We start from the raw sequence: 70,332 nt of genomic DNA, 5'->3' as shown, positions 1-70,332 counted from the left end.
CAATTGTATGAGCCCAGAACCTTCATGTCCGTGACGACGACTGGTTTGGCTTGGCCGACAAGCGCCGGGCGGGGAACCGTCCGCAGCGGTGTCGGTGTCAGCCCGTCCAGGAGGTCCTTATCGGGCGGTGCCCTCGGGGGTGCATCGCGCGGCGCGCTCGGGTCGGCACGGAAGCCACGTGCCGCAGTGCCACGTCCTCGAAGGCCGCGAAACGGGCGCTGACCACGGCTGCCCCTCCATGTCGCCCTTCCCCTTCCCCGATATTCTGCCTGAGCCTCTGCTGGATGCATTGTGGACGTGTGGGAGTGGAAGCAAAGTCTGATTGTATCCGATATAGCACAATTGACGCCCGGGGGCTTGAGCGGCCATGACGGTGAAGAGAGAAGAAGATCGGGCCGAGGAAATTTTTGTCACGCGGCTCGCTTGTGAAAATCATCGCCAATCAACTAATGACTGAGAGGCTGTACCCTATATTTGACAGCTGTCTTGGCGTTTTTCGACCTGCCTCCTGCCTCCTTATGCCTGCCCTTTGGAGCGCGCTGCTCTGGTCGCGGTACGCGTAGTTTCTCCTTTCACTTCGGTGCACTGAATGGAATGTTCAGCCGGGACTCTCGCAGAGTCTCCAAGTTGACCTTCACTGCCAGTGCTCCGGCTGTTCCCACCGTGCCACAGCTCCCCCTCGAGCTGCACTTTTTCATCATCGACCACTTTCGACCCGATAGCGCGGAGCTCCAAAGCTGCTCCCTGGTCTCACTAGCCTGGGCCGCACACATCCAATCCCTCCGCTTCCGCCGCATTTGCGTCCGCCCTCGCACCGTCCTTCGCTTCCTTGACGTCCTGCTCGACAACCCGCGGCTCGGCGAATTCGTCACGGTGCTGGATGTCCGGGAGGGGGCTACACGCCACGTGACGCCGCCCTCCGCGCTGGCGGCGTTGTTTCCTGTCCTACATTGCCTGCCACAGCTGCATACCCTCGGCATCAGTCACAAGAACGTCGAAATCGGGCTGGAGATGCTGCTTCAGCAGACTGGCGTGTGCACTCGCGTGACAACTCTCAGATTGCGTTTCTGCAGGTTCGAGACACCGGACGCGCTCTACCGCTTCATCGGAGCGTTCCGCCTGCTCCGTTCACTCGAGGTCTTCCAATGTGATACAGGCCAGACCACGCCGCATCCACTGGCACCAACCATGCGCCAGGCGGCTTCCTATTGCTTTGATCTGGCCAGTTTGGCGCTGGGAACGTATCCTCAAACGCCTCTCATCCAATGGCTCACCACAGATGACATTTCTCTGTCTGTTGACCGTCTCCGCATCCTATCTTTCGGCAACGACGCTTCATCGTTCAACGCGCTACTCGCAAAGATCGGAAGTGGGCTTAAGTCCCTCGAGGTGCCTGGCCCACACACCAGGCGTCGGGGGAGCACAGCAGGTTAGTTTTGATCCTCACATCTTATTGTCACCTAAGTGGTTGTGCAGAGGACACACCACTTGATCTGCGTCCCTGCTGCGCGCTCTCCACTCTAACCTTCAGCGAGCGCAGTCCTTCACAAACAAGCAAAACCGTCCTCGCGACACTCGCACAGCTCCGCGCCAACGGCGCGCAGAACAGCCTCACCACGCTCTCTTTCGATGTGGCGCTTTCCACACCATACAAAGACGTACCCTGGGAGGAAGTCGAGCTAGCCATCCTCGGGCTAGGCAATAACGCCCGCTTCCCCCGCCTCCAGGCGGTCGTGTTTCACCTCTCTGCCGCGATGGTCCCACGCCGCCCGGTCGGCTATGTGACAGCGTACAGAGAGGCCGTCCTTTTCCTGGAAGACAAGATGGCAGCGCTGAAGGCGAAGGGATCGTTGCAGTTTGTGGAAGAAGACGATGACGAATCTGCCTGATTCGTTGTTCTGCCATAGGGCGTGTTCAAGTCGAACTTCATCAATACAGCAAAGAGAGCATCCGTCAACGTGTTATCATTAAACAATAAATATTTCAAGAATCAGTACTCAGTTGTGTGAAATACTTGAGAGTGAGAGAGAGAGAGATGAATTTACTGATGAGAAGAATCTGATAACAAGTCCAGATCTTTTACAATGAAAATCAATAGGTTTCACCAGCCACTTATAGTTATGGCTGTATAACTAGGAAATCCACAGATTTTTGAAGAAAAGCCAAAAAAGAGCCTTGGCATTCTGGAATTTTATTTCTGGAATTCAGAGGCCAGTTCCAAATTTCTGAGGACTCTATCAGCCTCCATATTCCTGAAGAATTTGGCCTTTCCAGACAAAAGTAGGCTTAGTATAACCTCTCACACTAGGGATTCACGCAAAAACAGGGGCCCAAACAAGTCCCAAAGCAGGAATTTTTTATGGGAAAACCGGAGCCAAATGTGGTCAGCCGATTGGAGTCAAATCAAGGTCGCAGATTTCCGCGAATGTGACCAAAATGTGACTCGGGAATTACCAAATAAGATGATTCCTTATTACCACTACATGTGCGGGGATCGGGGCCATAGTTGTACTGCATGCCACATTGTATTCCATGCTTAAACCTATAAATACTATAAATGTAGTGCCAAACTTTCATATAGCAAAAGTTTTTTTACACCATCGTTGGGAGAACTTGGGACTCCTTGAATAAATTGGGTTTCACTCCAACCAGACTAAACTTACTATAGAAGTATTTCTGTACTATATAAACAAACACCTGGACGTTAATTTAGAAATAATATTTGTCACCACAAACTTTAAATTGCATCTTAGCATTGCACACAATTTTTTCTTGATTTGGCAATACTGTATCATTTTAACCATAAGTTCAGCAGGTGTAACACGTAACGCAATAAACTCACAATGTAACAAGTTCATCATTGATGGAATTACTATATATGGTCGCCGGCTGAAGTTTTTGATATGTTATTGCCTAATTAGGACACATTTGATGGTAAATTCGCATGTAAGGTGTAACCTATTTCAATTAGGCTCAGTTCAGGTGCACATGTGATATGCACCTGAACTAACAGTCAAAATGATACAGTATACTGTAAGGGCAACCCCGGAGGCCTGAGATCAAGGTCCTAGCAGGGGAGGATCCAAAGAGTGAATAGAAGTAAGCAAATACAAGTGAGGCTGACCTAGCAGGGGAGGATCCAAAGAGAAGAAACTCTAAGGGTCCGCCTGCTAGGTAGCGGAACTATATACTGCGCTCTTGACGCGCCAAGGTTGATCGTTGCTCCGTGCAGTATGCCTGCGCCATGTCGCAGGCCAGGTCCCAGGGGGATCGCCAGGCGGGGCGGCGATGCGCCTGACGGAGGCGGTGATGCGATCAACGGAGTCGGAGCCGGAGTCGGACCGGAATCGGAATCGTCTCCGAGGGGCCGAAAGGGAGGTTCCCCTGACATCACCCCCCTTTGAATGCGGCGTCCCGGCGCATAGACCGGAATGGAATCGAGTCGAAGGTTGCAGAGGCGATGTGCCGTGGTTTGCCAGGGTACTTACGATAGAACTCCGCGATTTTCTCCGGGGCGAAGACGCGGTCGAAGCGGACCCACTGGTCATGCGACGCGTCGTAGCCTTTCCATCTGACGGTAATTCAGCCGTTTATACCTCACCCTTGCGTCCAGGATTTCCTCTACTTCCCACTCCGGGACTCCGTCCTCGAGGTCCGGAGGGGGCTGGTCATAGCCGGGGCGTCCGTTGAAGGGGGTCGTCTTGGGCGAGCTCGAGCTTGACGACGGGGAAGACCGGGTGGAGCTTCGAGTAGCGCGGAGGGAGGTCGAGCTTGTAGGCACCTTTGCTGATCTCCGCGACTATCTTGAATGGTCCGAGGCGGCGGTGGGAGAACTTCTCCGAGGGGCGAGTCGTCCTGATGTCAGAGGCATCCAGCCAAACACGGTCGCCAACCTTAAACTCCGGAGACGGAGTGCGTCTCCGGTCGTAGTAGCGCTTGTACTCCTCTTTGGCCTTAGTGAGCGCGGCCTTGGCTTCGGCAACACCAGTGGCAATCCGGTCGCGGAACTCGTTCACGGACTCCATAGCGGAACGGACTCCGGGTTCGAAGCCCATGCGCGGAGTCGTCCCGTGTCCGTCATGAAGGGGACTTGTTGCGTGGAGGAGTGAACGTGGTTGTTGTAGGCGAACTCCGCGGCCGGAATCAGCTCATCCCAGTCGTCCTGCTGATAGTTGGTAAAGATCCGCAGGTACTGCTCCAGCTCCTGGTTGACGCGCTCTGTTTGACTGTCTGTCTGCGGGTGGTACGCGGTGGACGTGGCAGGCTTGATGCCGATTAGACGCCAGAGTTCTCGGGTGAAGTCCGCGATGAACTGCGAGCCGCGGTCGGAGACGTACTTCTCCGGAGTCCCGTGATGGCGCCAGACATTCCGGTAGTAGAGGCGAGCCGCCCCTACTGCGTCGACCGTGGTGTGACACTCCGAGAAGTGGGCACGCTTCCCAAGGGTGTCGACGACGACCATGATCGCGTCGTACCCATGGGCCTCCGGAAGCTCGACGATGAAGTCGACGGAGACGGTATGCCAACGCTCTGGGGGCGTTTCCGTCGGGTGCAGCTCTCCGTGGGGCAGTCTCCGGAGTGCTTTGGTGCGACAGCACAAGTCACAGGTCGCGACGTACCGGCCAATATGGCGAGACATCTGAGGCCACCAGTAGTTCCGGGAGACCAACTCCAAGGTCTTGAAGCGACCCGCGTGTCCGGCAACTCGAGTGTCGTGGCAGAGCTCGATGATGCGTCTCCGGAGGTCCTTATCCTTAGGTACGACAATCTTCCCACGAAAGTGAAGAAGACCACCGGAGACAGCCCACTCGTCGGAGCGCGAGGAGCGGGGGGCCTCGAGCTTGACCTTGGACCTTTAGGAGTTGCCGGGCCGCTAGTGCGACGGGCTCCTCCAGGTCAGGCTCACCGGAGAGGGCATCGCGGATGTCGCGAAGGAGTTCAGAACCAGGGCCGGAAACGGAAACGCCTTCGAGAGCGCGGACATGGAAGAGTTCGGGCCGCAGAAGGACGACGTCGGAGTTGTCGGAATCGATTCCGTGGTCGGGTCTCCGAGAGAGGGCGTCAGGTCGGCCCATGTCGCGGCCGGGCTTGTGGTGCAGCGTGAAGTCGAACCGGGAGAGGTAGAGGGACCAGCGGGCCTGTCTCCGGTTGAGGTGCTGCGTCTTCCTGAAGTACTCCAGATTCTTATGGTCAGTCCAAATCTCGACGGGATGCGCGGCGCCCTCGAGGAAGTGTCTATACTCCTCGAGTGCGCGGATGATCGTGAGCATCTCCTTGTCGTGGATTTCGTAGTTGCGCTGGACATCATTTAAGCTTTTGGAATAGAATGCTACAGGGTGCCACTTCCCGTCCGGGGCGGATTGTGAAAGAACCGCCCCTGTCGCATAATTAGAGCTGTCCGCCTCAAGTCGGAAAGGCCGTGGCGTCGTCCGGAATCGCCAGGACCGGTTCCGAGGTGACTGCGTCCTTGATCGCTTGGAACGCGGAGGCCTCCGCGTCGCCCCAAGTCCACTGCTGGTCCTTCTTGGTGAGCACGAAGAGAGGGCGCGAGGGGGTCGAGAAGTCCCGAATGAACCTGCGGTAGAAATTAGCGAACCCAAGGAACTGCTGAATGTCCTTCTTGTTTTCCGGAGTCGGCCAAGCGGAGACGCCTGCGACTTTGACGGGGTCCATTTCGACGTGGTTGTGGGAGATGATGACTCCGAGGTACTCGATTGACGATTTTTCAAAGTCGCACTTCTCCGCTCGGAGGTACAACTTGTGCTCTCGGAGTCGCCGCAAGACCTCCTGAACGATCTGCCGGTGTTTCCGGAGGTCGGAATGGGCGATCAGGATGTCGTCAAGGTAGATCATGACGTCTCCGGAGAGGATGAGGTCCTGGAAAATGTCATTCATCATCGTTTGGAACGTCGCGGGAGAGTTTGTCAGGCCGAAATACATCACCAAGGGCTCGAACAGGCCTCGGTTAGTCCGGAAAGCCGCTTTCCACTCGTCACCTTCCTTGATCCGGACGTTGTTGAAGCCCCAACGGACGTCGAGTTTGGTGAAGTAACGAGCGCCTTTGAGCCGGTTGATGAGGTCGTTGATCAGCGGAAGGGGGTACCGGTTTTTGACAGTCATCGCATTGAGAGCACGGTAGTCCTGGACGAAGCGGAGTCCGCCGTCCTTCTTATTGACGAAGAAGACCGGAGACGCCATCGGAGACTTGGAGGGCGAATCCGGCCCGTCGAAAGCCCTTCCTCGATGAACGCGTCGAGCTCGCGTTGCTCTAGGGGCGAGATGGGGTACACCTTGCAGTTGGTGGGCTTAGCGTCGGGGACGAGTTCAATGGCGTGGTCCCAGGCTCTCCGCTCCGGTAGCGTGTCGAAGGACTCCTTGTTGAAGACGTCCTGAAACTCCTTAGCCCAGTCCGGGATCTCGGAGGGCGCAGGGGCGGAGTTCCTGGCGAAGGCTTCGGCCAGGCGCTGTGAGACAGTACTGCCAGCGCGTATCTCCTCCGAGGGGCGGAACGAGGTGTAGAAGATGCGGTCACCATCTTCAAGCTGACCATCGTCTTCATCGTCGTCGGAGTCCGGCATCAGATCAGGCAGGGCGGAGTTGTCACCGGAGACGGAATCGTCTCCGTCGTCAGGCCCAGAGAGGTCCATGGTGCAGACCGAGGGGAACGGGCCGGAGCGGAGTCGCTTCTGGAGCAGCCGGAGTCGCCGTAGCTCAGTCCGTTCAACGCGTTCTTCCTCGCGGCAAGTGGAGCAACCGCGGGGGGCACCGTGTCATCTTGACCTCCTTGGTTTCCCAATTGATTTCCGGGTTATGCTTCCGCAGCCAGGAGTACCCCAGAATAAGGTCTTGTTTACCAAGATGAGTGACGGCGAAGTTGAACACGCTCGGAATGGCCTTTGTAGCGTAAGACCAAGTCCGCGATCTGGTTGATGGAGCCGGCGTCGTTCGGAGTGCCATCAACGTTAAAGACCGGAATCGGTTGCGCCAGGGTGCGGACCGGAATGCCATTCCGAGCGACATAGTTCGTGTCAATAAAGTCGGAGGTGGCACCACAGTCAACCAGGCCAGAGAGCGAGAGCTTAAGCGCGCTGGTAGTGGACTCTAGCTCCAACGGGAGGTGGAGGGAGTTCACTCCAGGGGAAGCAGCGACAGTGTACTGCTTGGGCAGTTTCTTTTCCCAGGCAGTGAGGCGGCGAAGGACGATGACCGGAGTCGCGGGGCGAAGTCGGAGACGGAGTCGAAACGGGGGCGGGGGAGGGTATGTCTTTCGTTTCAGGCTCGTTGTAGGGCAAAGGAATTGATTCGTCATACAAACAAGCGAAACGATTTACGGACGCGAACGAGGGCACACCAGTCACTCGTCGCGGGGACAAAATCCTCTCCGGCCATTGACTCCGACTGTTTCCGGCAGCGCAGCTGTGTCCGAGTAGCGGGCGATCAACTCCGCTAACATCTCGTCACCGAGTTGTTGGATCACCTCGTCGAGGATGTCCATTGAGCGGACGTCTGCGGGGAGGGGGCAATCCCGGGCGAGATGGTTTGGGTCGCCGCACCTGAAGCAGGCGCGACGAGGGGCACCCCGAGCCCTAGTGCGATCCAACTCCATGGGGACGGGAGCTGGAGGCGCCGGAGCGGGGGCGCGGGCCACGGGTGGCACGACCGGAGCCACCAGGCGGAAAGGGGCCGGAGCCGGGATGCGGTTGACCGGAAACAGAGTCCGAATCAAACCGCCAGGCGTCTTGGGGGCGGCTGACTTGATCAGCTTGGCCCGGACCAGGGCCTCGTATTGACGGAAGGCCCGGGTGCGCCAGCTAAGGTAGTCCCGGAGGTCCGGGGGTCGTTCGAGGACGTGATTCCGTTGTTGATCAGGGGGTCAAGTCCGTGGCGGAACTTGGTCACCTTGACCAACGCGTCTTCGAATCCGGCGAGGTCCATCAGGTCCTCGAAGTCGTCGGTGTACTGGTAGACATCCTTTGTGCCCATGTGATAGGCGGAAGTCTCCAGTTTGGAGAGAGCATGATCTTGCTCATTCTCCTCGACGAACCGGAGTCGGAACTCGGAAACGAACGAGCCCCCAGGACGGAAACGGAAACGGGGCTTTGCTTCCGTGGCGCTCCGCCCATTGCTGAGCGGGTCCTTCTGCCATAAACGACATGGCATAGCGGACGGCCTTTTCCTCGCTCGCCTCTCCGTTGACCACGAAGGCCTCAGGGGCAAGGCGGGCGTAGGTGCGGACCGCATAGAGAAACGCGGCCGCGTTTCCGATCGCCGTTGAAGGTGAACGGAGGGTTTGGTCGCAAGACCAATTTTGAGGCGAGGTTGATGTCGCCAAAGAGGGCCTCGGAATCGCCCTGAACCGGAGTCGGAGTCGGAATCGACGTCTCCGGGGGTGGTGTTGTTTGGGGTCCGCCAGCAGTATTAGCGGCGGCAGCGGCAGCGGAAGCCTGGGTGGTGAGAAGAGTAAGGGCCTCAGTTAGGCGGTCGATTTTCGCCTCGAGTGCATCCAGCCGAGTGTCAGCATCAGGAGTAGCTCCGGAAGGCATGACAGGTGCGGGGATGACAGGAGTGACAGAGGAGGAGGGGACAAGTGGTAGGGGGGGTGACGAGGGCGGAACGGACTCGTATTCCGAGCCTGAGTCAGCGCCGAACCTAGCAATCTTGTCCGGTTGATCCCGTAGAGAGTTTCTTCTGCTGTAAGGGCAACCCCGGAGGCCTGAGATCAAGGTCCTAGCAGGGGAGGATCCAAAGAGTGAATAGAAGTAAGCAAATACAAGTGAGGCTGACCTAGCAGGGGAGGATCCAAAGAGAAGAAACTCTAAGGGTCCGCCTGCTAGGTAGCGGAACTATATACTGCGCTCTTGACGCGCCAAGGTTGATCGTTGCTCCGTGCAGTATGCCTGCGCCATGTCGCAGGCCAGGTCCCAGGGGGATCGCCAGGCGGGGGCGGCGATGCGCCTGACGGAGGCGGTGATGCGATCACCGGAGTCGGAGCCGGAGTCGGACCGGAATCGGAATCGTCTCCGAGGGGCCGAAAGGGAGGTTCCCCTGACATATACTCATTAGGAAGTCTAGACATTATGGACGAACATCGACACCAAGCAGGCCCTCACAGGACTTTCTTTTCCATTAAAAAATGAATTCAATATGAATATTTTAATACTTCTTTTCATAGAGAAGAAACATCATATATCTGAATTAGAATAATTGGTTGTTTTTCAAAGATATTTCACTTGTATGAAAGGAACCTCTTTCAGAGAAAACTGAATTGTCAATTGAAAATTCATTGTCAAACCATGGGTTCAAGAAAGCTTTTTCTTTGCCTTTTAAACCTTTTATTGTGGCCCTGGTTGATAAGATAAGACAAGGAGGAGAGAAGATGGACGATAAGATGGTGACTGGATTATCAGATGTCGATGCTGATGTTGATTGACAGCGTGGAGTTGGACATGAGGCAAACAGCACATTAAAGCATGGCTAAAGTATGATGTCATTACCTCTTATATTAGGTATGGTAAACACATGGTAGTAGTGTATATAAGTAGAGTAGATTTCGTCTTATACCCCAGTCTTTAAATTGCATCATCTTTACAATATCTTTTCATGGTGCTTCTTGCTAGCCTAACTGGCATCCTCTCAATTAGTGTTGTTTGTGCCATTCATCTTTTCAATACAGATTTGTAGACCTGTTTCTTTATAGCACAAAGAACATTTTTTTTCCCTAAAGAGGATGTGTTTATATTCATGTTTTCATGTCAATGAAAAATAACATCTTTATTTTTTTTGCAGAAAGGACATCATTTGTTTCCCCTTTCATACAAGAACAAACAGCATCTTTCTGAAAAAGTCAGAAAGATGATGTTTCCTTACCCCTTTCATGCGATCAAAAAGCACACCTTTCTCTTTTTCTTGAAAGATGTTATTTCTGTCTGCTAGTAAAAGTGTATATAAAGATGACCCTTCTGAAAATGGTAGAAATATGTTCTTTTGTACAATAAATAAACATGAATATAAATAGCTTATTTATAAAATGAGTAAAAATATCTTCTTTATATTATATACAAAGGGGTAGTGAAAGCCATATGGAAAGTCAGCTTTCCAATAACTTTTCTATCTCTGCCCAAGATATTCTTTTTGGTCTTACAGAAAGCTTGATAAAGAATAGTCATTTATAAAACAATTAATATATCATATTTCTTGTCTCGGGAATGTGCATCTATGTACATTCAATATATGTTTAAAAGGGGAAAGGAAATTTTCAATTTCCTGTCTGCCTACTACATAGCACCTGCAAATGGCTAGGAATTCATTGACTTGCAATGATTTGATGCCGGACTGTCACAAAACAGCTTTTTGTTGCAATTATCTGATTGTTGGGCATGTTATAATTTGTTTAAAACAATGAAGATTCTACCATATCAAACAGCAAGTATAGTAAGTATGTGCAATAACAATTCAAATGATGCATGTGCAATATATTCTTCATGAAAATATGTATAGATCGTATTCTTTTGCAAGGCTGGCTCAAGACATGTCACCGTTCCTGGTAAGGAGTAACTTGCTAGTAATTGTTACCTTGTCTTGATCTTGAGGTTATATACATTTGAGCTTTTATTTGATCATTTATAATTACTACTTACATACTATCGTGGCCTAGAAAGATTATAAGTGTGGACAAACATTTGAATATGAAGGAAACATAAGTGGATTACATAGTTAAGTTTCACTAACAATCTCATGTAGAGCGAAAGGGAACCCCTTGCACTGGAATCATGATATCGAAGTCCATTGGCACTGGCATCTCCTCAACAACGCATCTATCATTCATGATAGCTCAGCAATGGAGCAATAATACCGATCCCTGCCTCTCGACGCCTCTTCCCGCATGCGGACCACCACACCTCGGCCACTGCCACCGTCGCCATCCTGTGTCTGTGTCTCCATCGCCCCCCAAACTCCCTGCTTCTCCTCCCGGTCTGCTCCACCGAAGGTCAGCCCAATTAACCAAATCTCCGCCCGCTGCGCATGCTTTTCTTCAGGCTCTCCGTTGCCTGCCCGGAGGACAATGACGCACTCAACGCCGCGCACACCGAAGAAGCGGTCGTTCCACACATGCATTGTCGTGGCCACGCGCCGCAACATCTGCCACGCCCGTCCGCCGGTATCCGTCCGATTTGTGTGCAGCGCGGCGGGCAGCGGGAAGGGCGGAACGGCCGAGTCGGGGCGGCACGTCGCGTCGAGTTCCTGGAAGGAGTTTAGTTGAGGTAAGGCAATTAAGCAAGTATACCTCGATGAACCGAGTCCAATCTTCCTTCCTTATATCCCGCTGCTCGAGGGCTGGCGAGGCCACAAACGGTAGCCCACTGGCGTAGGACTGTGGCTGGCCTTTCGGATCCGCATCCGCGTGATTTTCACCGCTCACTTGAAGCTCCACGACCTTCAACCTCGAAAACGGCACCTTGTCAATGCCCTCGGACCGTGTTTTCGCCTGCGCGAGCGGCTGGCTAACAACGGGTTGGTTCTCCTGAAATACCTCTGTGCGCCGATGGTACCGCACGCTGCGCCCTCGTGAGGGCACCGACGATGCCGCCTGGGGAACGCCCATCACGTGGGCCGGGCCGGCATAATCGGGCACGTCCGCATACATATAGGGCGACCGGCCCGGCCGCGGCGGGTCGTCGGCCTGTGCCTGCGCTCGCGAAAGCGCTTCGTTGCTCGGGGTGGCGGGGATAGCGCGGTTGTGCCACGGCCTACCTTTGTCGCTCGGGTGCTTTTCGATGTCCGATTCCGGGTTGGCGCGGGCCTGACGCGCGTCATGGTCGCCCAAGTGCTGGAATTTGAGCAGCGCGGAGACCAACGATGCGAGCCCGAGGGAAAGGACGACACAGAAAGCGACGGCGGTGCCCAGCGCCAGCTGGTCATGTGGTGCCTGTGGCGATGATGGACGGGCAGTCGTGTACATCTGCCACACGAAGATCGTGATGCTGGTGAGGAAGAGTAGGACGGACCAGGCGAACCAGACGGCGGGCAGCGCGAGGACGACCCATGTGTTCCAGATCTGCGACGGGTGGCTTTGCCGAGCTTCCTAATTCGACAAAGCGTCAGTAAAAGGAAAGGAAAGGCATGCATAGGATGGGGCACCTCAGCAAGTTTGGCAGCATTCCGTATCGCACGGAGCGGTCCCCCGCCAAAGTGAACGATGTACAGCGAGGAGAGGCAAATGCTGAATAGCGCACAGAGCAGTGAAAGGACGGCGATCGTGCGGGAAACGTGGTCGATCGAGGAAGATATTTGGAAGAGGGACAGGGTTGTGCTGCCATGGTTCGTCTTAACAGTTGATTTGCACAGTGGAGGGAAACTTACGAGAGGAACAAGGCCGAAACGACGGTTTGTGCCTTCCATTCTCTTAGCAGCCCGTCGAGCAACGCGTCCCAGCCATAGCGCAAGTTGACGAGATGGGGGACCGTGGCGATGTCGCGCACGGACAAGAGAATCGGGATGTCCCGTGCAGAAAAGTTGGAATCCTCGAAGAGCGACGCCACTCGGCCAAAGTAGAGGTGCGGTAGTCGGAGGAGAAGCAGGTGCAAACATAACTGGTGAGGAAGAGCCACCAACAGGAGGGAGACGGCGGACAGCAATGCCGTCCACACTTGATGGAGGCGGGAAATTTTTGCGGAGGGAGCAGAGGTGTCGCTGCTAGAGGTAGAGCCGTGATACAGAGGGAGGATTTCCCTCGTATTTTCGGTGCGGAAACGCAGTCGGAATGGATTGCGGGCGATAAACGGCTCCCGCTCCGACTGGCCGGCAGCTGCATTCGCATTTTCATAAGGATAGCCATAGTAATAATACGGATGGGAGGCATAAGGGTCATATGCATATGTGGGTTGGTGGCCAAACCGACCGAATCGCGAAGCGTGCGAGACACGGGAAGACGATGGGCCTCGTGCAAAGGGGGAAGAATCGGTTCGTGTGCGGAATGGGAAGGGGCGGCGGCCTTTTTGGTGCGGCTTTTGGTGGGTAGAGCCTGATGGAGAGCGAGAGCGAGCCTGAGCGCGAGAAGGTGAACGTGACCGTGATGCAGCGCTACGAGGGAAGTTGCTCGGTCCTGCTGCATAGGGCGAATGAACTGTCAACGGGCGCGAGCGCAAGAGGGCTTCGGGTCGATGAGAATTGCCAGGGCCTCGACCACGGCCGGATCTCAACGCGTCGGGTGTCGGAGTCAGAGCCTTTGAGCTGAATGACGCGTAGTCCGAGCCAGGAGCACTGGATGCTCTCGGTCGGGTGGCTTTTGTCGTCAGCCCAGTGAGCGAGATGGACCAAGTTTTCGTACCCGGTTGCCAACCACCTTCCCGCACGTTTTTATGCTCTCCGACACCATCTTGTCCGCCCTCTTGAGGAACGAGGTCTAGAATGACTATTAGTTGAGGCTACTCACGGCCTCCACCGAGCGCGCCACTCGCCTGAGCACCCCTCTCTATTCCGCGCATCCGAGTACTTGTCGAGCTCCGAGTCTTCGCCAGCCATCGAAAGGTCTCGTCGTCCGCCCTCGCTCATACCCTTCAAAGGCTGTGGATGTGGGTGCAGAGGAAAAGAAGTGTGGGGTCGCCACAGACGACAAGCGTGCGGCGATTGGCAGGACTCCCACCGGCGCGCTTACGGCCTCGTTTTGCCATGCGTATCATGATGCTTGGCGGCCTCGTGGCTGACAGGCGCTTGTTTGAGACCCTGCACAGGGTCGGAGCTTGGAAACAGTGTGGTGAGCACTCGACAGAAACGAAGAGGACGTCACGATGAGTTTTCTTGCTTGATTTTTTTGTCTCGGCCGAAGACGAACGACAAATCATACCTACGTCATCGCGGATCCGCGGAATCAAAGTAATTTTTCCACTCGCCCAACGTTTATGACACTTTGGTCCGGCACAAGATCGCCGGCAGCCATATCTTCTCCTCTCATTAGACCAATGGAGCCTGCTATCTTGACTCTCGAGGATCCTGGGAATGTTCATGACTTCTGGGAGGAGCACATCCACTTTGCAGGACTTCCAGCCAGTACCAAAGCACCCGATAGGTTGCAGTCAAGACCCACGGGAAATTCAAATTTTTCTTTTCCCTTTGAAACATGTATTGAATTTACATGTTTAGATACATGTTTCTATATTATTGAAGAGGGTATTTGTAAACAATGTGACACTAGTGTGACAGTCAGCCAAAGTGTGACATCTCTGCCATCTAAAAATAGTAGATATTGAAGGGAATGTAAGGGCAACCCTGGAGACTCCGACGAAAGCCTAGCAGGGGAGGATCCAAAGAGAAGAAACTCTAAGGGTCCGCCTGCTAGGGCGCCAACTATATACTGGTCGTCCGTAACTGCGACGTAGAGCGCAAAAGGCCTGAGCGGCGTCGCAGGCTCTGTCCCAAGGTGATCATTGGGAGGGTCTTGACGGATCGGTGATGGTGCGGGCGAAGGAGGCCGTGGACGATGGTCGGGGTGGGTCGGAGCGTCCGAGGGGGCGCCGGTCGGATGTGCCTCGGATGTGCTCGGACGGTCCGAAGGAGGCCAAAGCAGGGGTTCCCCTGACAGGGAAACTCTTTTGGGCCTCACCTAGGACTACTATTAGTAGTATTTAGCCTTGAAAAACATATGCAAATTATGTGGCGTTGACAAGCCTGGCTCGTCACAAGTCACAGTTTGTCACAGTTTGATTTTCCTATTTTAGTTTCCACTTTCTTTTCTAGTTGCCATTTCCTACCTTAGTTCCTTCCCTATCTTTCCTGACTTTGTTGCTCATTTTTCCATTTGATTTGAGTTTCTATTTCATCATCCATACAGAAGCGCTAACACAGGATCCAACTGGGCCAAAAGACCACTATGACCAGATGCTGGTCATATGCGCTTCCACTATATATAGCTGGTACACACATTTTACATGCATGTAACATAGCCCTTATTTATCTAGTCTATAAAAGCCTGTCTATAGTTAGTAGTTAGCATCATATCATATCCTTTCCCCCAGAGCGGCTTCCCCCCCCCGCTTTCCCTTCTGAGTTTGAGTTCTCTCTTGAGTTCTTGGTGTTGAGTTTCCTGAGGAGTTTGTTAGCTCTGAAGGCACCTGCACACTTAGTCCTTGTTTGTCATTTGGCAAGCAAGCACATCAGCGTGAGGCACAATTGGGCTGCTTATCCTGAAGTGTTTATAAAACCTAAAAACCGGTTTATATAAACAGGGTTTTGGGAAGATTTTTTTACAAACTGTTTGTTAATGCTAATTTCTTTTCAAAATAAAACCAAGCCCTAGGGGAGACAGAACAGGTATTTAAAAGCTGACCTTTCACCTGGCTTTCAATACCCCTTTCTGTGAGATATAAAAGATATATTTTACTCTTGTCATAAATGAGCTGTTGATATTCAGGTTTGTTGGTCATATAAAAGGATATATTTCTGTCCTTTCAAGAAAGGTCTTCTTTCTATCAGAGAAGTGAATTTAAAATTTCTTGTTATCACTGCAATCTCCACTTGAAGTTATTCTGATTACAGACAGTAATCTAGGCTTATACTCTCCCAGTTGGGTAACTTTAAGATTTGTAAATATATTAATAAGTTTATTTAATGCATTTGCATTTTGTTCATCTTGTCTTATTGCTGATTGTAAAGATATTAAAAAAATCATCTTCTACAAAGATTCTGCATACATTAGCTAAATCATCTACCTTGGAATTAGGATCAAAGGTTTGTTCATATTCAGTACTGAATAGAAGTGAATTTTGTGATTGTTCTTTGTGTGTGAGACTTAATGTATCAACAATGTCACAGAGAGAGGATTCCATTTATCATCAATACATATTACTAGAAGTTTTTGAGCTATATTAATACATTTCCACGATAATCACATCTCAGTATTTTCCTATCATATAGGCATGCATCACAACCACAAGTGTCAGGGGAACCCCTACTTCGGCCTCCTTTGGACCATCTGAGCACATCCGAGGTGCATCTGACTGGTGCCCCCTTGGATGCTCATTGCTCTGACCCAGCCTGACCATGGTCCACAGCACCTATGGCTAATACCCTCTAGTTAAAGAAATAGAGTAGGGTACTATCTCCCTCTAACTAGAGGGGGTTAAGCCAGTGGCAGGCACCCCCGCTAAATTTGGCTACCAAGGCTGGTCTTTGGTAGCGGGGAAAGAGCCCCGGAGGCTGCCATCACGCCTTCCGGCTGCCTCCCTGCCCCCGCCCACTGTGCGCACTGCCCCGCCCCCAGGGCCTCGGTGTCGTCGTCACGATCATGACTTATGTCACCAATCATTGATTGACGTTGCCGATCGCCGCCCGCTATCATTGGCCACGGAGTTTGTTGCCCACCACTGTCAGACACCTTGCCGCCACTGTCAAGGAGTCCGCTGTCATCGTCCTCGACGTTGCCCTTTGATCTCAGCTTTCCAGGCTAGAATTGAACAAATTGTTACAGTATATAACTTATATTTCATGGAGACATGAGACCATAAAGGCATTTGTAGTTTCACTTCTATATCAATTTTTAGTCCAGCTATTTTGAAATTATATTTTTTGCAGACTTAATCATTATTTTAACTTCCCCCTTAATAAGGGGTTAGGGCAAACACTCAACTATTATTATTACATTCCATAGGTCATGCCATACTGTATTAGAGATGCACACTGGGGTTTCTGCCAAAAAACGGGCCCCGAAGCAGGATTTATATAGCATAAATACTGGTACAAATAGCGGTCACTGATAATGAATTTGATTAATGAAAAATAAAGGGGTCCAAAAGTGGACCCGATATGTCAGAAATCAAGACGCCTTTCGGGCCCTCGGATCGGACATGTATCTGGGCACCCCGCTTTAGGCGCCGGATTTGTGGATGATTAATGCACTTAATTTGTCCCAAGATACGGAACAAATTGTGGTGCCGTTTTCTGGACCCGATTTTCCGCCAATCGGGACCAGATTTAAGGGCCAAAATATATCAGAAATCAGGAGTACAATAATGGTCCCAAAAGTGACCCGTATTTGTGAGATATAGAGGACATTTATTCTAATCGGCCATCCATCGGCCATCCTACTTTGCAACTATAGGCCATCCTAGCCCGACAATGATTCCTTCAATTGTGCATCTGATCTCATCGATCGTGCCGCAGAGAGACTGGATGAAATATTCTTGATGTTTCTTGTTGCAGAATGTGCAACGAATACGCCCCGGCCATGCACGACATTGGAGATCGAAGTAGTCGTGAAGAACGCGCTCTGAGAAGGTCAGTAAACATGGCCAAAATGGTACAACTACGTACCACAATGGATTCGTTCCGGCACACGAAACGCCATGATCGGCTGGCAGCCGTTGCCTGCACACTGGTGGCGGTGTTGCAGTAAACGGCGCCGGGCATCGTTGGACTGCCCGATCTTGTACATATGTTATATCCGTGCCGACTCCGGCATCCGATTCCGATATCGACTCCGGTATTTGGTTTTTACGCAATGAAGATTTACTGAGCGTTTCCAATTACCCCGACTTATGATCTATGCAATCATCTATGCCTTGTTCCTCGTATGCAACTCCTCTTCTACTTTACTTGACTTTGTTCTAATCTTGTTACTTACTTTGTTGTACCTTATTCCGTTTCCGTTACTTCTCGTACTATAAATACTTTGATGTATTATCACGTACTTCAGTTTGTAAATTAACGTTGCTGGTCTCTATCTCCCAGCGTCGTCTCGACTCCGCTCTTCTCCTCTTGTCTTGTCTTGGTCAACTGGAAGCCCCGGTCACCCAAACATCCTTCTGTGGTGTTCCGCCCCAAGTGCTCTACGACTTCGATTCCGTCTCCGACTTCGACTCCGTCTCCGTCTCCGTCCCTTTGGTCGACACGGCACTTAACAACATATCCGGGTGGGTGACTGTGGGGAACGGCTGCCCAGGGATGAGCAGTATGTAGACGTCGCCGGGTCCTTCCAACGCATGCTGGCGCTGATATGCGCGTTGGTGAAGGACCTGTAGCCGGATCAAGTGACGCGCTTGTGTTTTCGCGGCGCGGAGATGGACGGCGCGAACGTTTGTGGCCATGAGTGGTGTGTGTGTGTCCAGCTGATGGAGCCGTCACCGTCGATGGGGGCGGTCACTCGTCGATGGGAGCGGTCACTCGTCGATGGGAGCGGTCACTCGTCGATGGGTGGACATCGTTAGTAGGGAAGGGGCTTTGTACCAGAAGGAAGTTAAATAATAGGGAAATAACCGAGTTTGCTGTAAAGAGTGTCCAATTGAAGAGTGATTTAGGGGAAGGGAACGATGGGAAGGGAAATAAGAGAGCTGTAGACTAACTTCGGGATAGATTAAGGACAACACATCGTCCCTCCGAGAAGGAATATCGGGCGTAGTGCGATAAGACAGCCGTTATTGGCACCTGGTCGGGATTTCCGACTTGCAATCTGGATAAATATGTTTGTGCAGGGAAATAACCCCATTATCGTTCGAATGGATCCCGTAAATGAGACGGTAAGGGTATCTGACGATGAATGGCCAACGTGATAACACCTCCCTTGCTCATTATTTTGTCGATACTACCAGGAATCGCTCTGGTGGAATTGGGTGGGTAGTAGAATACAAGGCTGTTGCCGACATGTACATCCGCGCGTGAATAATTCACTCCATTATATTTATAATGTGCACATGCCCCATCTCTATCACGCGGAGGGGAGTCGGACGGAGGGTTGTAGGACGGAAACGTCATATCGAATAGCTGTTTGAGCTCGCGAATTACTGGAGGGCAATCTGGCCGCCGAAGCCACCGACGTAGATAGGCACCACGCATGAAAGACTTGGTGAGCGTGGCTTCTAATTGCCCGCCGATATGGTCGTTGGTGTTGATTTTTTGGAGGAGGCCGATCACGCGTTCGAAGGGGAAACACCACCAGGAGGTGACGGGGCCGAAGGCAATGAGGAAGTCATAAATGTGGAAGGCGATGTGAATGTTGGGTCGCATGGGATGTTTCTTGGTGTGCGGGTGATAGACAGGAAGGCCATCGACCCATTGCTTCAGTAGTTGTCTATATTGGGTCGCTCGAGCTAAAGTCATGGTATTTCGACAGACAATCGTAACCGCAGAGAATAAAGCCATAGTGTGATCAAGTAGCGCCTGCAAACGACCATTCGTTTGCATGTGATCTCCCCAGAGAATGACCAGGGCAATGGGCAAGTATATGGTCGCCAATATTCGCCACTCGGCCGCCTTGATAGTTCCCGCATTGCTTTCCCCGTAGTTTTGCGGAACGGAGTCGACCCACGAAGGCGTATCAGTGTTGGCAATGACGCTTTGTATGAATTTGAGATCGGACATATTGATAGATCTGCGAATGGAGTCAGGGTTAGATCGAGGCTTGGTGAATCGCTAACAATAGTTCAGCAACGAACTCTTATTAAAAGAATAGCTGATCACTTACCCAAGCAAGAAGTTGATCACAACATTGCTTTTTTGTGCGCATTCGAGTCGAGTCAAGTCCCAATGAGTAGGCAACGAAACGGAAGGCTGGGAGATTGGTGTTCAGGAGGCTGGTGCGCAGTTGGTCCTCGTTGACTGCCGGGACATCGAGCATCTCAGTATTACCCTCGTCGTCGCTTGGAGTTGATATTGGTTGCTCAAGTGCTTTGTGGATACGACGAACATGGTTAACTTCCTTTTCAGGCTTCTTAAGATGATAGTCCGGATGGCATGCAGCAGGATCATAGTCGACCCAATCGTGTTCAAAGGCCGCGCCGAGATGCTCCCTTCTGTTGAGCGGCAGTGGCGTCAATTCGAAGAACCTTACGACAGTGATAATGAACCAACCCTTCGAGGATGCAATGCATTGAGTCTACTGCAGACATCCGGGTTGGGTCCCAATAAGGCAGTCGCCAGAATTCGGACCAGCGGACCCCATGCTCGGCAAAGATTTTATCCCGCGCTGCCTGCGTGGTTGCGTCTCGCCACGCATATGCCTGACTGCGTAGAGTGTCGATATCCTTCCGTTTCCAGCAATGGAAGTCTGTACGATGCATTTGACTGACACCATAACAGTCGCAGATGCTGCAGAAGTGATGTGAGGATGCTGCAGCAGTGCCGGTGATCTTCCGGGTCGCCGGCAAATCATTGATGCTGATGGCCAGCATGATATCAACCCGCCGGCCCGCCGGATGTAAAGCGGTCCGGGAGAGCCAAATCCCCCGCTCCCATCCCTTGACGAAATCGTCAACCAGAGGACGGACGTAGTGGTTAATTTCCTCAAAATTCGCTTCATCAGGACCCAGAATGATGCTTATCCACATGAATTCGGGCCGATATCGAATATCCTCAGGAAGATTGAGATTGACGACTGCCAGAATCCCAATGGAGTTGTGGTTGCCGTGTTTTCTTGTCCCGTTGGGATTGAAAAAGTCGAGCATTACTTCGAAAGCGAGCCGCAGACGGCCATCCTGTTCGACGAAGAGCCGATCGGGGACAGGTCCTTGGAATGTACGCAAGAATTCGGCCTCGAAGACATTGTTTACTGACTCCGCTGATCTGGGCGCTTCGGGGTTATTCGAAACGATGTTCTGTACGGCTTCAAAGGCCTTGTCGCAAGCGTTTTGACACATGGTTTCGACTTCGGGATCGGATAGCGTAGCTGCCAAATAATCCAAAAACGGCGCATAAACGAAGGGTTTGATAGGACGAAGCTTCCCATGTCGCGTTTCTAAGAGTGGCTTGCCGCACAGCCTAGCGGGACCGCGTTGCGGATAGACGTAGTTGACACAAGTCTCCAGATATGATGGGTCTCCAGTGAGTCGGTCTCGAGTTGGTGCATGAGTGCAATGGCAAGAGGGACATGTGGCGTAGATGATGGTCTTGGAGTCGATTTTGAATTTGTTCAGTGCGGTTTCCAAGCTAGTTGGCAACTGCTTCAAAACATCATCTTGCCGTGGACTGAGCTCATCTTCAGTCGAACCAATCGACATTGTGAGCTGAATGATAGCGGAGACGAATTTGAGGATGAGGTCGCAGGGATTGGTGCTGATTCCAATGATTACATGGCAGATTACAGCCAGAATAATCATGACTTGCGCCACAGTATCGTAGTTCCCAATTGGGCTTTGGAAGTGGTGATCTAACACGGATTGAGCCATAATGAACACAATAAGATATAGAATAACATACCAGCATCATATCGAACTTCGTCTGTAACAATGGCTTTGGGAACCAGGCGGCCAACAACATCGACCAGTGAGTCCAGTACACTGGCTTCGGTCTTGACGGTTTGCAATAACGCTCTGAACGCTTCATTCTCTTGGACAGAGAACCCCGTTCTTGCCTTGGTGGTACTAGGCGGCGTGATGCTGGCAAGTAGCCTGCCTGCCTGCAGGACAGTCGAAGTCGCCGTTTCGAGAGACCGTTTCAAGTCCCTCATGTCGTTGTTTAGAGCGTGCTGCAGATCCAAGTCTTGGTGAGCGGTGCGAATACGTTGTAGTGTGTCGTTCAGAAGGGCTTCATTCTCTTGCCGAGTTTGGACAGCCAAAGTATGGAGAGTAAGCTTTGGAGGGAGTAAAGATTGGACGCTGTCGAAAGCCTCTGCTGCCGAGACAGAATTGTACCGTAGAGGCACATCCAGAGTTGTGGCTTGGACTTCGTTCCGCGAGCTGAATAGTTTAGAGTGATGCTGATTCCGCGGATCGATCCCATCGTCCAAGGTAACGACGGTGGTCAAGAGATTGGCAAGGTGATCAACCGTGAGCTCTGACTGAGCTTGCGCACCCCTTGCCTCTTCCACATCTATTTGATGCAGCACTCGATTGAGTTTGGGTACTCGATGATCTCGTCCACCATTCAACGGACATCGCTCGCATGTATAATCGGTCGGCGCCATTTGTCGACGTGAAACGTCTGGCAAGAGGGCGTGAACCTGGTGGATGGTACACTTGCTCAAGCCTTTTTAAGGTTGCTCGGTTAAGGGGGACAAGGGCGTCGTTGTTCTCAATTTGGATGGATATAACATAATGGTGTTAATGTTACAGCTTGAGACTATAGATGCAGAGAATAAAGATATATTCCCATATGATACGGCACCAGTCGATGTGGTGCGACTGTAGCAGGAAAAGCGTGAGGAGGATGTGGGGGGGGCAGGCGAGGGAGACGATGAACTATGAAATTGTTAGAAATAGGAACAAGGTCGGCTTCAACAACAACTTACTTTGATCAGCAGCAGGATTAGCCGAAGGGTAGTAATGGGGTGTTGGGGGATAAGTGCCGGGCGCCTCTCGGGGATAAGTACCACAGGTGGGGCATATGTCGCATTTTTGACAAAAGTTCGGGTCTAGGAATGCATGTCACAAACAGAGCTTGATCAAATGATGGGTCAACTGAATGAGTGATCAAGTGATGGCTCCGTAGAACAAAGTAAAGGGAGGATTCGTAAGATGGTAGGAGTTTGTTACTAGTGTGACAGACTCCCAAACAGGTAGGTGTGTTTGGTGTAATCAATGAGAATAAAAGGACTAGGGTACAGGAGATCTAGCAGGCTACTTATATACCGTCTGCACCTGTGACGTCACATACTAGTGCAACAGGTGTCAGACTAAACTAGACTGTAAGTAGCTGTTTCACTATGGCACTTGTCACACTACTGTCAGAGTAAGGCTATGCAACAGGACATAGACATTTGACAGGAACAGTGACAAGCGGGGATGTCATCACACTGGGCGCAATGTCAATGGCGGCCAGCAGATGGCAGTCCAATTGACAGCACATGAGGCGGCCCATGTGGCAGACCCAACGGCGGTTCCAACGGGAGCCTGCTATTTCTTCGTTATTTCTTTGTGAAGCTGTTTATCCAGAATACAACAAAGAAAAATCATGCATTCACTAATTATAATGGACATTGGATATCTATGGACACTGACTGACATGGTGTCAGCGCGCAACATTACTTGCACAATGTGATTTGATTTGTCATCAGCCACAGTCCACCGCCTCCGGACCAGCCAGATGATATTTCCACCATGCCAGTGATTGTGCGGCATGGTTCCGGCGAATTCACCCACAGAAAGGGCATAAACTGCGGGCAGACGGGTTTACCACAACGCGCATCATCGTCCGGGCCTCGGCTATCTCGGCGTACGAGGATCACGGATGTCTGTCCATCCGCAGACATCGCTCTTCTTCCCAACCACCACCTCGGATGATGGCGCGCACGTAGGAGGGCGGGAATGTGGGGAGGGATGTCGAGTAGGGCGAAAGAGAGGGCTGGGGAGGGAAGGTGCGTAGTGAAAACCACCCGGTTTCAGCCAGCTCACTAACTATTGTCCCTACTCTCCTGTGGCCAATTCGTGGCCATTCCCTTCCATCCTTTGAGGAGCATCCGGGACGCCCCTTCCCTTCCCACATCTCAACGACCGGGCCCGTTGCTCCCGCCGCTCCCGCGCGTCGGCTGACACAATATCTGGGGTGAACTTAAGATTGCCTCGGCCACCCCGGGCGCGTTTCTTCGCTGAATCCAGCCAAACCGTGGCGTCCTACCCGGCCATCCAGACGCTTCCATTACCGGGCAAACGGCAGTTATCGGCCCACGCGTGCCTGCCCGACGCCATTCGCTGTCTTCGACTTCCCCCGGTTACCAGGCTGCGCCGAATCATTTGCCGTTTGGTGCCAAACTGCATCGTTTGGCGCGGACAGGACGTTCCTCCAAACGCTGAGACTTTCAGCGCGAACGGGCGAGCAGTTGTCTCCCGCTGCTCGCCCCCACCTCCCCCTCTCGCCTTCGTTCCTCATTCTCCCCCCCATGCTGCCACCCTTACCATCGAGCTGCGCAATCGGTGCACACAGAACGTTCTCCGCGTCTCTCGCTGCTGCGGGAGATCTAGCGGAGATCTGACCACTGGACCGGGGCGCTGGGGACAACTCCCAGCCAAATCGGCCGACAGCTCAGCGGTCTTGGTCCGCACAGTCAGCCTGAGGTGGGCCGACGTCACACACGTCCCGTCGCTGCTGCGCTCCGAGTCGGGAGCTCTTTCGGCAATGTTTGCAGGGCCCTCCAGCGGGCAGGAACTTAGGAAGTCATTCCCTCTATGTTCCCTCGGCCTGGTGATAATCTACACCTAGTACCCGCTGGAGGGTCTACCCGGAAGGCCTGGAGTGTCCCAGCCACAGTACCACACCAGGACACGATACTATTCTACCCGGGGCGACCTCTCGCCACTTCATGCTCCTGGTGCCGTAGCCTCGCTAGGTTTGCGCCGCGTGGTTCCCGAGTAAGCACTGTTTGATCATTGCAGAAACTGATTGCTTACTAGTAGTTCCAGTCAACCGCGGGTGCTGCCGCCCCAGCTGAGCCCCAGAGTCGAAGATTCAGCCTTGGTCAGGCCCACTGCACTTACTGTGCCGGCCAACGCCCCGTTGCGTCGCTACGCCGGGTGTCGTAGCACAAGATGCGGGCATTTTGTGTCAGGTAAGAAGAGCTTTAAGCCTTTACCTTCGGGCAGCATCGGACCCGGGCCCGGCATGTCGGGATAGTGGGAGTTGGGGATGGACAAACGGACATCAACAAATGAATGGATGAGCAGGAGACCAGCACAGGAGCAGATGTGTCATTGCTGACCTCATTCCGGGAACTCAGTATACTAGTAGCCAGTCAACAAGTGTATAATCTTTGATACATTTTGCACAAAGAGTTTAAACAAAGAAAAATGGCCGCCATTGGAACTCCCGTTGGGTCCGCCATGTGGTCTGCCACATGGGCTGCCAATCAGACCCCCATTTCCCAGCCGCCATTGACATTGCGCCGGGTGTCAGGGCGATGATCGGATCAAAAAGGATAGGTATGTGGTAGGAATCAACAGGGTGTGATATTACCCCCCCTCTAGGTTCGATGTCCTCATCGACTAGATTAGGGAAAGATCAAATCCACCGTTGAGAGGGAAATAGTTGAGGTTCGAGTATTCAGGAATTCATCGATATATTCCTGAGAGTTGGTAAGATTCCGTCGAGGTTCCCAGGTATTTTCACTATAAGGGTAGCCTTTCCATTTCACAAGGTATTGAACTCCCTTGCCTCTCTTTCGAGATTTAAGGATTTTCTCTACCTCATATTCAGGTTTTCCTTGAACTGTAACAGGTCCTGGGCGTTCTTCTTGACGATGAGGTGGTGGTTCATGATAGGGAGACAGCAGTTCTTCATTGTACACAGGGTATCGATAGTCGAGGCCTGGTACCTTTAATTGGTAGGAAGCTGTCCCCACTTTCTTCAGGATTTCATAGGGTCCAAGTCGTCTGTCTGACATCTTTGCAGAGGGGCGACCTTGATCTACAGTTTCATTTGCTTCTAGCCATACTTTCTGTCCAGTCTTGAAATTAGGAGCCGGAGTTCGTTTCTTGTCATAATATTTCTTCATCCGTTCCTTTGCCTTTCGCATGGCTATACTGGCATCATCTCGTATGGCTTTCATCTTATCTGCAAGCTCTTGAGCAGATTCATTTCTAGATTCAACATATGTCTCTATTCCTTTCCATGGATGATATCCATGATCTAGATAGAAAGGTGAGGTCTTTGTAGATGCATTAACCTTGTCATTATATGAAAACTCTGCAAGTGCAAGCCAATCAGACCAATCTGACTGGTTGAAGTTAACATAAATACGCAGGTAATGTTTGATCTCTTGATTCATGCGTTCTGTTTGTCCATCTGTCTGGGGTCTGTAGGCTGTACTTGGATTCATCTGTGTCCCAGGCAGCTTGTTCAGTTCAGTCATGAACCCAGACAGATAACGTGGATCTCGATCAGATATAATCTTCCTTGGTACTCCATGGTACCGAATAATTCTGTCCCGAGTAAGTCTTGCAACTCCTTCACTATTGAGCTCGGTCGTTGTTGGCTCAACATGAATCCGTTTGGTAAATAGGTCTACCCAAACTTGAATTGCATTGAACCCATTGCTCATGGGAAGGGGACCAATCATATCCATGGAGATAGTTTGCCAAGGTCCTTCAGGCACATGATGTGGATTCAGGAATCCATGTGTGCGTTGTCGATAGCGAGTTCGTTGACATGATTCACATGTCCGGACATAAGCCTTGACATCATTGCCCAAGCGTGGCCACCAGAAATTGCGTTCAATCAATTCCTGAGTTCTATATTCTCCTGGGTGACCAACCATTGGCACATCATGATGCTGCTGAATAATCTCTTCCCGCAGTGTCTCGTCACGGGGTATATAGATTTTGCCTTGATAGAGAATGATGTCACCTTCACGACTCCAACCGGGTAATGATTTTTGGAGTGCAAGCTTGACCGAAGTGTCAATCACCTTGCTAGATTTGATTTTCTCCAAAATCTGAACATCTACACTCTCTATCTGGAGGTCTGTTGCTCTGAACAGTTCTTGCTTGAGAAGTGTAACATCCTCATTATCGTTTTTTCCCTGGTCATGGTCCGCTCTGCATGATAGCAAGTCAGCTTTACGGTTGAGTGCACCAGGGCGGTGATGGAGAGTGAAGTCATATTCTGAGAGCTCTGTTAACCAGCGGGCTGGTCTTCGATTAAGCTTCTGAGGCTTTTTGAAGTATTCGAGATTTTGATGGTCGGTGAAAATTTCGAATGTCTCATTAGCTCCCATGAGCATTGGTCGATACTCTTCAAGAGCAGACATGATTGCAAGCATCTCCTTGTCGTAGATCTCATAGTTCCTTTCTGTTTGATTGAGACTATGAGACATGAATCCAATAGGACGCCATTGGTCATTCTGTCTTTGGCTGAGCACAGCACCAACTGCTCCTTCAGATGCATCAGCTTCCAATCGGAACTTTCCGGTATTTGCTGGTAAGGCTAGGACAGCGTCTTCTGCTATCCGAGACTTTAGACCTTGGAAAGCATCTCGTTGCTCAGCACCCCAGCACCAGCCAGACTTGCCAGTCAATTTTGTAAGTGGTCAGGCTACCTCACTATATCCTCGGATGAATCGGCGATAGAAGTTTGTAAACCCAAGGAAAGCTTGAACCTGTTTGACAGAACGAGGTTCAGGCCAATCAAGAACTCCTTGAATTTTAACTGGATCCATTTTCATTGAATTGTGTGAGATAATCACTCCCAGATACTCAATTGAAGTTTGTTCAAATTGGCATTTCTCTGGTTTGAGATAGAGCTTATGCTTAGCCAAGGTTTCAAGCACCTGGGCCACAACCTTCCGGTGTTCTTCAAGAGTTTCGGTGAAGATAAGTATATCGTCCAGGTAGACAATAACATGTCCTGCATTGATAAGATCTCGAAGAATGTCATTCATCATAGTTTGAAATGTTGCAGGAGAGTTGGTGAGTCCAAAGAACATAACAAGTGGTTCAAACAAGCCACGGTTTGTTCGAAACGCAGCTTTCCACTCGTCACCTTCCTGGATTCTCACATTGTTGTATCCCCAGCGAATATCAAGCTTTGTGAAGTAATGGGCACCCTGAAGTTGGTTCACCAGTTCAGAAATTAGAGGAAGTGGATATCGATTTTTGATAGTCATTTCATTCAACTTCCTGTAATCCTGTACTGGTCTGAGGGTCCCATCCTTTTTCTTGACAAAGAAGAATGATGATGCCATTAGTAATTTTGACGGTCGGATTCGGCCAGTCACCAAATTTTCCTCCAGGAACTCATCTAGCTTCTGTTGTTCCAGGTGAGACAGAGGATAGATCTTGCAGTCAACAGCTTGTGCTCCAGGTTTTAATTCAATAGCATGATCCCATGGTCGGCGTTCAGGAAGAGAGTCAAATGATTCCTTAGAAAAGACATCTGTGTAATGTCGGTATTGCACAGGAATCTCTGCTGATTGTTGGTCCTTGCGAGCTTCTTCAGCCAACCGTTGAGATTGTGTCTCCTTGGCTCGAATATCAATAGCAGGTGCAAAGTCAATCAGAAGAATTGAATCTCCTTCCTCCATTCGAGGATCATTGCAACCAGTTCCATATTCAGTGCCAGTCATGTTGCATTCTGCCGGACAGCCAGTGAATGTTAACTTGTGGGCTCGCCAATCAACCTTGGGATTATGCTTCAAGAGCCAGTCATATCCAATGAATACTCTTGATTTTCCCAAACCTGTCACCAAGAATCGTTGCTTCTCCTGGTGGGAGCCAATCTTCATCTGAAGTTCAACATAATGAGTGATTCTCCCCCTGGAGTTGACAGTTCCATCAGCATTTCTTGGCAGGATATGAACATCTAGCTCCTTCATCTCGAAATTCTGTGCAACTGCATAATCTCTGTCAATGCATGTTGAAGTGCAGCCAGAGTCGAGCAATGCATTCACAGAACGGACTTTGCCTGTGTCAAGCGTAGTCAGAGAGATAGGAAGCATGAATTCATGCCGGTTCCTGTGCTTGTAGAACTCCTTAAGATCTTGTGAAAGCTTATCAGGTTTCGTGGTGTGCTGATTAAGTGCAGCTTGTCGAATGCGTGTGGTGGATGGAATTCGTGTTCGTTTATATACTGGAATTGGCGCTTCCTCCTTATCCAAGGATTGAGCCATCAGAGTCTTCTTGCTCCCCTTTTGTTCTTGAGGTTTCATTCTAGTTGTCGAGGCAGCAAGTCTGCCACGGGCCTTGCATTTGGAATGGATATGGAATTTCGAAATGGTATTAGGTGGGGAATTAGGAGATGAATCAGTATTATCAACAAGATCTGTATCCGTTAGTTGTTCAAGAATTGTATATCTTCCAAACTTCTGCTCAGCTACCTTGGCCATGGGCACTGAGCGCTTCAAAAACCCCGTTCTCTCAGCTTTGTAGCGAGAGTCTGCAGAACTTCACTGCCAGTGTCCAAGCCATCAATCTCAGCGCAAAGCGCTCGAAGATTGAATCCTTGCTTGTGGGGTTCACTGCAGTTTCTGCTCAAATGTCCAATCTTGCCGCAATTATAACAAGTGAAAGGCTTTCCTTTTTGCCTTTGCTTGTCCACATCCATGGGTACCACTTGGTCTTGAACTGACTGAGAGGTTTTCTGAGTCAAGCCCACTGGGGTAGGAGTAAACCCACGGGGAGTATGATGTACTGCTCGTGGTTTGTGTACCGGAGATGTAACTTGTCGATTGGTCGAATCTTGCTTCGCTGCAGATTTCCATCAATCTGTAGCAATCGTTCCTTGAAGAGCTTGTATGTGGAAGGCAGGACATCCCCTTCAACATACATCTGACTGATGATATCTTCATTCACATTGTCCTCTATAAGTTCCACCAGGAAGGCATCATAGTTACCACCCTCTGCATGGGGTGAGTAACCAGCCTGTTCTGCATGAATTTCAAACTGTTGCAAGAATTCAACAAGTGACATACGCCCCTGGCAATTACTTGTTAATTTCAGATGAGCAATCTGTGAGAGGTTCTTATCCTCAAAGGCAGATTCTAGCTCAGTAATAAGTTCTGCAAAAGTATAGGAGGTACGAAGAGTACCATCTGGATTCAGAGTACGCTTCCTCCAGTTGCGGACCCAATCAGCTGCTACACAGTCTGAACCATCTGCCTTTCGAAGAAAGGATACTGTGAAGAAGATCCGCTTCTTCTCAGTATTCAGTTCACTGTCGTAAGCACCGATATAGGTAGTGAGAGTGTCGTAAAAGTTGTTCCACTTGGCTGGAGTGCCATCGAAGAACGAGGGAGTAGAGGTGAGAATGACTTTAGTAGTCATAGTGGTATGATGAGGGTGGTGGAGTAGAGGTAAGGGATAGGGTAGTGGTTGGTAGTGGTTGGTTGTTGGTAGTTGTTGGTACGAGGGTACGAGGGTAGTCCTTTTATTATGTCACAAACAGAGCTTGATCAAATGATGGGTCAACTGAATGATGATCAAGTGATGGCTCCGTAGAACAAAGTAAAGGGAGGATTCGTAAGATGGTAGGAGTTTGTTACTAGTGTGACAGACTCCCAAACAGGTAGGTGTGTTTGGTGTAATCAATGAGAATAAAAGGACTAGGGTACAGGAGATCTAGCAGGCTACTTATATACCGTCTGCACCTGTGACGTCACATACTAGTGCAACAGGTGTCAGACTAAACTAGACTGTAAGTAGCTGTTTCACTATGGCACTTGTCACACTACTGTCAGAGTAAGGCTATGCAACAGGACATAGACATTTGACAGGAACAGTGACAAGCGGGGATGTCATCAGGGCGATGATCGGATCAAAAAGGATAGGTATGTGGTAGGAATCAACAGGGTGTGATAATGCATTAGTATTGTGGAAGTAGGAGCAGAGAGCAACGTACATTGAGTAGATGTAGCTGATTTGTACGCTTTGCTTGTCTGGTGAGATGCGCCAGAGACAGGACACGAGGCGGAGGCGGGAGACCGGTGGTGGTGGTGGTAACGGTCCATGTTGTCGATAGTGTCCGCTCCACCGTTCTATGAGACCGCTTTTAAACAGGAGGAACAATTAGCAAGGCACTAAAAACCAGACAATAGGTGGAAACTTACCACAAAAGCGTGGGGAGGCCAAGCATATCCACTGCCGATAAACCTCACGGTGAGCCATAGCGACGGCGGACACTGCTAACGTAGACATTTAACAGTGTTACGCTGCTGACGTAGACGTCTAACAGCGGTCGCAAGTCTGTGCGCTGGCCAGGTAGTGGCGGGTGGTGGTGAAAGCGAAAAAGTGATGCAGCGTCACGATTGGCCGATGAGAATCAGAGGCTGATCCGCCATCGGCCGATGCACAGCAAGTGACTCTCGTGACTCTTCCCTTCTTGCTGCCTGCGACTGGGAGACCAGCTGTTGGAGAGCCACTGGCAGATGTCTACATCGCCAGAGGGGCCTCCAATGCATATTTGGGCTGCAACCTCAATGCCGTGGCCGACGCTGGCCGCCAACAAAATCTCGGCTAAGCGCCTTTTTGTCTCAATATCTGGATGTTTTTGTCTCCGCTGCTACCACATGGAAATAAGTGTGGTGAGTGTCCTTAAGTATCGCCAATATTCTGGGCTAAATTTCAGCTTCAATGAGGAACCCTCCCGAGCGGCCGTCGCGTCTTGGAAGTCCCTTTCCGCTTACACCCAAACTACCTAGCGACCCATACAAGTTCCATTATCAAGCCAGACGCCGAAGATATAGTGGGGACGAAACGCCGCTTCTCCGCATGCGCGATTCCCGCCTATTTCTCGCAGAATTCAATGAACAAACTCTGGCAGTTAGTTTTCGTCTTTTCTTACTCTTCCTCCAATTGCTTATGATGCTCTTTCAACGGCATAGACCTCCCCGATCGAATCCTGGTCTTCTCCAATAATTCCCAACTCTCCGATGGAACGCCTCATTTCTGAGCTCAACGACGTTCACCTATCGCCAGTATGTCTTGAAACTAGACAATATATTCATTCCTGATGATCTGAAGTCTTACTCCGCTCTCCCGACTCCTACAGCAGCAGCACCTGCACCTTTGTTAAGCGCCAGCTTCGAGCATCGTCCTCGTCAACCGCGCAGCAAGAAAAACAAGGACCCACAACCCAGTCGTGCAAAACCTTCTTCACGCAGCAGCCAGGTCAGCCTGTTCGAACCCGCCCAGTTTGTCCACTCATTTTCTTCTAGCATCTGTGTCCCCATGGTGTCGAACCAGCTAGAGCTTCATATGGCGTCGAACACGCTCGAGTTTGTCCTCATGGCGTCGAACGGGTTAGAGTGTCCCCACATGGCGTCAAACGCGCTAGAATTTGCCCACATGGTATAGAGCGGGCGACAGTCTGTCCCCACGGCTTACCAAGAGCCTAGACGATAAAATTATAAACATGTCCTACTTACTCTTACTATGCAATATGTGTTTCTCGCTCATTCTGATCACGGTGTGTCTGACTGAGTGACTCTGAGTAATGCACATCATCAATGACTAAGCATATCCTCCTTCTTTCGCATCACCATCCCAAAAGTCTGTCTTTGAGATGGCTCGGTGTCGGATTGACGGGACAGCCTCCTTCGTTATTGTCACAAACAAAGCCAGATCAGATGATGGGCCAACTTAATGGATGATCAAATGATCTAACTTCGTAGTGGTTGATGATGAGATCAAGTCGTATTGATAGGTATGATACAACCGGATGACTATTTCCCAAGAGGTAGGAGGGAAAAGAGAATAAAAGCGCTGGGGGCAGAAGGCCACCAGCGTCCTACTTATATACTAATTCCAGGCTGACTAATACTGACTCACTCTGACTCATACCGACTCACCCTGACTCACGTCATGACTCACTCTGACTCGGATTGATATGACTCAGTCTGAGTCATTGATGGATTGATGGATGATATCATCTAACCCAATATGGTAAGGCTGTGCTAGCCTTCGTTTGGGGTTGGTTGGTGTGATGTGGTAGAGGTTGATGATATCATCAGAAATTGATGATGGGATCAAATGTGCCACTGTCATCAGTGATCAGCCTAGAAAGTGTAACAGTTATCTTCCATATACGCACAGTCGTTCTGACTTGTTCTTAGACGTTTCACGTCAGGATCTCGTCAACGACATATTCTATGGACTATACGAATACCCGAAACCTCAGCTTCACCACCATATTCTGGTATACAAATGCAAGGGCTGCCACCAGGACGATCATCTGGATGAGGAGACTGAACATGGCGATGACGCGCGCCGCCAGCCGACGGTTGTTGGTTTTCTTGCGCCAGACATAGATCTGATTGGGTCCTCCAATGTCGCGAGACTTGGCTGCAAAAATGGTAGGAGTCCCAGAAATATCCGCCGTCTAAAACTCATGAGTGAGAACTACAGATTTCTGGCACAACACTGACCGCTATCGTCTGAACCCAGTCGTCCTTGTCGACTTTGATTTGCGCTACTCGATTTCCGCTCCGACGGTCATGCACATAAACCATTCCGTGGTCACTACCGCTAACGATGGACGCGCCTTCATCGGCAAGACAAACTTGACGGACACGCATGGACTTGTTCACGGGGATGTCAAAACTCTTCACGAGTTGACGATCTCCGAGCCGATAGAAGTTGACGCCGGTTGACGGGTCATCCATGCAGAGTATGCCCTTGCTCGCATCGAGAGCAATATCGCCACTAACACTGTTCATTCTAGGCCTTGTGCGCGAAGAAAAACTCACATTCTTTTCCCAACCTTCCATGTGGTCGATAGACTTGGAGGAACATTGCCGCAAACGATATAGCTACTCAAGGTAAGATTTCTTTATCTTACGCTGTGAAATTGCTTACACTGTACCACAGTATAGTCCAAACACCATCAATTCGCGTTCATTGCCGTGCATCGCCCCGAATGCCAATGCTCGCGGGAACGCAGTTTGAGATGTTGTGGGAGAAAACTTCAATCAAATCCATCGACGCGCTCAGCCTATACATCTGAAGAACACCACCTCGATGACAAACAGCCAGTCGATTGGTCGTCGCTTCAAAGGCCAAACCGCTGATTTCTGCTGGTTGCACCAAATGCCTGCACCAGAGTTCTGTAAAAGCGATGGTCTTTCCCTATGGCAGATAAGATTTGGCCCCTTGCATTTTACAAACACTCGCCGTTTCTTCGCGCCAACATTGCAAATGCCCGCCTTCCGTTCCGACGATGAGGGCCTCGCCGACATCGTCATCTCGCTTAAAGCCATAGCAGGCATGTTGTCGCACCACAAACATCGGATGACGCTGGGGCCCGGACTTGACGCCAGGTTCCCAGGTCCCACACTTTAGTTCCGTCGGACCCTCCCAGCAAAATCAGTTCGAGTTGGAAGGATCTCATAAAGTCTTACCTCCGCTGGCCAGAAACTTGGCGTCTTCCCGCACGGCGAGACTAAGAATGGCGCCGGAATGGCCTTCGAGGCGACACTGGAGGTGATAGTGGACGTCCATCCAGAGGATATTATGGAGTACAAGGTGGGCAAGCTATTTTATCATTCCACGCTTCGCTTAGAACAACAATTAGGTCTTATGACAAACGGAGATAAGATACGGATGGCTATCAAATTACTCCATCACACAATAAAAACAAGGCACTGGACTTGGCCCATCGAACAACATGGCCATCGACTCCTTCGTTGCCGCTGTCGAGCCACCCCCCGCCCCCGTTGTCTTGCTCCTTGCCCATACTGACATCGTTAAACCAACCTTTTCCCGACTCCTCATGCACGAAGACCTGGAACAACTTGGTCCCTCGCTCGCGTCCAAGAAGAAGATCGTTGCCTTCACGCCAGCTGCCACACCGTCTGCGGCGTCAATCCCGAAGCTCTTCGACCCAGCGGCACCAAAGGTCCCCGCCCCACATGGAGGCGCTTCACGCGTCAAGTTGGACCAGTATCTGTCTGGTTATCTCTGGCCAGAGTTTCGCGTCAAGGCCTTTGTGGTGCGTAAATCCAAAGCCGTAATACCAACTTTCTCACCTGCTTTCTTCAGGCGTTTATCAAGGAACAAGGCGCGACCCTTAACCCCAGCATTTCTTATGATCAGCAGGACGGGAAACTTGTGGAAGCCATTATCAATGCGGTAGGTCTTCTGCTCATATCAATGGATCGTTCTCATGGCTATTCGGATATAGGCGATCAAAGCTTTCCCAGAAGTAGACAGATTCGAGTCGCAATGGCCTGTCGAAACCGTCCTGATCAACTTCTGCAAGAACGAAGTCAAAAAGTATAACGAGAAGGAGAAAGCACGATCTGAGCAAGTGCTCGAGGGGAAATCCAACGGAGCCCCTTAAGAAATAATTGGGGAGCTGAGACGAACTCTGCGCAAGGTCTGCCCAGTTCTCACTATTCCTCTTCATGTCCTAATCTGGCCGCTTCAGCGACTCTAATATTACCATGCTTGTATTCCTGCATCCAATCCATTAGTCTATATTTGCCTCTCGAAGGCGATCGTGAATCGCGATCACGTGCCGATGGGTCGGCCGACAGATTAGTCATCGGCCGATGCCATAATTTTGCCAATTGACGCGCATCATGGCGGGCGGCGGAGACAATAATGCAAAATAAGGGAAACAATTAGCTGGTTTGAGCTAAAACTGAGGCGTCGGCACATCGTTCCTTCAACAACCCTCCAGCGATACCCCACTCTCCCCTCATTTCATGCACGGCCGATTATTTGTCTCCCCAGCAGGCCGCGTACGTGCTTATTGCTGGGCCATTTATCACGTCCAACTGACGTCTTTCTAGAAGAGCCGCAACAGGCGAAATATCTCTTTGAGATTCTATTCCGCCTATGGCCGCGCCATTGCAACATCCACCCCAGTTCTCCAGCGTCCCTTGCGCTCCAGCTTCCGCCACTTTATTGCACTTGACACCGTGCTTGGCGACTACGAGATTCAGCCCCACGTGCACGAAATCCACGCCATCGTCCAATCCCGCGATCACAACGGTCGCATTCAAGTTAAACGATTCCGTGTCTTCTACAAAAATCACACCAAACTTCCCCTCCATCGTCGGCTCAATATCCATGGCGACATCGCCATTGTTCGAATGGACGATCACGGCGAACCACTCAACCTCCGGCCTTGCGAACATGGCATTGCCGATTTCATTGCCCTCACGTCAGTGTCATTTCACTGACGCCCTCATCCTTGACTGATTCCATTCAGGGTGAAAGACGACATCCGAAGAATCCAAGCAACTCGTATTCCCAAGAAATGTTTCATTAAATACATCTGTATGGCGAACGGCTTTACTACTCCTACCACTACCTATCCCTTGTAATTGTTTTTATGAAATGCTGTCACTTCCTCTCATTCCCGTTGCATTCCCGGGTTCGTTGCTCGTTGTTCGTGCGCACTGGTTTTCTCCTTATGGACTTCAATGAGCAGCGGCTAGCCTGAGGCCCTGAACCTGTTGTGCTCATTGTCTGGTTTTGGTCTGGTTGGTCTGGGCGCGCACATGGTCTTCCCATGCAATTGTTGACGATCCTCTTGGCATCAGTAAACGCGATCACGTGCGTGATGGTGAGACGCGTCCCGCCGCAAATATTCCACGGTAATTGTTTGTCTTTTCCCAATCCACAAACAGCAATGAGGGCACGAGAACAATAGCGAGGAGACTTTAAAAGCCCTGTAATTCCTTCAACGACCTTCCATCTTCCCCCACTGTCCCTTGCCCCTCCTTCTCTTCTTCTCCAGAACTCTTCTATCCTCACATTCCCATATTCTTACGTGTTTACACGAGGAACTCATGGATTCGCACGATGTCGACGATCCCATGTCCCCTGACCAACCCACGACTCCTGCCCAACCAACTTTGGCGGATGGCCACTCGAGCGTCAAACGAGCGGCGGTGGCCGGCCCGGAACGCCAGAAACTCGATGAGGTCTAGATGTTGCTCAAATCGATGATGTGCTGACATATTTTTAGGCTCGGCAGCGAGAACAATACTATACGAGCCGCTTCAATGAAACAGTGCAGCAGCGCTGGCAGCTAATGGGTCAGGTCACAACGCTTCAACAAGAACTCGAACAAGCGAAGCAGCTGGAACGAGACCTTCAATCGCAGTTCTTATCGGACCAACAGAACATTGATATGCTGGTATGCCTTTGTACAGGTCTGAAACTTGGCTGATGATAACTAGCATGCTCGGATCAGAGCTCTCGAGGAGGCGAATGCAAGAAGCACGACTGCCGAGGTCGGCCAGCGCAATCAGCTCCAGCAACAACAGCAGAAGGTGCAGCAAATCGAGGCAGAGCTACAGGCCAAAGCTGCACAGACGAGTGAGCTTCAGCAGAAACTGTGGGACAGGGACGAGGATATCGGAGAACTAAAGACCTCTCAAATCAATGTCGCGGCGCAAAATGACTTGATTCAGCAGCGTCTCGTAAGTCTGCGTATTTAGGAAATGCACATTTTGATTAAGCCAATGTTTAGAATCAACGAGACAACGAAGTCTTCCAACTTTGCGCGCAGATTGCGGCAAGTGGAAAAAAGGTGCCAACCCCTCGGCGCAAAGGACGACTCAGCGCGACAAGAAACACTAGCATGCCCACCGCGCAGCTTCCACTTGATCCTGCTCCCATTCCAAACGTCTCTGCGAGCCCTGCGGCGGCGGCCACGAGGATCTCCGTGGGACAAAAGACATTAACCGTGGACGAATTGGCGAGCATCTTCAAGCAGATGGGGATGAAAGTCGATAGCGGAGAGAAGGCGGTTACCCCTCGCAAGCCTCGTGCAAAAAAAAATCGAGCTCGTGCAGGTGCAGCCCGAAGATAAAACGATCGCTAACGAGGCAAAGGTGAGTTGCATAAATCATTTGACTGTGAAAAAGACTCACTATCACGCTAGGCAATGCTCCGCAAAGCTATCTACGCCCGTTTCGGTGTCGATCAAATGACTGACTTTATCTTTCACGCTCCGGCGTCCCAGAGTGAGATAAATGCGGTTGCCGATGGCGCCCGAAGTGCCCGCCACTCTCATCCAGTGGGACTTCAGTCCAGGTTACCTCAAATCTGCTTGGAATGCCATTCAAAAGCAATATATTCTCGACATGGTTATCGATAATGACAAGAACGGCTCCAATTACATCGGGGATGGTATTATCAAAGTGAGATATTTGGAGTTGATGCTCGACAGCCAGCTGGAGAGGATTCGGGGTGATTGGAATAAATTCCAGCCCAAGTACAATAACTTGGCGAGTCGCATGGAAACCAAGGCCGAGGCAATTGCCCGCGCCAAGATTATGCTGGAGATTCAACGTCTGGCGACTAAAAAGATCAGCTCTCAGCACTATATTCGTCCTTTCATTCGATCCACTCACTGAAATAATGTCGTTGCAGAAGTTTGGACGTCGTGTCAAGACCGTTGAGGTGACTGTTGCCTTCAAAGAGGCCGACAGTGCAGAGGACCTTCCCACCTGGGTAAGACTGATGAAGATGCTCAACTACCTCGGTCCCGGTGGTATGTCGGAGGAGGACAATTCGTCTGAGATAGCTCCCGATGGGGCCAAAATCAAGATATTCAAGGTTTTGATCTGTGTTTGGCGGGAGCCCGTCGTAGTGGAATATATGCGCTTGATCGACGCACAGACCGCCCGGATCGAGGACATCCATGGAGATGGCAAGGCCGCCAAGAGAGTGCGAGTTCAGGAGGCAGGAACTCGACCGCCCCCTAAAGGCCTCCCCAAGGTGCTCTACAACGACGCATGGCTCGCGTCGAAATCCATTGTGTTCCAGAAGGAGCTGGAGGTGTCGGCTGAGGCGTTCGCACTGTTTGTACCCGCCACTGGACGCATGTAATCAAAGTAGCTAGATATGTCAGTAGATCAGGATGTGCACTCAGTTTTACTAATAAAACTGTGGCTACTGGTGAAGGGCTGTACTCATAAAACCTGGGGGAGCTCATGCCAGCCATGGCCGGAGTACTGTGACAAAAAATGTGACATTCAATCAATTGTGAATATCTCAATGAGTTTGACAGCTATGACTAAGATATTACCAGATATGGAAAGGCAAATCACCATTTTTTCAGGCCGAAGACCCGGATAAACATCTAGGTAGGCCTGTGATCTAGGGCAAAGGTATACACCCTAATTAGGCTAAAATTGATGTATCCTGACATAGCCATCAATGATACTGATGTCCATCAAAAATCGTTCCACATTGATCACTTTATCTTGATGCCATCAATCCCATCATCAATACTATGATCTAACACCCAAAAATGAATAAAATAGTTTTTTTAAAAAGTGTGACATTTGTGACCCTTGAGACCTTCCCCAGGTTTTATGAGTACAGCTCTTCACCAGTAGCCACGTTTTTATTAGTATTCCTGAGTGAATGAGCTGAGTAGATTTTGAGAGACTATAACAATGTTTTACCTGCTTTTTGTTCGATCTGTGAAATTGAAAGCAGCAGCGTCGCGTCTTCGAGGGGACGATGTTCAAGTCTCATCGAGCTGGGCAGCAGCGGTGGACTTAGTTTTTGTCGAGCTGTGCCGTTGAAAGACAACTGACAACAGTAGCGGACTTGAAGTGTGTTGAGCTGTACCGTTGAAAGACAACTGATAACAGCAGTGGACTCAAAGTTTTGTTGAGCTGTGCCGTTGAAAGACAACTGGCAACAGCGGCTGACTTGAAGAGACGATGAAGAGATGTGACGATGTCACGGCCGATCATCGGCCATCGGCTGATGTGATGCTGATCGGCCTTCAGACCTCACCCAAAACCATCATGAGCAAACGCCAATCCCACGGCCACAACAGTTCTTCCTTGAGAAGCAACCCCCAGACGTCTTTCGTCGAGGGATCTGCTTCCCGAAATCGTGGGACTCCTAAAGCTGGCCCTTCGCGTTCACGACGCGCCGCTCAGCCGTCGGCGACAAGTCGCAGCGAAGAAAAGAACCTCCAGCCCCGTCCACTCACAATGGAACAATATGGCCAAGCTATGAACCCCGAATTCGGCACTCATCCTTGGATTCTTGTCCCTCGAAGTACTCTCGGCCCAAAGAAATCCCGCCCGTGAGTGAAATTTGATTCGTGCAAATACTTTTCTGCTCACCAAAACTTAAGCATTCTAAGTTTTATCATGGACTCGTTCGTAATCTGCCTGCAGTCTATGTTGTACTCAATGGAAATCGGGAATTTATGACGAGAATCCCCCGAGAGTTAAGAGCTCTGTCATCTCCGGAAACACCCGACGGAGAACTCTCCCAAACGGCTTGCGTCGACCTCGAAATGCCTCACCTCCTGTTCCTCCCTCGCACCAACGTATTCAGTGGCCCTTTGTTGCAAAGCCTGAAGATGACCGCACGGACGGTGCCAATCGAGCGTAGCAGCACTCATGTTTTCTCGGTTGCTTCCCAATCAATGGTGCCGGTTAAGCATTGGGTCATCATGGCTCGCAAACCTCTCAAGCGATGGCTGTGAATTGAGGGGTTCCTAACTAAATGCCTACGTTGGCTCGATGATCGCGTACGCGACGTTGGTCTCGACGACCATCGTGGTAGCCAGCACCGTCCGCCAGTCTTTTTCGGATACACCCATCGCTATGAATCCGAGCATAACTTGGTGACTGCCGTCCTTAACTCCCGCGACGCGTTTCTTCCCTCTCCTGGCCACAATTTCGTTAAGAATCCTCACCCTCGACGCCACCCTGTCAAAATCTTCCACTCCGAACTCGTGGCGCGATAGCCTCTTGACTGCAACCCTCATTCAACCGCAAATATGGGACGAATTGGAAAGCATTGTCACTCAGATCGTGTCCGCACCAGTTGCACCCGTAGCTGTAAGATTTAGCCTTCAGCCCTAGGTACAGGTAGGAAAATGGTTGCCGGGGAGGGTAGCTGTACCTAGGCCTATCTGCACCTAGCTCTCCAAGCCCTTTTCTATCTAATAGGCAGATAACTAAATAGCATCAATGATGTGATAAATGGGTATAGGATACATATAATTTGATAATAATATATATATAATACTTTTAACTCCTTTTCTTCAGGCCGATGACCCGGATTATAGTTAGGATGGCCTGAATCAATAACAATCCTAATTAGGACAAAATTGATGTACTATGATATAGCCATCAAAAGTACTGATGGCCATCAAAAATGGTTCCACATTAAAAACATTACTCAGATAGGGGCATTGTCACAACCCATAGGATACTAGATAAAGAATAATAATGTATTCTTTTAAACAAGAATTTCACATATGTCACATATGTCACATATGTCACACATATGTCACACGTTATAAATCGTCACATTTGGCTCTAATAGAGGTATGTAAAAGGCTACCTAGGTACAGCTACCCTCCTAGGCAAGCGTTTTCCTAGCTACACCTACTGGTTTTAGGCTATATATTACCACTACGGCTCCCAGTTGGTGGTATTATCGACTTCACAAACAACTCCGCAATACAGAAGGTGTCCCGGGTCGATTGGTTATTCTCCATCATCATCCGTCACAACATCCGGGTTCCTTTGTATTTCTCCATGGCTCTACCAGTGTCAAAAAGCCTGCATCCTTCCCATCAATGCAGATTGTCCATTTTGCGCCGTCGGATGCCGACGTTGAGCGGCTGAGAAGAGAACTTTCTGGTCGAGATGCATACATAGAGTGATTGCTCGTACGGAGCAACATTCACCGCTGGGGTGTTCTCCCCAACCACGATTGCGTCGTCGATGATCTTTCTCGTCATCTTCCTGCAGCCCCAAAGCCGCCCGCCGTTGAGAGAGGCAGTGGCCAAAACAGAGGGGAAAACTGGGATGCCTTTTTTGTCAGGCGACAGGAGGAGAATGCGCTCAAAGAAAAGCTGGAAGAGCATTCACAAAGAGAAGCGCGACTGTGCCAAGAAAAGCGAGCCACGAAGGGTGGAGGGATTGGCCAAGCAGGTGCTCGGATATTTGTCTGGAGTGATGAAGGCGGTGGGTTTTATGTGCAGGAGCAGCGAAACTATAGCTACGCTGTCGAGATATGGAAAACGTTCTCGCCCGAGCAACGCATCTATGATGGATTTTCGAACGAGTGGGATCTTTGTGGAGCAATCAAGTTGGCTGCAGATTCGCCGTCTTTCAACTATTTTGACGACGACGACGACGACGACGACAAAGACTTCCAAGATCTATATAGTCAAGTCATCCACTCAATCGAAGAGGCACGTGTGGTAATTCAACAGCCCACCGACCTTACAAAGGCCACCCAGGACCTTCTCCAAGATGGAAACGGAGTCGAGGAGGACATAAACACATTTTTCGAGCACGCAATTCAGAACGACGAAGATGAAGATAAGACAATCGACGCAAGCCAACTTGATGATATACAAAGTACCCTAGAATATCGTTTTGGATTTCAATCGACCAACGAAGCTTTCACCACCATTTTGGAGGAAGACGATAGCCGCAGAGCTTTGGGGCACTTCCGTTCCACCAAGCCTCTTACGGCTTCTGCGAGAGGCGTTGTTACTTGCTCTGATTAATGCCAAAAGCTTGGCCGATATCCCTGAGAACCTCGTCGACATTTGCCAGTCCGATTCAAGTGCCAAGCTCTGGGAAGATCGGGGTGTGGACATCAAGTTGGTAGAGCGGCCTAATGTCGATGAGCACGAATCCAAAGCATTTATTCTCTCTCTCCGCGTGGATTCGGAGGATCGCCGAAAGGTTCTCCTGTTCAGTGCAGCCAACGTCTTGGACATCCTTCGGCTTCAACTTAGCAACTTGAAGGATATCGTGACACATCTCGCGGAAAGTGGCTCAGAATATCACCTTGTTGTTGAAGGTCCCGATTTCAACTACACTCCCAAGCCTCCTAGCAACATTGGCCTCGGTGTTCGTAATGAGGATTATGTTCCTACATGGCTGGACTATCAGGCCTATGTATCTCATCGAGACCAATTCCTGCGTTCGCCTCGCGGTGTCCTGCCCCTCTACGCTGGCGGGTTGATTGCTCGAATTGCACGGCATGTCATCAATCAACCCACTCTCGCCCTGATGTGCGATTGTATAGAGGTTGAGCATGCTGAAAGCAAGGTTCTGGATCCGGCTGCCAACGTTGCACTGTATTATGGTCAGCTCACACAGGAGGAAGTAGGACTTATCTGTGGTCTCTATTCCATCCGAATGGGTAAGCAGCATATATTTTCGGTCTAACTCTGGCTAAATCTCCTTCAGATCAACTCGATAGCAAAGACACGAGTGGCCATCAGATGAAGCATATCTCCTGGTGGCCTACGATACCTCCATTCTACAACTCTGGAATGCATGTTGGATGGTGGACACCTGACTGTGAAGCTTGGTTCCAAGACGTACTTGCGAAGATGGAAGCTGGACGGGGAGAGCTGCATAGCCAGCTGCAGTGGAAGAACAAGATCCGGTACCACCAAAAGTCGTTGCGCATCTTCAAGTCACAGAACCGTCTAGCCACCGAGTATCTCCGCAGTGTACTGTAAAGTTTCTTTTCATTTTGTAGCTGGACATTTAAAATCGTAAAATCTATTTTTCACTGACTTCTTCCAACCTGGCCGATGACTGGCCGATGACTGGCCGATTGAAATAATTGTCATTTATTTATGACAAATCGGGTGCAGTTTCGGAGCCCATATTGGGACCCTCATTTCTGACAAATGTGGGGCCATTAATTGGGACTTGATTGTTTGAAAATCAGGACCATGATCACGGGCCATGATTTATCACAAATATTGGACTAAATCGGGTCCATTGCTGGCCCACAAATTAGGGTCCCAAAACGATGAGCTGATGTCAGCCTCGTTACGTGTCCGATCCGAGGCCCCGAAAGGCGTCTTGATTTTTGACATATCGGGTCCACTTTTGGACCCCTTCATTTTTCATCAATCAAATGCATTATCAGTGACCGCTATTTGTACCAGTATTTACGCTATATAAATCCTGCTTCGGGGCCCGTTTTTTGGCGGAAACCCCGGTGTGATGTCAGGTGCATATACTCAAGTATATTTGAAATTCCAGGAGGGTAGTCCTCATGCCAGGGTACTAGTATAATAAGAAGTAAAGCATGTCCTGAAATCCACTTATAGTTGATTATATTTTCAGTTTCAATGGTTTGGTTTTCTTGCTAGATTTTCTGTCTCGGCCGAGAGTCGGACGAACGACAAATCACACATACGTCACATCGCGGATACCCGGAATCAGATTCAAATCACATTTTGTTTTTTTCCTCCCACCACTCGCCACAACTTGCCAGCTAAACTCTGAACCCCAATTCTGCCCAACGTTCTGCGGTCTCTGGGTGGCTTCTGACATAGAGCCTCACACGACGCTTCGCGTCCCGCACAAACGTCGCGGGCAGCCACTTGCCGTCTTCTCCTCCCACATCAAGACCCGCATATTTGGATCCCGCTATCTCGAGCATCTCGCCGATGTCGCGCACGTCGGTGTACTGCTTCAGCTGCAGGTACGTCTTGCTCGCCTCGCCGTGGTCCTGCCAGGCCTGGAGCTTCAGCAGCAGCAGCGGGAGGAAGGGCATAAGCGGCAGGTCGCTGCGCTGCTTCTCGCGCACAACGCGCGACTTGGGAACGCTGGGGATGTTCATCACCCCCCGGGAGGAGGCACGTCCACTTTGCAGGACTGGCGGTAGCCCAGCCGATACCAGAGCACCCGATAAGTCGCGGTCGGGTCCCGCGAGGGAATGGTGTAGAAGTTGCTGTCCTGCGCAGCCAGGACGCTCTTTAGCTCGGCTTGGGTGTGCTTGTCCGTCATGCACACTATGTCCACGTCCTTTTCGCTGGAGTTCAGCGGCCACAATCCTCGACAGACCATTAATCGGACGCACGCTCGGAATTCTCGGATTCCCATAGATGGCGCAGGCCATGCCCCCGACGAGGCACGTTTCAACGCCGGCCCGGGAGAATGCGGCCACAGTTGCATTTGCGACGCGCTCGACCTCAGCGCTGGTGGGAATGTACATGTCGGGCAGTGGTGGCCCAGGGTCAAGACAACTTGAACGTGCGGCGCTCCCACCTGTTTTTGGATTTACTCACGCCTGGCGTAGAGCATGCACACACTCTGTTACAACTCTAAACCAGGCCGCAACGCTCCAGATGGGACTCGAATTAGAAGTTGGGCTCAGCCATGAATGCTAGCGCCGCTGGGCTTCGAGCACTTTCAAACTACAATCACGCTCCATACTACTAGTAGTAGTAAGGTACGAGGCAATATTACCTCAAGCTCCTCAGGATTTCATTTGATTCAGGCAAACTGGTCTTCATATCCTCAAACTTGGAGCGGCGAAGGCCATTTCGTTCAAGTACTTAGTCGCCCGAAGCCGGTCACATTGGCGCCGGAGCGGCGCTGACGCACCTTCTGTACCGCTCATATTGGCGTTAGTCTCACTTGGCCCTCCAGAAGCGCGACACACAGCTATAAATGCGCGCCCGTCCACAGCTCTACCTCAGTCGGAGTCCTTCAATGCCCGTGAAACTCAGCGTCGCGCTGCTCTTCTTATCCTTCCTAGCCATCCACTCCGTCGGTGCGTCGCCGTCGCCGTACGCGTCGCCGTTGCGCAAGCCCGGGATCCTCGCAGAGCCCAGAGACGACTGTCTCCCCGAGCTCGGGTCGTGTACCGTGGATGCCGACTGCTGCGCCGGTAATAGACAATTTTTTGGCCGCTTTTTGTCAACTGACATTCAATTCGTATGCCCAGGAAAATGCCTTGAATCGATCCTGGACAAGAGCTTGGTGCGATATACATCTAGCTCGTTCTTGAAACCTTGCAGGAATTAACGGACGCACCTAGATATGTGTTGGGACTTCCGATACGCCGACGTGATGTTGATTGCAACACTCTTGTACTAGTACTGCCGTGGAAACGACGCAGATATACGTATATTTAAACCCTACATGTCGCCGGAGCATATTGACTCCACTCAACTCGAACTACGTCATCGCTATATTAGGACCAGAGTGATCGCCGAACACGCGGTGACATGCCGAGCCGCACTGCATCAACCGAGCCGTCGTGATCCGAAGATCCTCTACTCCCCACGCCACCTGGACGGACCTCGTCATCGGTGAGCACAGTGTGTCGACTGTTGTATGTAAGTGTACCTTGCGTCCACCCCATGATGACGCGCACGAAGGGGTATAAAATGTCGCCACGAGCTTGGCGTTCCCTCCCTTCGGTCTTGTCGCGTCTTGGCCAATTCTTTCCGTGTCACCAATACGCGAGCCGAAATACTCACCCCGCGATAAAGCAATGCCCTCAGAAAAGCCAACCAAGGAGCCGCCGACGGATACCGAGCGCAAGATGGGGATTACCTGGGATGTCCCGTGCGCGTTGCTCGTTCTTCATAACATTCCTCTCACTCAGATTGCCTAACCAGAGTGTTGTTCGGTATCATGTTCATCCTCTCGACGGCGGAGCTGGGCTTCAGCGTTGACACATTCCAGTACAAGCAGAAAACACATACATGGGACTCGTCCACAGAGCGATCGAGGATTGCCTTCCTGATATTCTCGTCGGTGAGGACAATGGCGCTGTCGTCCGGTAAGCCAGCCTCGTCAACTTCACGGATTGTTGTGTTGACGAATGCCGTGCAGTGTACATTGGGTTTCACTTTGCGCAAAAGGTGTTCGGGTCGATGCACCATTCCGTGCGTGTCGGTTTACCTGTTCCTCACCGGACGTTGTGAAATATGCACGCAGATATTTGTGGTTCTATCGACGATATTCTGGATCGTCTCCGGTGTCCTGATCCACACGCTCTTCGGCCTCATCGAATGCGGCGGGGTGGGACGAATCCAAGGCGGCCTAAACGAATGCCACGAGCTGAAGATCATCGAGGTGCTGAGCTGGGTGCTCGCAGGGATGAGCGTCGTCAGCGCCGTGCCAGTTGTCATGCGTGCTCTGGATGAGAGGAAGCACAAGTTGGAGCGCAAACAGCGACTCCAGGGAGGAAAACAGCCATTGGGCCACCAGATTGTGTAATGAAATCTGTATCAATATTAAGCATCCCCTGTACAAGTAATGATTGTTGTGGTCTGAAGTAATCTGTGCTTTGTAATTCTCGTTTAGTTCGCAACACCCGGGAAGCATTAGTACTGATTGTTTTAGCCGCATCCTTAGAAGTCATCCTCGTCGTCTGTTCCTTTTGTGGCATTCTTCCTTTTCCGAGACTTCAAGTTCCCGTTAACGTTCTTCGCCGCACCTAATCTTGAACGCCATCGTGTGCCTTGTCCATCAGAGACCTGAACGCCAGCTCCGAGAAGCATGTCTGCGATTTTGACCCAAGTACTTCGATTAATCTCTCGTCTAAGCGGCTGTTTCAGGGTCAATATCGACACAAATTGGGTACGCACTCGGTGGTGGGCCACTCAACGGGGTCGCTAAGCGTGATGTCGCGCAAGGCCGTGAGGCGGGGGACGATGGAAGACGTGAAGCTAACAAAGAACGTATTCCACACATCTACACCAGCGTTGACGCCGCTTGCTCGCAGCCTATGCAGATATGTAAACGGAGACGGGAAACACGAAAAGGACACGCACATCGCGTTGTAAGGCAGCGTAAAGTTTATCGTTGTCAGACACTCGTGAGGGTGCGCTGAGTTGAAATATCCGACAGTAGCGCTTAAATTCTGGCGCGGAGATTTCAGCCTACTAGTACGGGAAGGACGGAGAATTGAACGCTTACATCCATATCCTGATAGCTAAATACAACAGAAAGCTCGGCGAGATTTGAGCATAGGTCAAGCAGTCCGTTCGCTACCGGGAACAGTACGGCAGGGATGCAGAGGAAGGTTAACCGATGGCCGTGCGTTCTCAAAAAAGTATCGCAGGCGACGTTGGGACCCAGTGTAAGACGGCGCAGAGACGGCAAACTGGGGAAAGGAAGTGAGCGAACGACATGGGCGAGTCATTGGGGAAGTTTACACAATTTGGGACAGCAATGTGAAGAAACTGGGGGCAGCTCCACGGATCGTTAGGTCTTCGAGTTTTGGAAAGGTTGAAAGCATGTTGTCGACCCCCGAATGGTCGAAAGCGAGCTCAGGAGCAGACGTCAAGCTCAGGCTACGCAGCTCACCGAATTCAGCAAGAACTACAGCAACCCCAGTGAGGGGCGTTGAATCAGCGACGAGTTCAACAGATAGCTCGCGAAGGCTTCTCGTAGCAACGGAGGAGAGCGCTACAACCTGAGACCAGCCAACGGCAAGCTCGCCAATCCTCGGAGTCATGTTGTAGTCGCGATAGTCGGAGTGGTAGCCTCGCGATGTCACGAGCAGCTTGACGAGGGACGCTGCCTTGGTGAGTATAACGTCGATGGCACCGTCATATTCGATCCGTGTTACTGTGTGTCGGCGAATCAGATAAACTGAGTTTGCTAATGTGATGTTGCGGATGTATCCTCCATACTGAGGGTTTAAGCGTAGTGTCTTGGCCAGTTGGCACGCCGTGTGACGCCGGTTGATGCTAATGCTCTCATATAAGTGAGGTAATCCGGTGCGCTACACAAGGTTAAGACGCTTATCGAGACATGGGGAAAGGAAGGACGCACCAGGAATACTTTACAAACGAGAAGGAAGTCAATCGGCTTGCGGCGAAAGACCTGGGCATGCTCTAAAGCAAAAGCGAATCGCAACACGCTAGACCAGATGGTTTCCTGAACGGTCACCGGCGTGCCGACCATTGGTACAAAGAAGGGATTGAGAGGGGGCATCGCTTCAAGTTCGTATACGTTTCTCGGAACAATCAGTATAGAAGACAGACGGTTGGCGGGACGTACCGGGAGATGTCCTGCGAGTCATATTGAAGTTTTACACCTTCAGTTTTGAAGAAGGACTCCATCTCCATGACACGTGCATCAAACGTTTCCGACATAAGCAACTTGATAGGCTCTTTAATTTTAACGGTCTTCAGGTGACATGTTTTGAAGTGTGTATAGCAGGGTTTGGCCGAGTGGAATTGCGACACCAGAAGTTTGGTTAGGCGTTCACCCTCGATAATCGGTCTCGAGATCTTGGCGAGCCGGTCGTGGATGTAATCAATGCGTCTAGAGAATAGGGGATAAACGTGCGCAAGGTCAAGGCAGGTCTTCAGCTTGTCAATAAGACTCATTAACGAACTGTACACGACGCACCAGACGTTGCCATCGGGGGATCGCCTGAATGAGTGAATCCATCAACTTGGCTGTGTGTTTGTTCTTCCGCTCGCCGTCGTCGTCTAAGATGAGTTTTCTGGGACTAATATGCGCAAGTCCTTTGCATAGACCGTCGGTGTTATCCGTCCCAAATATGTTGAAGCAAAGGAATAAGTCGGAGATATTGGGCGACCGAAGGAGTATCGTTTGCATTGGCGCCCCGTAACCTCCCTCCACACGCAGTTTCCGGATAAAGGTACCCAGCTGAGCGTTGTTTGTGAGCACAACCGCCAGGGCCTTCGCTTGGGCCTTCGAACGTATGACAACTACGTTGTAGAGGAGCGGGGTGGCCACTCGGAGCCAGGACTTGCATACGAGCAAGCATGCGGAGGTGGACTCGGCAAAGCGCGCGAATGGCGCTGCGCCGGAGGTGGACTGGGTGAAAACGTCGTCGTCGACTCCCAGGGCCGGAGAGAGGATTTCGGAAATGATTTCGTCGGGGAGTGGCGGAAGCATAGCTTGTTGTCCAGGACAGCTTAACCATGAATGCGTCAATCAAGCACTGGCATTCTTTTGGAGGCGCACCTTTGGCAATAAACCTCTCCAATGGGGCTCGGTATGAAACCAGCGTAGGTCTCGGCGAGGAAGTGTGTGGTGGACGTGTAATGAAAAAACGCGACGGGTCACAGTCACAGTCCGACACGTCGGTCGTTCCCATGGTAATCAATCGGCAATCGCAACGTCACGTGAAGCTAGGCAAGTCCCTGATGTTGTTGCGTAGTCTGCCAGTGCTTTAAAGTTTTCAGAACCATATGCGAGCAACTATTATCAATGGTTGTGGCTTTATGTTTGTATACAAACTTCATGTCCACTTGATCGATAGATCGAACAAAAGAAGGACTCGACAGATCTTGCGACAGATAATCATGTTGACTTGTCGACATCATCATCATTGCGGTGTCAAGTACTAGTCAAGTGGATACCGCGGGTGACTGCCGACTTCTGAGTTAGGTTGTGCAATGACATTGTGCACTGGCATTCACAACCAAACTGAAACCCGCACCACTCAATACTCACGGTGGCGTCCTTCATTTGCTGGAACTTGCAGGACCGGCCATAGAAAATTGAGCTTTATTTACACCCGTCTAAGTGACGTGATTCACGGATCGACGTGGCAACGGCAATCTCAGGCCACGCGTTCGATCACCGAGGTGACCCGCGCTCGACGGCCCTTGCCTCCCGCCCACTCCTTCTTCGCTTTACGCCTGGTGCGCTGGTCCTTTTCCTTTTTTTTTTTCTTCTTCCTCTTCATCCTTGACAACATGTCGGTATCGTACAATGTCACCACCACCCCCAGCTCCGGAGCAACCACCTCGCTACCGCTGAGTCAAAAGAGCGTCAGTGAGCTATGGGTGCTCGTCCAGTCGCAGGGTCTGTCTGCCGCGGTGCGTCTCCACTTCTCTCCTCCAGTATTCCCCAGCTCACAGTCGTAGTCTGCCCTCCTCATGCACGGAGTTTTTATCCTTCTCTTCATTCTGGCGCTGTCCTACCTCTTCCGCACTTACCCCGACGGGTATCGCATCCCAGGGCGCACATTCCTCCGCCTTACCGCCATCCTGCTCGCTGTCTTCGCCGTCGTACAAGTCGTCTTGGACGTCTCGCTAGTGATTCTCATCGCAAATGTACTGACGGGCAAAGTGACACGCGGGTCGGCGCCGAGAATGCTAATGTGGACGTATCGTATGCTCTATCTAGCGAGACAGGGCTCGCTGGCCGTCAACAAGTGCGTTAACCAGCCCGTTCCGCTAATCGCTCGACTGACAAGCTGGCTGTAGCTTGATTGCAGACATCCTCTTTCTCTACCGCTGCAAGCGCATATGGGGCACCCACCGTCTCACACCATATATCATCACATTCGTCTCATTCCTCATTATCGGCACAGCGGCAATCGCGGGGGTTACGATCTACTATAAACTCAATATTCGGATTCCATTCGGTGCTGCGCTCGGGACTAACGTCGTCCTACTTGTTTTGACCGCCGGGAGAATCTGGTACAAGGGAAGGAGGGCAGAACCACTGATGGGAAGACGGTTACGGACGAGGTGGAGGGCTGCTGTGGCAATCATGTGCGTACTGCTTAGCATCTCTCGAGTCTCTGCAGGTTTTCTGAGATTGACATTTGTTAGCTTGGAGTCGTCCTTGTTATACGTTGCTGCGAATATGCTTTATATGATTAGTCAGACGCGCAATGTGCCTCCGTTCACAGTGCGTCCTTTTCATCCTTTTCGTGCATCAATCCAACACTGTTTAGGGCGCGCAGAGCATCTGCTGGGGTGCCTTAGCACAACTCGTCGTACGTGTCAGTCATACCTCCGAGATTGAGGCCGCTGAAAATCTTCATGAGACAGAATATTATACCCATGATGATGATTGTCCGCGTTGCTCTCAACCGCAGCGATGAGGAACAGAACCCATCCCAAACACAATTACATCCAGCGGTAGCGATCAATCTACCTTGGAGTCGTCCATCAAGCTTGGAAGCTGGAGAGCTCAAAGTGGGAGAGACGGCCATGAAGCAGAGGGGACCGGGTTAGTATAATCTCGCCCCCTACGTTCGCAATTGGTAGACTCGGAAGGGAGCAACGTGATCAATAAATAACACTTGATTATTAAATATTAAGTTCATTACACAACAAATTCAAGTTTCGACCCTAGAATAGATAGCTCTTAGGCCACGACGAACGGTCGAGTCAACGGCGTCCCATCGCCATCAAGCAGGCAGGGCAATACGCATCAATGTTGGGTACTATATCCATTCAGTCACTTCAAATTGTTTGTTGCGAAATCGGACGCACCATAGCGCTCTGGGAATGTATGACTACCCAAGCATGACTGAGTTTATGTAACCCATCTGGAGACAAAATACGCACTACTGGTTGCAAGTGTTCTTGCACGCTGGCGCAACGCACCAGGCTGGGTGATTGTTGCTGAACTTGCAACGGGAGCTTTCGCACTTGACCTGCATTGAATTGAGTTTTGCGAGAAAGAGCAAGTGCGGGATCCATACCTCGACGTCGGGCTAGAGGAGAGAAACGTTGAGCGCGTACTAGTATATAAACAATGATAGGGACTGACCAAATTAATGGAGTGGCCACAGCGAAGATAGACGTTTCGGACTCTGCAAATAATCGTCAAAGAAATGCAGGAAGCGGAGTAAATCTAGTCACTGGCGCCAACGACACATTCTTCAAGTTGTTGACTAGTAGTGGTTGGTTCGGAAGCAGTGGGTCTGGCTAGCTGTAGTAGTAGAAGACGAAGCTACCCGTCTTATGGCTTCCGAGTCGAAGGCTGCTGGGATGTTGAGAATTGAAGAAAACCGAGTGTCCTTTATAGTCAGAGCCCTCAGGCTCAGGCTGGCCGAGAATAGCCTATCCACCGAGTCACCGAAGACCGGTATGAGGCAGAACGGAACACGGGGTAGGCGCACAGACATCCCCGAGTCGTGTGCTGCTAACTCCTGCAGCTGGCGGCTAAGATACAGGGGAATCAATGAAAAGTGTGGTTGTGTGACTCGGAGTCAGGCGGACTTCTCGGGAGCCTGAGAAATCAATGCTCTCAGTCAAATTGGGGACCCACGAGCATTGCAAGGTATGACCATGTACTTCCCAGCGCCTTCCGTTTAGCATGTCATCCAGCGTTTCAGCAGGGTGTGATTTTGAGGGTCCAGCACTGGGATGCAGGTGAGTCCGGCGTAATGAGTGTTGATTGAATTTACAGCTTACACTGGCAGGTCGTTTGCATGCTGCACTTCCCGTCGCATCACGGACAAGAGTCATATTTAGGACGACGAGCCGTCAACAGTGTGCCGACAACTTGAACAGCTTGAAGGAGGCGTTGATGGTCGACCGAGCGTTGGTAAGACATTTGACGCGATCGTCTGCCAGTGAGGCGAGACAGAAAGAGACGACTCGGATGCACCAGAAGCTATCTGTTTCTGCGGACTGGGAAGTAATTCTGTAGGACATGGAGCCGAACAGTGACGTCGCACCGGATGTCTGTGCTTTGTGACTTTGCTCCTCCAACTCAGCTTGTGACGGCTCAACTGAGTCGGGGGGCCGCGTGTGGGTTTGATGCACTACTTCCTACGACTGCGGCAATCCACCTTGTGCGGGACTGCCCAGCCACCGCCGGGGATAAGGGAGACAAGATGAATAAACGGAGCGGCGGGTGTGCCCGGCAGAATGTGGACGATTGTCGGCGTCCCGCGTTTAGTGGGAGGTCGATATGCACCGGTACTATCGAAGCTCGGTCTTCGAGCTTCAGCGCAGGTCGTGTGATGTAAAGCCGATAGGGCGCGAGTAAATCGTTCTGAATGAGTCGCGGCAAGGCCAAATGCGTTGTGGAACTGGTATGTACAGCAGACGGTGCAGTTGATTGATGTATGCCGAGCGAAGCTGATGCATAGATTGTGCGGCTATGCATTTCGTGCGCGTTCCCCGGAAAGATAGGCGAAGGCCAAGTCCGAATCAAGCGAACTTTGATGTGGCAAGGAGCTGTGTACGTGGGAGGATGACCGTGACAGGAGAATTCGGGTGGCGAGTCTTAGAGTCGAAACTATCCGAGTCGGCGCGCTGCTGCTGAGCCATGCGAGATGGTGGTTGCTATCAAACATGTGCTTGCTGAGTCATGCGACATGCCACGTGAATGGATCAACAATGTCGTCATGCCAGATGATACTTATCATATACTAGCGCTAGCTTTTATTGTACGGACCAGCACTCCGGAGTTTACCATGATTTTGACTCCCAAAAGTTGATTCAAAAAGTACTAAGTAGTTTTTGCACAAAAATATTTTTACAGAACACAAATAGTTTCCGCAAAGGGAAAACTTTAGACATAGTCTGGTTTCCTATTGGTTTCCGATAAAAAAGATTTTTGTGCAAAAGTAGTACTTTTTAAATCAACTTTTGGAAGTAAAAATCATGCTAAACTCCGGAGTGACGTACTACACCTCCAACCCCAGCTGATGTCCCAAAGATATCACCGAATAATATATCTGATATTAATGGTGGATATCAAACTGATGAACCTAGGACATACCATTGGTAGCCATTTCCGTGTCAATTGATTATCAATTGAGATCACAATATAGGTCTTTTGGACATTACTCTGGAAATCAGCTAGAGTATAGTATAGATATACAGTAATTCTCTCCCTATACCTCTCTATATATAGCCAGTTCATTCCATTGATATCACCAGGAACTCTCATATTGCACTGAAAGAAATCCAAAAACAAATGAATTCTAGTAGATAATCGTAACTATTCCTCGTCATTGCCAGGCCCATCTCCAGGTCTCTCCCCGTCTTGCTCTTGCTCGACATCACTCGCATCAGCCGAAACCCTTTTCCGCTTTAGTGCTTTGCGTGGTCCGGTGGGATTGGTAATCTTCGGATTTTCCACCTTCTGCGCAAGTTTGTGTACGCGCTGCAGCCAGCTCGGACTATGGACACCGATATCGGGCTCGATCTCGACTTCCTTCGACAACGCCCCAAACAATTTGACGTCTTCCTCAAAGTTGATCTGAAGGCCGCTGTCGCTTTTCGTCAGTAAAAAGTGCAATAATAAATGTGTTAACGCACAAAACAAGTACTGCGGGGGCTCTCTTTTCTCAGCTCAAAGAGCTTCTTGTCGACCAAGTCCCAGAAGTCTCGCGGGACAGTGCCGGGAATACTAAGTTGTGTCCGCTGAACTGTTATTAGTCGTTGTTGATGCTCAAAAGAAATGAGCGTACAATAAATGCGAGACGCCATATGAGTTTAAGTGTGATCGGGACATCAACAAGTCCCCAACTTGCGAGGAGGTTTGAGGCGATGGTAGCCAAATCAGTCGTCTCAGCTTCAGGCTGTCGAGATACTTCAAGCTACAATGATATCAGGAGGTGTATTCAATGAATGGATAACGCCAAACCTCGGTTTTCAGGAAGCTCCGGGCGACGGAAACCTGATGCCCGACAAGATTGTCGAATGTGCTAAGCACTTTGTGTGTCGCATTGGTTGGCGGCACTCCGGAGACCTTGTTTTGACGCAGTGCATCCTGTTGCAGTAAAGACCGTTGAGCAGTCTTGGCCAACAGCGGAAGGACAACTCACAATAACAACAATTTTGAAGTTTCCCCCATAAAACTTCACATCCGGGTCGAGGAGCAGAGCACGCGCGTGTTTTCGGACTTCAGCCTGAAAGCAGCATTGTCAATTTGGCGACAAGGCGGACGGCCATGACATTTCACCTTCAACTCTGTGGTTTCCTCGAATTCCTGTGTTTTCGTGGCTTCGATTAGCTTGATCACTTGCTTATTCGTGTCAATCGCTTGGTAAAGCGCCAGACTCTCCAGCACTCGGACCTCGTGAGGATCAGTCGTCTGGACGAGGCATTAGAGGAAAGGATTATCAGAGAAAGCGGCCACTGACCGAGCACAATCGCAGGAATTCTTGTTCGCTATCGGTGGAGAGTTTGACGCGCTTAGCCATGCGCTGTGCGAATACCGTCATATCAGGATAACGGAGTCCGAACGTGGAAGGCGGGAGTCGAGGAGAATCCAGCTCGAGAGAAGAAGCCCGCGATCGTTGTGGGCTGGAGGTGAGTGGCATGTCGGAGCTGGGTGGCAATTCTTGAGTTGCAGCAGTCTCTGCATCGAGCTGGGCTTTTCGGGCTCGTTCGAGTAGCGAAGGAGGCATTGGATGGGATGAGTGGTTCGAGACAAAGTGTGTGTGGTGACTCTGTCACACTCGCGCGTCCGTTAATATACGCGTTGCTCAGTGCTTCACGGTGTGACTTTAAGACACATAATGCCACCCAGAGCCAATACGCGAAGGAAGGATGGCTGGGCAATCCCTGACGGTATGTTAGACAAAATCTGCGAGTATCATGCACTTACCGACTTGCAGACCAAAAGCAGCATTTGAAAAACAACACAAATGACGATGGATACATCATTTGCACTCTCTGCGAGCAATTCGGTTACTCAAACTACATCAAGAAGCAAAGTTTGAAGGGGCACCTTGGATCGGAAAAGCACAAGACAGCACATCTTCGGTTTCTTGAGCACGAACGAGAGGCGGCTGAAGTTCAAGCCAAAAGTCGGGCAGCATATGATGCCCCTGGACTTGCCGCCTTTGCTGGTAATCGTTCTGTACAGATCGTGAACAAGCATGCACAAACTATGGTCCCGCCAACGCACCTTGAATTGGTGGACCATGAAATGCGGGACTTCCAACGCCAGGCGGAGTTTTTCGCACAGCAAGAGAGCCAGCAGGCAGCCGAAAACAAAGCACTTCGAATAACGCCAGAGGAGCAAAAGACCATCTTGGAGAACGAGTTTGAACGAATCCTGGCGAAAGCTCTTGAACAAGACGACTCTTCTGAGGACGAAGATGAACTGGACCTTGAGCTTGAGCAGGAGTCCAATGGCGAAGAAGATTTGGAGACGCAGGCCGGCGCCCGACGGAAGCGATGCCGATTTCTTCCCTTATCCTCATCAAACGGTAGAGAATTCAGTACACGTTTCACGAATTAGACCACTGAGCAGCTTACCAGGCTCTATTACTTGACGTTGTCGATAACCTCCCCCGATGTCGATTCACGAGCACGCAAATGGCACTGATACTGCACTTGCTCCGTCATCTTGGTGCTCGCAATGTGCCGTCTTTGAAGGGCTTGAGGAAGATTCAGAAGCAGGTGCAGGAGCAAGCTGGCCACTCACCAGTGAAGGTCATGTCTGCACAAGGCAACATCTTCTATATGAGCGACATCCGCCAATCCATTGCCCGCGACTTTGCCAATCCACTTGTGGCACGACACTTGCATCTGTATCCAGAAATTATCAATAAAAACCCGGTTTCCGAGCGCTGGCAAGCTCAGCGTGCATTGGATTACCTTCCAGACCAGCTTACTCCCATGTATACTGACGGAAAACGACGTTGGTGGATCGATGAGCTGGCACGGCTGAAGGACGGCCACTTCGTAATACCGCTGACATGGGTCTTGGCGCGACGGTAAACTGACGACGGACGTCCTGGTCGTTTGTCGTACGGCGGACGAGATGTGGGATTGCGAAGGGTGGTGGGAGTGGAAGATCTTGACGCTGATTTTGATGACATCATTGGCCGATATGGGTCGGAAATTATCTGGACGGAACGGGCTCAAGGTTTCGTGTTGGCGACAAGCATGCCCAACCCCAAGCGCATTCTCAGCGGAGGCCGCAACATGTATGTTGTGGGGGTAACAATCTGGACGGACGATACCTCGGGCAATAAATCGAAGCAATACTACAAGTTTATGATTATGCTGGGCCAAAATGCTGCGCTTCCCAACGAGCTTTTGAAACAGGAATTCCATATGCATTTCATGTCCGCAACACCAAACACCACTACCGCCGAGCTGAATGCGGCTCTCCGAGACTTCATCGAAAGCACTGAGAGCGATCCTATTATTTCTTATGACGCCAATACACACTCGGAAGCTGCAATTGTCCTGCGAGTCATCGACAAAGATGGCGATAACCCTCAGCAGTCCGATGAGGCCAGCCATATTGGCTGCAACGCGAATTTCCCTTGTCGGAAGTGCAAATGGGGTGGAGCACAGGTTGAAAAAGAGGGCGAGACCTTATATCATCTTTGTCATGAGCCTGGAATCGCTCGGACGGCTTCTGAAATACGCGTCGAACTATTGAAGCAACTCGAGCTTGCAACATTCGGCAAGGCGAAGGCAATCGAAACACGTCAAAAGGAGTCCGGTACCAAAGATAAACAGACTCAGTATTGGATCAGCTCATACAGCTGTATCAATGCAAAAGAAGTGGGCCAGTGCCCAAGGGGGTAATGCAAAAGAAGTGGGCAATCTCCCAACAGGTCACACAGGGGTCACCCAGCCCAGGAAAATGGTTTATTGGGCGGAAAAAGTCACGCCAGTCACACCGGGGGACCCATTGATGCATCATTAGTTACAGCCGAAGCTCGGCTCCCAGATCGAATACTTATGTCACCCAGAATCACGTTTGCTGTCACATCAATCAAAATCGGAGACTGTCCTAACCACATACTCCTTCTATCGAATACTCTCCTCCCTTTCTGTGCCGGCAGCGTCTGCAGCGTCTGCAGCGTCTGCAGCGTCTGTAGCGTCTGCAGCGGCCGTAGCGCTCGCGCCCCGATGCGCTGGCGCTATGGCCAGCTTCAGCGCCACCTTTCCCCTCGTTTTTCCACCTGTACATTTGTCAGTCGTGCTCGTAAAAGCAGAACAACCACTAACTTTTCCATCGCAGTCAGCACCCAGGCTACATCTTTTACGGCCGCCAACCACTCTTTCTTTGATGTGTACGACGGCAGCGCTTCCACCCACCATTTCAGGCAGATCAATACACTGTAGAATCCATTCTTCCCTGGGACGTCCAATGCCGCCCAATCCCCCCCTTCCTTTTGCGACAATTGAGTCGACCTGCCCCGCTTCTCAAGCCGCCAGCTGGGGTTAATCGAATTCCACCACTCATGCCATTGAGCGGCGAATCTTGCCACATTGGAAATGCCAGGCTCAAAATTGGCCCGTCGCCCTACGCCTATCCACGTGCCTATTTGGACAGGGCGCTTTGTAGTCGAAAATGATTCGGTCTGCCAATAGTCAGTATCCTGTGTGGCTTTTTCAAGTGACACTAACCGAGCGTAGGAAACCAGAACACCCCTCCAAACCCATCCATTTCTCGAGCACCACCTCCCATTCCTCATAATGCTCTTCTATCCTCAATGAAGCAAGGGCGGGCTCAGCCCATTCGCTGCGCTCCGTGGGGACATTCATTATCTTGTTCTTGACTCTCCCCTTGTGCTTCGTCACCTTCGTCGCCTTCTTCGCCTCGTTCCCCCCTCTCTCTGCGAGTTTCAACCGTTTTGGCGACTTCTTCCGTGGCTCCTCATTCCCATCATCTTCGGGTTCGGTGCTGCTCTCTCCCCCATCAGGTCCTGATTCTGAATCATTCGACGCTGAGTCCGAGTCAGACTCTCCCTTGCGCGGCTTCTGCTTGGATCGCTTTCGCTTGACCGATGCTAATGCGATATCGGCCCCTCTCCAAGTTGGCCGCTCCTGCTCGTCGACCATCCCACTCGGTTCAGCCAATTCTTCTTCTGTTCGCCTCGAAGAAGTATCACCCGCAGCACCTGGAGACATCGCCGATGACGAATCAACGATATCCTGGCTCACAACAGCTGTAGTAATGCTGTCATCGCCCACATCAGCCCTCGTAATCCGAGACGATGACTCCATGGGCTTGACGCCAGCTGTGACTGCAGTTGTATCGTCGGTTGTTCCAGACGGCGTAATAGCTTTGCCATCCGGGAGCGCTATGCCTGTTCGAGCTTCATCTACCACACAGGGTCAGCAACCAATATCCAAGAGCTGTCGCCATCGCTACTTACGAGCTGCGACTATGTATCTTGCATACGACTGAATCATATTCGCATATGCTGTTGGATCGCTCCCCGCGAAGTCGATCTGAGTGGAAGAGGATGAATGCAGTCTAGACAACAAATCAGCACTTCCACAGCCCATTTTCTTGTTCGCCACTCACGTTCGGACCTTGCAATTGACACTATTATCCTTCGTTTCCACCCTGCCATAGAGCAATGCGATTTCACAGCCAGTGTATTGGTGCAGAGCGTCCAGCAGACCCTGGAAGGTGTCAGGCAGGCGACGTCGAGCTCTATTGGATGTTGGTCAACAAGCTGGATACTCGTTCAAGTGGGAACATACTCTGCCTGTTCGTCTTCGTCTGGAGTCAACTCCGCCAGCTTTGCCGCATTATACACTAGCTTGCTCGAGTCCCCGTTGTCGTCAGCCTCGTTCTGAATCAACTCCCGCGTTTCCTCCGATTCTTCCTCGAACAATTCTTTGGCCACCTCAGTGCGTTTTTTGAGGTGTTCTTCCCGTGGCAATTTATCGTGCCCACGAGCGATGAATTCGTCCCTGAACCTTCGCCTTGAATGTCGGATGCCTCATGTAGAACTGGTGATCGGGAATCCGTCTAGGCGCGCCTGCGTTTGTAATGCGAAGCTGTTTCAAGAGGCTTTGGAAGGGGTTCGGCCTGTCGTGAATGTTTTTCTGACGACTAAACCAAGACATGATACTCTGCTGGCTGATTAGCGACGACCGGATTAATCTTGGTCAAAGAGCCTACAGTCTCGGTTTTTTTCATAACGGCGGCCTTGGTAGCTTTTTCTTCGTCGTTCTCTGGAGCTCGCGCCAAATATTCCAGCTCGTCCGATTCGTGAGGCGGTTCGGTGGCCAATGAGCAACGCCAAGGGAACCTCTTCCAATATTCAGGGAAAAGGGAATCCCAAATGCTTTTGCCCGACCCGCGTTTGGGCCGCTTCCCTAAGCTTCGTGATGGCGGCATACTCGTCGACCCATTCATTGAGGAACTCAAGACGCTGGCCATGAAAATTTCCCTGGTTGCCGCATTTCTTCCGCTTCCCCTTTTCCTCCAGGTCAGCTTCTTCCCCGATGTCCTTGTCAGTTTCGTCTGGATTTTCGTGCCGTTTTCCCTTGGACGACGAAGATGCAGATGTGCTAGGTGCCATTATGGGAGACGAGAGCGGCTGAAGGCTTGTCCGCATTATTTTCGCTTTCGCGCATTACTTTCGCTTTCACTTTGGCTCTGCGATCCTGCCGGGTCTATGTGTCACATAACCGCACTAAATCTCGCTTCCTCTCGACTACCATGTCTACATCCGTTGCCACTGCATCTTCATCGACCCCGACCCCCTCTGCGACCATTGTGCCTGTATGTTCCTTCTTCCCCCTCCCATTATTGAGCTCACTCCTGACGCAGCGTCGCGAAGAAGGCTCTTTGACCATTCGCTACTATCGTATCGATGGCCAGTCAGGTCTCCAGACCTTTCCCGTTTCTCGCCCTCTGCCCAACGCGACGGTTGGTCAAGTCATGTCGTGTTTTTGCGTCGGTCTGGGACGCCAACCCTATGGATTGCTCCGACTGTCCTTTCGGCTGGACCACCTTGCTGGGCAAAAAAATGGAGCGCAACTTCACGATAATCCATCGCTGCAAGCACAATCGTCAGGACAACAGGTTTGACGACGAGACGGCGAACGAGGCAATCCGGCAACTCTTCCCTGTCCCTTACTATCCTGTCGAGGGTCAGGTCATCGTCATCAAGCATGGGTATCTTCCCATCGAGCCCTTCTCGGACAAAAGCTTGCCCAGCAGCCTGTACTCGGTCAAACCCCTGGATGTCGAAGAGAATGACATCCCTCTCATCGATCTTTTTGTTCGCCAGTATGTGGACATTCCCTTTCGTTGCCTCCTCTGAATCGTTGTTAGATGGGCTTATGGTGGGCCGTTCGGCACGCCAATACCGCCGCGAGCTTATGAGATGGTTGGACAATGTCATTTCGAGTAGATACATTTGCTTGGACTTTTTTTTGCTTGTTACTATGCATGTATTCATCAGTACTGTGTCGTCGCTCGCTGTTCCTCCTCCTTGTGACTGCTAAGCGCTCACTGCCGCTCAGGCGCTTATCGATGGTAAGCGTGACGCTTACTCACTTCTTCTTTCTCAGCTTCCATTAACCTCCCGACCTCCAATAACCTCTACACGCGCTGTGGCAACACCTTCGAAGAATGTGTGTCCATTCTAGACTGCCCAAGAGTCCGAGCAGTGGCGCAAATGGCCATACGAAAACTCTTAGAATCGCCCAGTAACGGCCCACCAACCCATTCTATGCCAAATGCCAGCAACACCACCCACCTCTCCAGCAACACCAACGCCCTCCTCGTTTTCACCTGGTACGTCCTATCCTTACACTTAGCTGGCAGTGTCTGATTCCTTTGGTGGTGTAGGCACTCTTCCCGCGGTCACTGGGAAATTGACCTTATTCCAGTCCCCCGACTCCACGCGCAAGCACATCAAGCAGCGCACCCCAACGCGCAAATCGCCCAACTGGATTTCTCGATCAGTGGTGCAGACGGGGAGGCGATTGAGCGTGCTTGGTAATTTTTTTCGCTTCATGATGGGTCGATACTGATTACTGAGGTCGGTAGGACAAGTCAAGCAGGCCCTTCTCTCCTACAACGTCGCCGCATTGAAAGGCGTAAAAAGCTGTCAAATGACGAGGAGCCTCTGGATCAAGCTCAAGCTGCAGTCCAGCCAGCGGTATTCCAAGACGCGGGCACCGAGCAATATCGACAGTATATCGACGGTTTGCCTCACAAAGGTGAGCTATCGTTGTTTGGTTTTCCAACATCTCTCTGACTTCTACCTTCAGATCGACGGCACATGCTTCTGGAACTGCGCCGTCTTCAAACACAGTTGCAGAGCCATCGCAATCAGCTTTGGGATCGACGTCGCGAGTTGGGACGTCTGTGGATCGAGGAGGATGACCTAGCCACTGAGCTCGTGTTACGGCGCGCAATGGACACCATCGATGAGGAGCGTGAGCTATTGCGCACCTTCCGCGACCAGGCATCTGACCAGGAGGATTGGCTAATGAAAAACACGAAGGCGAGCCCGTTTTACTGGTAGAAAATGCCATTATTCTTGTGCCTTTTTCTTCTTGACTAGTTTGCGTTCCTAATCAACCAATCTGTAACATACCTACCTACCTATCTTTCGTCGACAACTGAAATAAAAAAAATCTTGATTAATAACAACCAAGCAAGCGCGCCGCGATCGTGATGTTGCCGACGCGTCTCCTTGAATATCTTACCCTATGCTGAGAACCCCGAACAAACAATATATTGGGCAGACAATAAGGACGAGCTGGACAGTAAGGACAAGCTGGCCCAACTATGGTAATACTCGTTAGTAAGTGTAAACGCCCCTAGGTCGGGTGTCACGGATTTCTTGACCTGGAAAAAAAAATCCTATTCTCTGCTATAAAATACAAAATTGCAACTGTAGCTTTGAGGAAGACATGCCCCATGCCAAATATGTCGGAACATTTGAGTTGCATATTACAGAGTTTTATGGTACATCGAAAACGACCAGAAGGCAAGCGAAACCCAGTATGGGGTGTGACCTGCCTGGCACTACTTATCTCTGTCCACTTCTAAACAACGACTCCATGGATACTAAAGGCGTCGCCTTGCCACAACAAAAGCCCAGGTTCGATTTCTTCTCTTACTAGCACTTCGTAATCTACAAGATATTGAAATCTTGCCCACTAGGCACCTGGACAGCGACGAGATATCCAAAGGCGAATCATACTCTAACACTGATTACCTCTATGCTCGGCGGGCTTTGGGTCCTCCCTTGATCTCCGTTGAGACTTACGACTCGAGTTGGTGCCTCTCTGGGAAGGCCATGCATCCTGCCAATCGTCCGATCCACCACTTCAGCAACACACCTGTCGCGGGCAAGTTTTCTACTCCATCACTCGCTTTTATACTCATATCCTTGCCCTAGGTCGTACATCCTAGTAGATTAACCACAGTAGCGTTGTTAATTATACACAGTGTACTTGGTGCGACTACTTAATACTCTTATGTGAAAATGTGTGACGCGTCAAGCATCCCTGGTCTTCGCCTCCATCTACTGCTCACCAACTATGGCGCCGGCCACTAAATATCACACCCAGGCTGAAAAGAAAGAAGCCCATCGACTTCGGCAGAAGAAATACCGCGAGAGCACCAGGTGCGTGTTTGCACAATGGAGATCGTCATACTGATGCAAATGTCCCTACTGCTTCGTTTTCCAGAGGAGCTCTTCTTTCGCAAGCTTACGACTCTCATCGACACTCCCGAAAAGTGGCCAAACCTCTCCGTCTACCACCACCCCCTCCACTTCTGCTGGACCAGGCCCGTTTCGAGGTTCTCGACGACGAGAAAGGCTTCATGTACTACTTCGATGAAGATTTCGAGCTTGCGGACAGCGACCTGAAGTTCTGGGCTGGCTTTCCATTCTACGAAATTGAAGACGACACTATGGATCACACCACTGCCGAATACAAGAAGGAAACTCGTCGTCTCGAGGTAGCATTACATGGTTATTCCCTGCGAACCAAACAAATGGAGGAAACAGCTCTCCGCAAACGACTTAAAGCACTTGAGCGAGAATCAGACGGTGCTGCTCGAAAACGAAGGTGTCAAATCCAAGCCTATGAGGCGGCCCTATGTTTTTGGCGCACACATTTTCGATGGGTTGACGCTTTTAATCCAGAAACGCAGCCAAGAAAGCATGCTCTTTTCTTGTGCCACTGGCAATGGGCGGCTCGCACGGCAGCTCGTATGTACTTTTGTCATTATCTCGACGATTGAAAGTAGGGAAATACTTTTGGTACTGTACTGAAATACAAGTAGTAGGATGGCATGGTCATAGAAAAATAAGTACTGTAGTATGGCTTTGAATGATTATAGCAGTGGTAGACGATGTACTCAGAGCAGGGCATCGTAAGTAACTATCGAGGACCCAATTTGTGGTCACATGATCGGCCTTTCCTTTTTAGATCTTTGTTGATCACTATGACCTGGCGCCAGCAACGCGCCAAGCGTCATCGCTCCTCCTCTCCAGACGCATATACCCACGTTATCCCTTTGACGACTGGTCCCTCGACATTCAACGCGCCTCTTGACGGAGGCATAGAACGTGTTTCTGCTGATAGTCGACGGACAACGTCGCAGAGCGTCTCCATCCTACCACCTTCACCTCTGAAGCGGCTTCGAATAGCCTTGTCATCTTCCGCCCCCTCTCTGCCGAGTTTGATCGATATCGAAGCTGACTCTTACTGTATGGGAGGGGGAGAGGATGACTGGACAGAAGAGCCGCTAAGAGAGACTTTTGTGAAAGTACCTCGCGTGTTACAGCCTGCGGTACGTCCTACAGCTTTTTACATTGGCTCTGGTATCTAAAACAGGCGTAGGATGCAGCCTTGCGGGACTGGATGCTGCACTATCGCGACAGCTTCCTTCGAATTCTACTCTGGCGCCATGGGAGGGGTGAGTATGAGGAGCTTTGCTACCACTGTGGCAAGGGGGATGCTGTCTATCGTTGCAAAGAATGCTTCGGGGGGGCGCTATCCTGCCAGGCTTGCTGCGTCGACAAGCACATGGAAAACCCTTTCCACTTGATCGAGGTAGCCTTTTTTTTCGTTTGTCGTTGATTCTCGACTCAAATTTCACCAGTGCTGGAATCAAGTCTATTTCCAATCAACCTCATTGAAGACCTTGGGGCTACGTATCCAGGTTGGCCATCCCCCGCGCCAAACCTGCGACCGACCAATCCCTGCTCGTCACGACTTTGTTATCCTCCACCACAATGGTATCCACGAGGTCTCGTTAGACTACTGTGGCTGCCGAAGGTCTTCGGATCCGTATTTCGCTCAGCTTCTACGGGCTGGATTATTCCCAGCTACAACCGACAACCCAAGGACCTGCGCGACACTGTGCTGTCTCGACCGATACCATAATCTCACGCTCCACGGAAAGATAACCGGGTGGGACTTCTACCGCTGTCTGGAAACACAAACGAACGCTAAGGGGATCAAGCCCCCCGACCGATATCAAATTTTCCTTCGAATCGCACGAGAATACCGACACATGCAATCTCTCAAGCGCGCGGGGGCCGTGGTTATGACTCGAGGGGTGTATCAGAGACGGCGCCGGGTGAACTGGCTCTTCGGTGTCCTGCATGTCCCCGTCCAGGCATCAACTTGCCAGAGGATTGGCAGAATGCTCCGCCGTCGCAAGCGTATGTTCTTCTTTGAGCTATTCTTCCCCTTTACTTATATCATCTTTCCTATTAGGGGGCTCTACGTTTTCTTCTTGGCCATGGACGCCTGCTTCCGACTCAAACGGCGCGCGATCTCTAACGAGATCAGAGATCCGGCTCTCAGTAATGGATGGGCTTACATGGTCGAATGGGAACCCTACAAGTCATACCTTCTTCACATTGGTGATCAGCAAGAGGTATGGTCTATCGTTTCATTCAATTATGGCGCTTACATATGAGCGGTTTGTAGATCAGTACCTGCACTGGACTAGCAGCTCTCGACTACGCCAATACTAAGTTTTCCCGGGGTTACAGTGCTACGGGAGTTGGCATGGGAGTATGCGCTCGACACGAATTTGTTCAACCAACTGGAGTCGCCGACCTTCAAGCGGGAGAGCGGTACATTGACTTTTTGCTTGTTTGGTCACTGCCTGACTTAAAGCTTTAGATTTGGGAACATGGACTATATATTTGGGTCCATTTTGCGGCACTTGCATCCTCTACTTCGAAAACTAATATCCTACGATATCGCGTGCCAATGGTGGAAAAATCTCTTCGACCGTCTACGAAAGCTCCCTCCCATGCTTCGACTACTTTTGGTTCTCGAAGTCTTCATGAAGCTTTTCATCTTTGTCGTCCCGAAACTCCACATTCTGGGTCATACGACTTCTTGTCAACTCTTGTATTCGCTCAATTACACACTAGGCGGCGCGCAGACAGATGGAGAGGGGATTGAGCGCCCATGGAGCATGATAGGCGCGGTAGCGGCAAGTACAAGGGTTAGCGGGCCTGGGGCAAGATCGGATCTGCTTGATGATCATTGGAGTTTTTGGAACTGGTCGAAGAATCTTGGTTTACGTTTGTTGTTCCTTCAATCTTTATGGCCTGTTGTACTGACGACCAAACTATAGCAGCTCTTCTTCGAAAGCGTCTAGATACAGCATTACATGAACAACAAGTTCAAAGGACGGCTTTCGAGGAATTCTCGCTAGATCAAGCTGAGCGTGTACCGCGTTGGAAAACCATGGTCCATGAATACGAAGGAGATAGCACGAAACCTAATCCATACGAGGGCAAGGTAGATGGTGAGTAGCAAATGCTTGGTATCTTCTTGTCTAATGCGAAAGTTTCTTAGGTCTCACCGAAGCACAAGTCCGGGAAAGGCTAGAGGCGGAAGAAGAAACACAGAGCTCAGCGGGACGACTCCGTATCCACGAGATTACCCCAGTCAACTTTGTCACTGACCTTCTGGAAGTTGAGAGTGAACAGTACGTCTCTTTCTCTCTCATATTCGCATATACTTAGACTTATTGGATGTCAGACGTCGCATTGCTGGTTTGGCTGAGCTGAAGAAAGCGAAATCGACAACAATGAAGATAAATTTACGTAGTCTTCGTCGAGCTCTCAACAAACGCATTACGAAGGTCCGCCAACTTCAAGCAACATATATGCCGGCGTCGTTGGCTGCATGTCAAGCAGCTCCAAGTACCTGAAGACGCGCTGCCCGAGGATGTTCCCTTGTTACCACCCTCGGCCTTGACGCGCTTGCAGCGGGAGAATGGAGGTTGCGTTGACGGACTAGTTGACATCGAGAAGACCTTGCGGGAGGCTCAGTGTCGCGCTGCGTTGGTGGGATTACGCAATCAGCTCCTCATCAAATATCGCCTCTTGTTGTACAAGACGAATCACTCTCGGAACCAAACGATGAACACTCGCTCAAGGTCGTTAGTTGCTCGAAACGAGAGCAAAGTCTTGTTTTACTCCAAGAAATACCAAGCGGCGTGGCTGGCGTTGGTGCTTATTGCAGATGGGAATGAAAAGGCTGTTGGTTGGAGACGACTGTGCAAAGAGGACATCAGATGCCTCGAGGACTCTGAGGAATTGGCCAAGAAGCATGCCAAAGGCCAAAAGGCAGAGGCTCGTCGTGCTCGGGACGAACGAGACTTGCGGGCTGCCGGCATCACTCCTCTCAATATTCATCGCGTGCAACATGAAGACTCGGATGGGGAAGGGGAAGATGTTTTCGCTTTCTCAGCGCCACCTCAGAAACGCTCAGCCGTTAAGAAGAAGATGCCGGCACCAAAAGGCAACGCAATCCAATCCGGCGAGAGCAAGAGGGTCGTGTCGTGGATATGGACAACGGCTGGTATGACAGGCTCCGACGCCGAAATAGAGGAAGGTAAGGTTCTCCTCGTTGTCCGTAGTCAACTCATTTACGACATATACAGCTTATGCTCGAGTACGATGATGGGACGAAGAGGTTCTCCTTCTTCAGGAAGAGTGGCGTCGACTGCCCGAATCGTTTGCGTACGAGGGACAGCTTTGGGCTCAGAGGGCTAAAGATGTTCCTGTGGGTTCCATTCCTGTCGCAGACGCCGAGGGGATGATTGCATATGCTGTCCAGCATCACAACATGTACCAACATCTGTCTCGACGAGCAGAGGTCATACGGACACAACCCAAGCTCAGGAGGGGCGCTCGGCGGGCGAGGGATGATCAGGAGGCAAGCATTTGGGTCGGATTTGAAGCTGGGGAAGAAGGGGAGGCGGATATTGATGGGGTGATCGAACGTGATGATGACCTAGATGATAATGGAAATCTGAGCGACGAAGAGCTGCTACTTACTGGAGAAATAGACGACTAACTAGCAATACACGTGACTACATATATTACCGACCGTTCGTCCGACTGTCCTGTTTTGGACAAAAAACCATTGATGGGACCAAGAATAATGTTGATGTGATCATTAGGTGCATTTCCGAGGGTGATGGCATCAATAGGTGTATTTTCCTGGCCGTGGGGGATACTATATAAGGCAGGCAACATCTTTTGCATTACAGCCCACATCTTTTGCATTACCCCCTTGGGCACTGGCCCACTTCTTTCACGTAGAATGGGCTATATGGGGTGATTGGATTGACAAAACTCTTCAGCGAGTGCGAGAGCTTGTTGCAGAAAACCCAGGGAAAAGGTCAGAGGATATTGCGCGTGACGCACAAAAATGGCTCGACGACCAGGCTGGGGATAAAATCAATCCACTCCTAGGGCTGACTGGGCTTGACCCCGCACGCGACACACCCGTCGAGATTCTCCACACCGTTCTCCTTGGTGTTGTCAAATATGTTTGGCACCACTTGAATACCAAGCAATGGTCCGATGCCCACCGCGCGTTGCTCGCGATCCGATTGGAGTCTACAGATATTAGCTCTATGAATCTCCCGCCAATTCGGGGCGCCTATATGGTGCAATATCGCAATAACCTGATAGGGAAACACTTCAAGGCCATCATGCAGGCTCTGGCTTTCCATATCCACGACATTTGCACACCCGAACAGTTCCAGTTGGTCAAAGCTACAGCCGATCTGGGAGCGAGAATATGGGTTCCTGCCATACACGATATGAAGGCCTATATTGCGGACCTCAAAATTGCCATTGCCAATGTTCTCGACGCATGGGATGTTGTAGATCCACTCCGGATACTCACAAAGATTAAGCTCCATCTTCTGGTCCATTTACCGGAGGACATTGAGCGATTTGGCCCACCTATTCTCGTGTCCACGGAAACACAAGAGGGATACAACGCCGTTTTTCGTATGTGCTCGATCAACAGTAACAATCAGGCGCCGAGTCGCGACATCGCGCGAAAAGTTTGCATCCATGAATACAGTCAAGCATCTGCTATGTGGCGGCTTCTGGAGATCACCAAAAGACGCGAAATGGATTCAACCGGGACCAGGGCTTGTGCAGCTGCTCAAGACAGACAGTGTTTTCCAACGACATCTCGGATGGGTTACCAAACCTTCACCTGTCCCAGGCTTCACACGCCTTCTGGGATTAGAAAGAAATCCGGCAATCCCATGGTCAAAAACGACTGCCGCGCGCCATGTGATTCCTTCCGAAATTTCAGGCCCAATCGATGTTGATTCAGTCTGGCGCCCCGGTTTATATGTGGTCTCGAAGAATGGAGATCATGTCCAGCGCTGCACTTGGGCATTTGCGCGGGACTCGGAAGCAAAACTGTTTCTCGGAAGAGTTCAGGAGATCGTTTACGCCAAGGGGGTTACTCTTGTAACTTTGGAACGCTTCATTTGCTCCTCGGAACGTCATCCGGTATTTGACTGGCCGGTTATACGACGTCCAAACGGGGAGGAAATCAAAGAAAATATCACAACTGAGGTTGTTGTGGCTGGTGCTGATATCGAGTTTACTTGCTCAGTTCAACATGACTGCCGTGGTGGGAGCTGCCGACCTTCGGCCATCGGCAAGTGTCTTCAAGAGCGGGAGGAAACCACTCAGGACTTGAGTTTGATCAAACATTTCGACGATGACAAATATATTCTGAACCTGGGATCGACCCACAACTTTGCGCTATTAACCCAGGTTCTGCCGCCCGATGCATACCTTCTCAAGCCTCTTCAACATGATCGTGCTGCATTCCACCGATCAATGTCAGCGACAGCTCACGGGAAACGCACAACGGCACGCGAACAAACTGCGCAGAAGCGGCGGCAGAAGGCTGCAGCTCGGAAACAGAACACAATGGAGCAAGCCCCGGAGAATTATGCAGCTGAAGAGGGCAACACTGACTCAGGGGATGAGCCTGAGCCTGAGCAACCAAAGGAGTTGGAAAATTCAGATGATGGATCGGAGGAGGAACAGATGGATGACGGTGATTATGTACCACCAAAACAGGGGGTCACGAAAAATCATGGCAATCCAGGAGGACTTAAAAGAAAAAGAAGGAGGTTACATTAGATTTTTGTACTCAAGTACTGGCATAAAAGCAAGATCTCCTTTAGACTCCCCCCAGCAGAGCAACTGGATATCAGATGAAATGTCTTGTGAATATTCAAATATATATTATTGGGTTATTATCCTGAGATCTAAATGACATCCTTTCCCTGATATACCGAGTATATTTCATGTTCCTCAATTTGATGTCTGGCCATGAAGTCCTTTTGACATTCCATCTAGACATCTATGGGATATCACTATGGGTTGGGGGTGTAGCACTAAGAAATAAACGGCGCCTGTTTCAATCGATCTGGTCTTGGAGCAGATCAAACACCCTTTTTTGGACCAG

At 50.7% G+C, this 70,332-nt stretch overlaps 9 protein-coding genes across 9 annotated transcripts in view; 5 read left to right on the top strand and 4 right to left on the bottom strand.

Moving 5' to 3' along the window:
- MIND_01232300 (uncharacterized protein) overlaps nt 1–290 on the bottom strand; it is a gene marked incomplete at both ends in the record, with an annotated part of 1,520 nt that extends 1,230 nt beyond the window's left edge. The window contains one exon of the mRNA XM_037368821.1: nt 1–290. This exon is cut by the window's left edge and continues 35 nt beyond it. Coding sequence (XP_037214789.1) covers nt 1–290 — 290 coding nt within the window.
- A 228-nt stretch (nt 291–518) lies between these two features.
- MIND_01232200 (uncharacterized protein) lies at nt 519–1,889 on the top strand (the record flags this gene model as incomplete). The annotated part of the gene is made up of 3 exons (XM_037368820.1): nt 519–553; nt 603–1,429; nt 1,477–1,889. 3 exons carry the CDS (start codon nt 519–521, stop codon nt 1,887–1,889), a joined length of 1,275 nt encoding a protein of 424 aa, XP_037214788.1.
- Nucleotides 1,890–10,821: 8,932 nt separating this feature from the next.
- MIND_01232100 (Ankyrin repeat-containing protein) lies at nt 10,822–13,608 on the bottom strand (the record flags this gene model as incomplete). Its single annotated transcript, XM_037368819.1, has 6 exons — nt 13,458–13,608; nt 13,328–13,402; nt 12,361–13,282; nt 12,139–12,310; nt 11,285–12,082; nt 10,822–11,241 (listed from the first exon to the last, which is right to left on the bottom strand). The coding sequence occupies exons 1-6, from the start codon at nt 13,549–13,551 to the stop codon at nt 10,822–10,824; spliced, it is 2,481 nt and encodes an 826-aa protein (XP_037214787.1). The 5' UTR covers nt 13,552–13,608.
- Nucleotides 13,609–43,601: 29,993 nt separating this feature from the next.
- MIND_01232000 (Helicase ATP-binding domain-containing protein) lies at nt 43,602–44,228 on the bottom strand (the record flags this gene model as incomplete). Its single annotated transcript, XM_037368818.1, has 3 exons — nt 43,602–43,925; nt 43,976–44,134; nt 44,190–44,228. 3 exons carry the CDS (start codon nt 44,226–44,228, stop codon nt 43,602–43,604), a joined length of 522 nt encoding a protein of 173 aa, XP_037214786.1.
- A 1,383-nt stretch (nt 44,229–45,611) lies between these two features.
- On the top strand, nt 45,612–46,342 carry MIND_01231900 (uncharacterized protein; the record flags this gene model as incomplete). Its single annotated transcript, XM_037368817.1, has 4 exons — nt 45,612–45,685; nt 45,739–45,902; nt 45,956–46,008; nt 46,061–46,342. The coding sequence occupies 4 exons, from the start codon at nt 45,612–45,614 to the stop codon at nt 46,340–46,342; spliced, it is 573 nt and encodes a 190-aa protein (XP_037214785.1).
- A 134-nt stretch (nt 46,343–46,476) lies between these two features.
- Nucleotides 46,477–49,003, bottom strand: MIND_01231800 (HEME-HALOPEROXIDASE domain-containing protein; the record flags this gene model as incomplete). Its single annotated transcript, XM_037368816.1, has 8 exons — nt 46,477–46,666; nt 46,714–46,851; nt 46,900–46,988; nt 47,045–47,231; nt 47,284–47,855; nt 47,906–48,089; nt 48,134–48,441; nt 48,488–49,003. The coding sequence occupies 8 exons, from the start codon at nt 49,001–49,003 to the stop codon at nt 46,477–46,479; spliced, it is 2,184 nt and encodes a 727-aa protein (XP_037214784.1).
- An 806-nt stretch (nt 49,004–49,809) lies between these two features.
- On the top strand, nt 49,810–51,081 carry MIND_01231700 (uncharacterized protein; the record flags this gene model as incomplete). Its single annotated transcript, XM_037368815.1, has 6 exons — nt 49,810–49,932; nt 49,981–50,270; nt 50,323–50,613; nt 50,674–50,752; nt 50,799–50,840; nt 50,892–50,948. The coding sequence occupies 6 exons, from the start codon at nt 49,810–49,812 to the stop codon at nt 50,946–50,948; spliced, it is 882 nt and encodes a 293-aa protein (XP_037214783.1).
- Nucleotides 51,082–63,090: 12,009 nt separating this feature from the next.
- On the top strand, nt 63,091–67,893 carry MIND_01231600 (CxC2 domain-containing protein; the record flags this gene model as incomplete). Its single annotated transcript, XM_037368814.1, has 14 exons — nt 63,091–63,176; nt 63,241–63,514; nt 63,564–63,767; nt 64,019–64,351; nt 64,402–64,614; nt 64,664–65,446; nt 65,500–65,648; nt 65,698–66,107; nt 66,161–66,334; nt 66,385–66,517; nt 66,571–66,673; nt 66,729–67,428; nt 67,478–67,488; nt 67,525–67,893. 14 exons carry the CDS (start codon nt 63,091–63,093, stop codon nt 67,891–67,893), a joined length of 3,942 nt encoding a protein of 1,313 aa, XP_037214782.1.
- Nucleotides 67,894–68,458: 565 nt separating this feature from the next.
- On the top strand, nt 68,459–70,004 carry MIND_01231500 (uncharacterized protein; the record flags this gene model as incomplete). Its single annotated transcript, XM_037368813.1, has 2 exons — nt 68,459–68,840; nt 68,986–70,004. The coding sequence occupies 2 exons, from the start codon at nt 68,459–68,461 to the stop codon at nt 70,002–70,004; spliced, it is 1,401 nt and encodes a 466-aa protein (XP_037214781.1).
- Between the last annotated feature and the right edge of the window lie 328 nt (nt 70,005–70,332).

The sequence above is a fragment of the Mycena indigotica genome (assembly GCF_014461135.1).
Source record: "Mycena indigotica strain 171206Taipei chromosome Unknown Mind.scaff0012, whole genome shotgun sequence".
NCBI lineage: Eukaryota > Fungi > Basidiomycota > Agaricomycetes > Agaricales > Mycenaceae > Mycena > Mycena indigotica.
The sequence above is the reverse complement of the archived record's forward strand: the minus strand, read 5'-3'. Positions and strand labels throughout refer to the sequence as shown.